Genomic DNA, 72,089 nt, shown 5'->3' with positions numbered 1-72,089 from the left:
CTCCCTGTTACAGGAAGGATATTACTAAGCTGAAGTAAGTTCAGAAGAGATTTACCAGGATGTTGCTGAGAATGGAGGGTTTGAGTTACAAGGAGAGGCTGGATAGGCTGAGTCTTTTTTCACTGGAGTGGAGGAGGTTGAAATGTTTATAGAGGTCTATAAAATCATGAGGAGTATAGATAAGGTGAATGGTGGGTGTCTTTTCCCTAGGCGGGTGGTGGGATTTCAAGATCGGAGGCATATTTTTAAGGTGAGAGAAAAAAGATTTTAAAAAGACATGGGACGACAAATTTTTTACACAGAAAGCGGTTCGTGCATGGAATGAACTTCCAGAGGAAGTGGCAGATGCGGGTACAGTTACAATGTTTTAAAGACATTTGGACAAGTACATGAATAAGAAATTTTGGAGGGATATGAGCCAAATGCAGACACTAGTTTGGTTTGGCATTTTGTTCAGCATGGACTGGTTGGGCCAAAGGGCCTGTTTCTGTGCCGTATGACTCTATATACTCTGTAATAGCTTCCTTTAACTAGCATGTAAGCACTTTAACTAGTCACGTGATTCATTCCTAGTTGTTAAACCTTCCTATGTGCAAACTTTATTTGCCTAGATAATAACGCTGATTAGAAACCATTGCAACTAATTAACTGATACACTTCAGAAAGTCCTGAGATGTATCTATAAAGATGTGGGAATTAATTTTATGTTGCTTTGGCTAAGTGCCAGTTGCATTGAGATTTCTGGACACTTTCCACTGCAAGGCCCAATAAGAGTTCTCGCTGTCTCAAAGCAAACATTCTCATTACCTACCTATACACCCCATGGCACTCTCTCGCACTCTCAACATTCAATGCCATTGCTGAATTCCCCAGTATCAACATTCTGTATTTATCATTGACTACAAACTGAGCTGAATCAGCCATATAAATACTGTGGCAACAAGAGCAAGTCAGAGACTGGGAATTCTATGTTGAATAACTTGAATAATATACAATGCACTGACTTGGAACTATATCATTGTTCCTTCATTATTGCTAGTCAAAATCCTCTCTAAAACTCCCTCCCTAAAACCACATGGACTTCAGAGGTTCGAGAAAGTGGCTCACCACTACTTTCTCAAAGAGGGTTAGGGATAGCTGATAAACACTGGATTTGTCAATGATGCCCATATCCCATGAATGGAAAGAAAATACTGACTGTAACCATGTAGCGGACCAGTTCAGAATATGACATGTTTTCTGTGCCTTCACCAGCCAGGATCAGCATGCCATTTCCCATCATTGATTTACAGGGCTGTATCTACCTGTTCAGGAAGAAATCTGCCACCTCTGACATGTTTATTTCAAAGGATTTTGATTAGTGAGTGAGACTGATTGGTAATTTAAGGGTTCCTCGGTATATTGTAGGGCTGGCAGCTCATGTATTATAATTGAAATTACTTCACAGAGGGTAGTATCACATCACCAAGTCACCTTTATGTACACATGAAAGAGTTTGAGTTTAGTACTGCCTCATACAGAGTCAGACACCAGACTGTCAGTATCTCTCACACTCAACATTTTCACTCAACAGCCCCAATCAGGGAACTCGTATTCTATGGGTCCCCCTGGCTAACGTCATTACAATCACTACAATAATGTCCACTTTGAGTTTGGGTTTATTCGTGTATTATAATGTTTACTATTGAGTTTTATGAGTTTGGATTAACACTAACCAAAAGGTGTGTTTGTGTAGGTAACCATCATGCTGTTAACCACGGACACACCATATCCTGTTGTACAGCGGTTCCTGCAATCAGAGGTCCAGAGATTCTGTCCCAAGCAGCTCTGTGATGCGGGACTCTGTGCTGTATGGTCTGTTCCCCGGGACACGCACTGAAACAAACATCAACTGCATCCAGAGGACCATCAACTTGGTGAGAAATGCTCTTTGGTTTTCCCCAAGTTTGTTGGTGTTCCAGAACAAGGAGTTGACCCCAACTGGGTGTTGCAGACTGGCACTTTCCAAGGTCCAGGACTACGTACTGAGGGACGCACTAAAGCTTGGGGCAGCTGTCGCCAAGGGGCAGTGGGGAAAGTTCACCGTCAGAAGTCCTTATGCTGAATTCAGTCGGGGGCCCATTCATTTTTCAGACCCTCCTAGTGCCTCAGTGCATGTAATTATAGTCTTGTACTTGTAAAAGGTGCCTTTGGTTTGTTGGATAGAGTCAAACTCCAATGTTTGTTTGTTTCTTTGATACGCTATTGTACAGAACTGAACTACGTTTGTGACTATGTATATATTCAAAGATTACTTTTATGAATAAAGCATATTTTTGAAATAAAAGAAATGGTTCAGAGATTCAGCAACAGCTGCTTGAGTCACTGCAAGCCAGTTAGGTCTTAGTACATGTGCTCATTTGTCGAGAGTAGGCACTGAGCCCTGGATATATGAGCCTGGATCCCCGCACCCAGCCTCTGCGCTACATCTCCCAGCAGCTGTCATTCCTCGTGTCAGATTTTCCTCGCTGCTGAATCAAGGACATCTAATCATTGCAATAATCCTTACCTGTTCATGCCTATTTCAGGTTAATAAAAATACAATGTATTTATAGAGTGTCTTTCTTAACATGAAGATGTCCCGATGTGTTGTGTGTTCAGTGAAGTACTTTTTGAAGTGAAATCACTGTTGTAATGTCGGAAACCTAGTGAGCAAAATATTGCACAGACAGTTCCCACAAATACCAGTATGAGAATGACCAGTTTGGTAATAGTGACTGAAGCATAATTATTGAATTATTCACACCAGGAAATTTCTGCTGTTGTTCTCTGACTAGTGCCATGAAATGTTTATGAACTGCTAATGGAGTTGATTGGGTGCAGTCTAATATCTCATCCAAAAAAAAAACAGCATCTTTGTGCAGCACTCCATCAGTGGAAGTGTCAACATAGATTTCATGCTCTGGGAACTTAAATATGAGACCTTCTGATTCAGAGGCCAGGGTGCTTCCACAGAGACAAGGCTGACCTAATTTTCAATGCCCACTTCAAAGAACATGACTGTAAGCATATAAACCAATTTTGGACAAGTTTTAAAAACTGTGTAAAACACTGAGACTAAATGTATGCCTAATATAAAATGTTTAATTGAATCTTTAGAGATACTGTCAGAACATCAATTGCAAAGAAGAAAATATTACTCAAATCTAACGAAGTTAGCAATTTTACTGCCTCAAATAGATTTAACGAATACTGTAAGATAGTCATTTAACTAGAATAAATCCTAAATCTTTCATTCTGCTCTTTGATGGGAGCCACTTGTGAGATGCTGTAAATCCCTTTCTCTATTCCATGTATTTGAACATATCAATAAGGAACAAGAGAAAGCCATTCAGCTCTTCGAGCCTGTACCACCATTCAATAAAATCATTGCTGATCTGATTTTAACCTCAACTCTATATTCCTCTATATCCCTGATAACCTTTCATCCCTTTGGGAATCACAAATCTATCTAACCTCTGTCTTAAAAATATTTAAAGATTCTGCATTCACTGCCTTTTAATGAAGGGTATTCCAAAGACTCACGACCCTCTGAGACAAAAAAAAATTCCTCATCTCTGTCTTAATTTGTTTCCAAATAAACTTTCTAAAGTCCACTGAGGAGTTGTACAGCTATTTCCACTTATACTGGCCCATAGTTTGCTGTCAAAATAACTGCAAGATTAAACATTGCTGATTGTTATTTACGTGCAAACTTCAGCTAAGGTCAGATGTAAGCTTAAATGCTGCTTGCTTTGCAAAACTGGCATCTCACTGTCAACATCACCAGTAAAATGCATCTAATAGCCTGAAGGTGCTGTTTTTACTGATTGATCAAATGAGACACATCATGGATAAAAAACACATCTATTTCAGTCCGAGCATCCTTCTAACAATGTGATAAATGTTCATTTCTATCAGTTAGCATCTGTCACTCTGAAAATTGACCATTATAGGTGTAGAGATTCATTCTTTCAAATGATGTATCAGAGGTTTTAAAAATGTAGAAGTTTAAATAAATTTCCTTTTTTTAATGTTCCTGTTTTACTCTTAATCCATTTTTTCTTTGTTTCTCTTTTTCTATCTGATTGACAAGGCGTTCACCCATTCCAGTTTAGATTTCTTTCTCAGTTCCTGTGTCATTAAATTCTTAATCCTTCAATCAGATTTATTAGAGAAGCCATGATTTTATTGAGTGGTGCAGCAGGCCTGAGGGGCCAAATGGCCTACATCTGCTCCTAATCCATATGTTTGTTTGTATTCAATTGTTTACCCCAGTCTCAGACACCCAGTTTTGCTTGCTGCAATACAATCAGTTTGTACTTTAAACAAGTTGCCCTGCAAGAAATTATATTAATCTAAATATGCAAGGTTAAGTCTAATTAATGGCAGACACTGTTAGATACCCTGCTACAGGAAATTATGGCCCATTATGCAGAGGCTACACTGCCTGTAGATAGAATTTCTTCATTCAGATGTTGTGAAAGCAAACACATTGAAAATGAATGCTGACAGACATTGCATTTAGTCCAATATTCACAGAAGTTGATTTTAATTATATATTTGAATTAATTCCAAAGACAGCTTATGAAAAACTGTACTTAAAACTTTGAAACTTTCACTTGTGCTGTGCACTACTATGCTATATATATGTTGTATAATGTCATATCCCCAGGAAATTCCAAAAGCTTGATAACCAATCGGTTAATTTGAAGTGTAGCCATTTGCGACACATTTGTAAACAACTTGATCATAGATTTTAGATAAGACCCAAATGCACTCCATATAAAATGAACAACTCTAAGGTAATGTGTGTGGGTGAGTGTGCAATCATTTGCGCACTGTAATAGTTACAACAGCACTAAGACAGCTGAGAACAATTTCAGATTTGGTGGCATTGTTTAAAGGAAGGATATTAGTCAGGGTAGCTGTCCTTCAATAATATCATGGAGCCTTGAGCATTCATATTAACCACTCAAAGAGGTAGATCAAGTCTCAGTCTTATACTTTGTCCAAAGAATGACATTAATTGCATCTTCTGTACTGTGCTGACATCTCAATGTAGATTACTCACACTCATATCTTGAAACGGGACTTAAATCTCAATGTTCTCATCAACAGCAAGAGGGCTATAAACAAAATGAGCTGACATGTTATCCTCAAAGTAGAAAATTGACCTGGGTGGTTAGGAATTGCACAAGCTTTCATTTATTAAAAAATATTAGAAATTAAACAGTGGCACTCAAATCTTCAGCATGTTCTAAATTGCTTTCCAGTAAATGAAATACTTTGAATTGTGGTCACTCTCATGATGTAGACGTTTAATCTCGTAAGCGCTGAGGATGGCAAGGGCACAAAAAGTATTCTGGCTGGGGGATTTCGATGTCCACCACCAAGAGTGGCTCAGCAGCAGTACTACTGATCAAGCTGGTCGGGTGTTAAAGGACATAGCTGCTAGACTGGGTCTGCGGCAGGTGGTGTGAGAACAAACAACAGGGAAAAACATACTTGACCTCATCCTTACCAATCTGCCAGCTGCAGGTGCATCTGTCCATGACAGTATCGGTAAGTGTGACCACTGCACAGGCCTTGTGGAGATAAAGTCCCACCTTCACATTGAGAATAACTTCCATCATGTTGTGTGGCACTATCACAGTGCTAAATGGGACAGACTTTGAACAGATCTAGCAACTCAATACTGGGCATCCATGAGGCTCTGTGGGCCATCAACAGCAGCAGGAGTGTACTCCAGCACAATCTGTAACCTCATGGCCCGGCATATCCCCCACTCAACCATTACCATCAAGCCAGGGGATCAACCCTGGTTCAATGGAGAGTGCAGGAGGGCATGCCAGGAGCAGCGCCAGGCATACATGAAAATGAGGTGTCAACCTGGTGAAGCTACCAAACAAGATGACTTGCACGCCAAACAGCACAAGCAGCACGTGATAAACTGAGCTAAGCGATCCCGCAAACAACAGATCAGATCTAAGTTCTGGAGTCTTGCCACATCCAGTCATGAATGGTGGTGGACATTTAAACAACTCACTGGAGGAGGAGGCTCCACAAATACCCCCATCCTCAATGATGGAAGAGCCCAGCACATCAGTGCAAAAGATAAGGCTGAAGCATTCGCACCAATCTCCAGCCAGAAGTGCCGAGTGAATGATCAATCTCGGCCTCCTACAGTGGTATTACAGATAACAGTCTTCAGCCAATTCGATTCACTGCATGTTATATCAAGGAATAGTTGGAGACACTGGATACTGCAAAGGCTACCAGCCCTGACAACATTCCAGCAATAATACTGAAGACTTGTGCTCCAGAACATGCTGCTCCCCTAGCCAAGCTGTTCCAGTACAGTTACAACACTGCCATCTACCCAACAATGTGGAAAATTGCCCAAGTATGTCCTGTACACAAAAAGTAGAACAAATCCAATCTGGCCAATTACCGCTCCATCAGTCTCCTCTCGATCATCAGTAAAGTGATGGAAGGTGTCATCAACAGTGCTATCAAGTAGCACCTGCTCAGAAATAACCTGCTCAGTGGCGCCCAGTTTGGGTTCCGCCAGGGCCACTCAGCTCCTGACCTCATTACAGCCTTGGTACAAATATGGACAAAAAAGCTGAATTCCAGAGGTGAGGTGAGAGTGACAGGCCTTGACATCAAAGCTGCATTTGCTGCATTAGACCAAGTGTGGCATCAAGGAGCCCTAGCAAAACTGGAATCGATGGGTATCGGGGGCAAACTGTCTGGTGGTTGGAGTCATACCTGGCACATAGGAAGATGGTCACCATTGGAGGTCAGTTATCTCAGCTCCAGGCATCTCTGCAGGAGTTCCTCAGGGTAGTGCCCTAGGTCCTACGATGTTCAGCTGCTTCATTTACGACTTTCCCTCCATCATAAGGTCAGAAATGGAAATATTCACCAATGACTGCATAACTTTTAGCACCATTCGCGACTCCTCAGATACTGAGGAGTCCATGTTCAAATGCAGCAAGATCTGGACAATATACAGGCTTGTTGAAAGTTGCAACTAACATTCGTGCTACACAAATGTCAGGCAATTACCATCACCAATAAGAGACAATCTAACCACTGCCCCTTGACATTAAATGGTGTTACCATCATTGAATTCCCCGCTATCAACATCCTGGGGGTTATCATTGACCAGAAACTCAAACAGACTCACCAAATAAACACAGTGGCTATAAGAACTGGTCAGAGGTTAGGAATACTGCAGTGAGTAACTCATCTCCTGATCCCCTCAAAGTCTGTCCACAATCTACAAGGCACAAGTCAGGAGTGTGATGGAATACTCCCCATTTGCCTGGAGGGGTACAGCTCCAACAACACTCAAGAACTTGACTCCATCCAGGACAAAGCAGCCCGCTTGATTGGCACTACATCCACAAGCATCCACTCCCTCCACCATTAACACTCAGTAGCAGCAGAATGTGCTATCTACAAGATGCACTGCAGGAATTCACCAAAGATCCTTAGGAGAGCATTTTCCAAACCCACAACCACTTCCATCTGAAAGGACAGGATCAGCAGGTACATGGGAACACCACCACTTTCAAGTTCCCCTCCAAGCCACTCCCCATTGTGACTTGGAAATATATCACCGTTCCTTTACTGTTGCTGGCTCAAAATCCTGGAATTCCCTCCCTAATAGCATTGTGGGTCAACCCACAGCAGGTGGCCTGCAGCGGTTCAAGAAGGCAGCTCACCACCACCTTCTCAAGGGCAACTAGGGATGGGCAAGAAATGCTGGCCAGCCAGCGATGCCCACATCCCAATAAAATGAATTTTAAAAACGTGACAGCAAAGTTTCAACAAATACTCAGTGTGATATTAAAGTATAATGAAGGGTTTGAGATGAAGGGTTCACTGATTTCATGCAAAGGCAGGAAGATGTTTTCACCATCTTTAAACTCTTTGCGAAGCAACTTTACATAATCAGAATGGATTTAACCTGAAAGGCATTGTCCAGCCATGTTACGCTTATTATAACTGACTGATGATAGCACTGGCTGAGACCATGGGATAACCTTGCAGTAATGTCATGAAGCTGGTTCTCACTGGGTGTGAGTGGGTATAAAAGTGTGGGCAGAGTTAAGAAATAAAGAGAGAAACACATGGAAAGCCAGGCAGCAGCCTGAAGCCTAACTATGTAAAGTTTAGAGCACATACAGAAAAGCATGTGGAATAGACTAACTTGCATTAGATGGCAGATATTATAAGACTTTCAATAATTTACCAGTAAGACTAGAGCCCAGTGTATCTTTGAATACTACATAGAGTAATAGAGTCATACAGCATGGAAACAGACCCTTCGGTCCAACCAGTCCATGCTGAACCTAATCCTAAACTAAGCTAGTCCCACCTGCCTGCTCCTGGCCCATATCCCTCCAAACCTTTCCTATTCATGTATTTATATAAGTGTCTTTTAAACATTGTAATTGTACCCACATCCACCACTTCCTCAGGAAGTTTATTCCATATGCGAACCACCCTCCGTGTAAAAAGTTTTGCCTTTCATGTCTTTTTTCAATCTCTCTCCTCTCACTTTGAAAATATGCCTCTTAGGCTTGAAATCCTCCATTCTAGGGAAAAGACACCTACCATTAACCCTATCTATACTCCTCATAATTTTATAAACCTCTGTAATGTCGCCTCTCAACCTCCTATGCTCCAGTGAAAGAAAGTGCCAGCTCATCCAGCTTTTCTTTATAACCAAATCCTTCCATACCCAGTGACATCGTGTTGAGTCTTAATATCTAATAAACAGTGATATGAAGAAACCCAAACATGAAGACAATTATTGACTTTTCCTTCTCCTCAACCAGTTTGTACTGAGCCCAAACTCATGGATGTGGCCAACAAAATACACAATAAAGTGAGGTCTGTTTGTGGAGGTAATGTCCTGCTGTGGTAGTCCCGGCTTATCGGTTTTCTCTGGGCATTGGAATGTAGATATAACACCCACCCCAGCTCCTGGGGATACTCACAGCCAGGTTTCAAAGCTGGTTTTGGCATCAGTTACCATGATAACCATCCTCAGTCACCATCCAAAAACAAAAAGACATTTGGACAAGTACATGAAGAGAGGAATATAGGCCAAAAGCAGGCAAGTGGGACTAGTTCAGTTTGGAAAACTTGGGTGGCAGGGACGAATTGGACTGAAGAGTCTGTTTCCGTGCTGTATGACTCTATGGTAATGACTCTTTAAAAGACTGACATGGCCAAAAAACACTCCTTTATGTTGCAAAGTTGGGTCAGTGGCAGCAGTACAATACTATCCCACTAACCGAGTTCTTTAATTAAATCAGTAAGCTCCAATCACCCAATTACATTATGACTCGAGGTACAGTCTACATTGGCTGCCAGTTACATTGGAACACAGAAACAGGACTGGGCCATTTTGCCCCTCAAGCCTATCCGTCATTCAATGATATCATGCTGATCTGTGACCTAACTACACATGCTAATTGTCATGCTCCAGCATATCCTGACCGTGCAGAGAAAATTGTAACATTTTGGATATGTACAAGCTATGAAAATTGAGTTACCTTTGGCACTCTAAGCCAGACAGTCCTGAGTCTCAAGCAAGTGCCTCATTAATGGTAGTCATGACCAAGTGAGGAAATTTTAAATGAACCAGTTAACTCCTCTAATTCTTTTACTCCTTGTTTGGATTTTGAATTTAGACAGGATGTGGTTTGCCAATTCTGTAAGTTTCCCACTATTTATCTGTTGAGCATATGGAGAATTTCCACAGACTGGTTCCCTTGGGGTAAACAAAGAATAAGGTAAGATTATTGAAACTTCTTTTTCTGAGTTAAGAAACACTGGGTAACATGACAAAATTCATACGTTCACATAAATTTGTTTGGCCCTATGTACACATACACACACACATGCGTGCACACACACACACACACACACACACAGCACTCTCCCTCCTCTCTCTTCCTGTTGGCAGAGTTAGAGGGTAGGTTTACAAGGAGTTTACAGTTCATGGAGATTAAAACAAAGGAGGATGTGGTTCACATTCCTTTGACTGGTCTCAATGTGGTGAACTCAGTGTTGTGGCCTTTGTGTTTGGCTGTTCTCCTGGATGTATTTGCAGGGAGTAGATTCCTACATTTTAAAATATATTGGCTCACAATTAGTTATCTGTTAGACTGAAGACCAGTTTTAATATGATAAGACAGGACCTGGCCAAAGAGACTATTGCTTGCAGCTACATTAGAGCAGTGGAGGCCCTTCAAAGAGGGAGCAGTGAGTGTATAGTGCCAATATGTTCCCATAAAAGTAAAGGCTGGGACCAACAAGTCCAATGTATCCCAGCTGTCATGGAATGTACAGGATTTGATCAGGAGAACAAGGGAAGCTTTTGGTAAAAAGGGAAGATTTAAAGCACAAGAAACCTTCGAGGAGAATAGAAAGAGCAGAGGGTCAGTTAAAAAAAATAAATTAGGAAAGCATGAACTGTCATGAAAAAAAAAATGCTAGCAGGTAAATAAAGGAACTTTCAAAGGCATTTTATCAATATATTAGCAGCAAGTGGATAACTCAGGCAAGAATGGGGCCCATTAGGTACCAAAGTGGCAAACAGTGTGTGCAGCCAGAAGACAAAGGTAGACTTACAAATGAGTATGCGTTTGGGAGGACTAACACGGTGCAGAGGTACACGATGAATGGTAGAACAGCATGAAATATAAGGGATCAGAGGGACCTTAGTGTGCATATCTATAGATCCTTGAAATCAACAAGACAGTTATATAATGTAGTTAAGAAGACATATAGGATATTGAAAGCATATAGGACACTCTGATCTTTTGTATACTCTAGACCATTAGTTCTAGACTATTAGTTCATGTCCATGGCAGTTATTACTTCAACAGAGGAAAGAGGGGATCTTCCACTCTCACCAGGTGTTCGATTGTCTCTTTGCACTTGTGAAAGTGAAATTATGTACTTTACAGCAAGCCAGTCTATCTGGTAGTTTTGTTTTAAAAAACACAACTGTCTATAGAGGGTTTCAACTTTTCACTAAATCTAGCCAGGAGAAACAAAGTTAGAAATGGTATCTTTCAAGAAAAGCTATATCATCCACAACTCAACATTTACAACCATCTAAGGAATTCACACATTCTTTTGTTTAAGAACAAAGTATGAAGAGAATAATGAAAGCACTCCAACAGAGGCATTATTTTATTTCGCCATGGACAATAGAAATATTGAAACTCAATGTCTGTTAGACCAACGTGTAGTGTAACCCATTGACCTTCTATTGTATTATGCGGGTCCCTGATCAAAACTGGACAGGGTAAGCTTCAAAAGTGTTATATGATGGTATGGGAAATGTAATCAACACATCTCCTTTCTTTGACAAAGACAAAGTCTTTTTATGAGCACAGCCATGTTTTCTGTCTGCTTCCAAAATAACAGAAACTGCTGACAGAGACAGAATTTCATCAGAAAAGCTATTGTAAACGATCTAAACAGCCAAGGTAATAACAAAAATATCTTGAAAGTGGGAGAAGGACACTTCCCAAACTGTTTCAACTTCAAAATTACCTGAAAATTGACCGTCTGGAAATTAATCTTCAAGAATCTTCATGGCTGTTGTGAATCCTCTGCTTTTCAGGATCTTCATTCCAGTCAAAACATGAATTCAGCTAAGTAACTACAGACCTGCCAGAGTGACACTAAGATAATGAAACACCGTAAACATACATTTTTCTTCAACTGTATTTAATCTTTACATGAGGGATAAATGTATATGAATCAAATGAGAGCGATTTTACATTTTAAACTCGAGGGCAACTGTGGGATAGTAAATAACATCAGGTATTTTAAAACTTACAAATAAAAATGTTGTTGTTGCCACTATTTAAATTGGAACAACTACCAGAAGAGTAGGAAAACACACAAACCTCACATACAAAATATATTTCCTGGAGTCTTCCCAGCTATTGGGTATTGACAAGGATGTGGGAAAATCATGCAATATATGCAGTAAGGAAATTCCTGACTTTGAGAGCAAAATATCCCATTGTCCAACCAAGTACTGAATGGTGAGATGAGATTCTTGCCCATGAATGGTAAAGAGGCTTAACTTGAACATTCTCATTCTTAGGTCATTTTGCCTCATTGATATGCTGTTTCTCATTCTCCCACCACAGGATAGAAACTAGACAGGGGCAAATCCTGACATGAAAGTCTGAGCTGGCTACCTGATGTCTCCGGCTTACAGCATGTTCCTCCAGGCCTCCACCCCAGACACCAACATCTGAGGGGCAGCAACCACACACCCACCATTCCTCAAGACTTCCAGGTTCCTACCAGCAACAAGCGAAGTCTCTCTCTGTCCGAAACGTCTGGAGCCATTAACAGGAAACATGCAAGGCAGCTGCAGACTGCTAACGCTTGACCAAATGCATGATTGGTCTTTAAAGATGGCACCAAGGCCAGAAATGCTGAGAGGTCCCAGCAGTGGCCAGTCCTTCTACTTTAGGTGAATGGAAGAATGTGATGAGTGGGGTGCCATAGGAATGCTGTTTATTGGTAATCAGGTGAGTTTGGGAAAATAGCATGAGAAAACCTGCTGTGGCTTTGGGAGAGAAACCAACCTCCATGAAAGTCAACTTGTCACTTTGCTGATTTTTGGAAACACTTTGCTTATTGATCATGAGCAGTAAAAAAATACATCAATGTTTTCCGTGACACTGCCTGTTCCACTTCTTCTTTATACCTCAGATGAATTCAATCTCAGATACACAATTAACCATCAATTTCCAAGGGGGAAGAGAATTCCAAACTGTTTTTGTGAGGAGATGTTTCCTAACTTTACTCTGGAAAAGTCTACCTTTACACTTAACTTTCAGACATTGCCCCTGACTCACCAATTGGTGAAATTAGTTTCTCTCAACTTATCTCATCTGTTCCACGTAATATCTTGCAAATTTCAAACAAACATCCTTATCCTTCAAAGTTCTTGGTAATATAACCCTGGTTTATGTGATCTCTCCTTGGAAATAAACTCTTGGATTCCTGATATCATTCTGGTATATCCACACTACATTCGCTCCAAGGTCAATACAGCACAATTTCATACAATTAAGGTGACGTGGTCAGAACTGATCATAGGTTAGGGGTTTTAAACATGACTTCTACTCTCGAATCCGTTTTCCATTTCCATAAGATTTATCAACTAGGAAAGGGAGGTTGATTTTACAGCTGGATTTTACCAAACCTTAGGAGACAGGCTGAGGCAGGGTGGTCCATATGGAATGACAGCCAGAGGCAATGGGAGGGGAGCCCAAAGTCTTGCCATGGTAACAAAATATACTCAGGGTGTGGTTGCCCCACTAACTGGAAGCCAATCACCTCTAACAGTACCGACCACTTGCAGATTATTGCTCACCATATATATATTTGCAGACCTCCCACTTTATATTTAGGAAGCATTTGTATTGTTGAATTTTTATTTGAATGTATGCAAATTCTTGGAAGGACAGCACCAAGATTTGTTTTTAAAAGACATACAAATTAATCTTGCGCTGTGGCACAGATCATTTCAGCAAATTCCTTCACAGTGTATCCCTGCAACCACTCTTTACTGACATTATACAGGACCTGAAACATGATCTCACTTCACATGGCCTCTCACTACATAATCCTAACACTGACATGTGAAAACAGCAAGCGCACTGGCCTGACAGACCACTTCATTTTCGATTTAAGATTGAAATGCAGCTAATACATTCCCTTTGCTATCGATGAGTGCTCAGAGCAGGCGGATCACACCGAGGGTAGTTAACAAATGTGTTTCCCATCAGCCAGATTTAGGCAGTGACTTCAGTCGTCTTCGCATGACCAGCTAACAGCTGCCCATAATTAGAAGTTTGAAGCTGACACTGTTTGTCACTCACAGCTCTGTCTGTGGCTGTTCATTACAGACAAATACTTCCCTAGATTACTTCTAGGTATCAGTGTGATCCATGTTTTATTGTTTTAAGGGTGCAACAGGACAGAGTCACTTCTCTGTCTCAGTTTTGCTTGTAAGGCTTCCAGATAATTCTGAAATTGTCTACAAATGCTGTGATTTTGCATCTGGTCAAAACTGCCTTTTACTAATCTCCAGATCTTAACTGAGTTCAGTTCTTTGACTGACAGTTTACAATGAGACTTCAGAAATGGGATGACCACTTATCTAGTTCCAGAATGGATAATCTGGTTTGTAAATGGGCCCTTTAGATATTTGTAAATTGTAAAGCAGGTCGCTCCATTTTTAAAACTTCAAGATGAGTGACCAGTTCTTCTATTTGTCTGACTTTAAGTACCAGCTTGGGTCACTGAGACAGAAAGATCCTGGTTGGAAATACCTGAGAATATCATAAAACAAAGAACTGTGGATGCTGGAAATCTGAAATAAAAACAGAAATTTCTGTAGAAACTCAGCAGGTCTGGCAGCATCTGTGAAGAGAGAAAGCAGAGGGTTAATTGTTTGGGTCCTGTGACCCGTTTTCAGAACTATCAGCTGATATTTGTGTATTGCTGAAGGAGTGCAGCATTGTCAGAGGTGACATTTCTTTGGATAAAATTTTTACATTGAAGCATTATCTGCCTGATTAGCTGGGTGTACAGATTGCGTGTCACTTCCAAAGTAGAACAGAACAATTGCTGATCAAGATTTACCCTCGAAAAACACACAAGAACTGATTAACTGATCGTTTGTCTCACTGCTGTTTACATGACCTTGCAATGTGTTAAAAGGGCTGCGTAACAACTTTTGAAATGTATTGATTACGAAATGCTTTGGAACATACAGAGAATGTGAAAGGTGATCCTTCTGGGCTTTCTTTCTGTCAGCTGTGGCTCTGTTTGTCAGTAACTCGTCTCTGAATTTTTGAGTTCGGATCCCATTCCAGGTCTTTGAGCTTAAAGACTGAGGATGGCTCTTGAGAGTAGGGAGCACTGTTGGAGACAACACTTTCTGAGTGAGACATTAAACTCAGGCCCCATCTGTCTATCAGGTTGGAAGCAAAATGGAAACTATTTCTGTAGAAAGCAGGGAAGTTAGGCCAAGTGTCCTGGCCAGTATCTATCCTTCAATCAACAAACAGATTATCTAGTCACTATCACATCGCTGTTTATAGGAGTTTAATGTGTGCACTTTGGCTGTTGCACACTCCTACACAATATCGGTGATTACATTTCCCAAGCATGCTTCCTGGGCTGCAAAGCATTTTGAGCTGCCTTGTGGTCATGGAAATAGTTGTACCGGTGCCAATTATTAATTTCCATGCTGCCATTAAGGTTAATAAAGTTTTCAAAACTTCCTCTTAGTGAAATGAACCATAGCACCTTAACCTACGACATTGCCCTCAGGTCTACCCATCCCCTCACCTTCCCCATCCCCGCCAAGCCTTGGATTGGGTAGAAGGTCATCATTGGATTCCTCAGATTGCTTGCTTAGAAACCTGTGTCTGCTCTTTCCTGGAGCAGCTAAAACACAGCAGTCAATTGCCCTGATCAGGAAACTCCTGTACAAATCCAAATCGAATCAAGTTACACCAAATGCAATTCGTCCAACTTTTATATAGGTTTCACAGGGATTTTCTGTCAGAAGGATTATTGGGTCAGAATTCCCCCTTTCACACCTCTCCAAGAATCAAAAGGATATTAAAATGAACTACAATTAAGAGTTAAACAAATACAAGGTCTATGACGATCGGAAATGTTCCCACATCATGGGTGGAATACTCCTCTCCCTGTTGTAGGGAAAGAAATGGTGATAAAAAAGGACAAGAGTGAAGAGAATCAGATTCTCAATTTTATGTTATGTCTCACAGCTAGTATGCAGTGTACCTTTAACAGACGTACTCATGGCATCAACACTGTTTCATAGCATGTGACTCAATGGTATAAAGGTCGCGATCATTTCAGAGAGCAACTGGGAACTGGAGTGGACTCTTTGACCTATAAATGGTATGCTGGAGATGCCATTTTCTGCAGAGCACAGCAAAAAATGCTGCCCCTTTTGATCCTGAGGGTAAAGGACCCTGGGCAGTTGGATTGCCCGCCATGGCTGACCTCTCCCTGGCACAGGTGTTATTGAATGCACCTGCATTGCTTTGAGGGCATCCTATCACTAACCTGCAGAGTTTAGGAACAGAATAAGATTCCAGTCCATGAGTATTCAAATTATATGTGACCCTCCACACCAAGTTCTGGCGGTCTGTGCCAATATCATGTGAGCTGCCATTAATCTTACGTACCAGAAAACTCACAGGTTCCTGCCTCATTCCGAGGTCCATGGCACAAAAATGGATAAATGCTGGAAGGCAAGGGCAATGCTCTTCAAACGTCTATAAGAAAACCTTAGACTGACATGGAAAATGATACGAATCTGCTCATGCTTTAACCAGGACCATAGTGGAATAGTCTCTCGGTCTCCAGAGAAGGTTTCAATGGCTGGATTGCTTTGTTGAGGCCTAGCAGTATAGCTCAGAAAGGCTACCTGCATCATTGTGACCTTTGCAGAGTGTAGCAGATAGCTGGACTTCTTTCTGCACAGCAGGGTGTCTGATTTGAGAAACTACACAGACACATGCAGTGGTTTTTCCCCGGGCTGGCTGAGTCTGTTGACGTTGTTCTGTTTGACAGTCAGTAGGGAAAAGGATAGCCGTTCTCTCCACAATGCTGCACTCCAGAACTCTCTGATCCCAGCAGAAGCAACGAGATTACTTGTCTTCCCTCTACAATACCTCAGGGTCGTAAATCGCAATTTGAAAGGTAGTTCCTGGGTTGCAGGAACTGAAAGCTTAAAATGATTGTTCAAAAGCTTTGTCCAAATCCATCTACCACAAGTACGGAAGCTTAACATCCCTTAGTCATTCCACACTTGTGGAAAGATCAGGCCGTGGCGATTTTGGATGCAACCATTGTATAGAACTAAAAAATAAGACAATTAAGCATATAAATAGAATCAAAAAGAATGAGAGGGTTAGAGAGGTAATATAGATATAAAAAATGAGCAGTGAGAGGCCTGAGGGAAAGGTGAGACTATGAAGGGGTGGAAAGCCAAGGCATCGGATTCATAATCAAAACCGTCAGAACTGAGCTCCCAAACATGCTGACTATATTACTGTGCACAAATTAACAGTGACTGGAATAACGCTGATAAAACAAATTCTGCTTCTTGGCTCTGCAAAGCTTTCAGTTTATAGCGTTCATTCTTAGCCAACCCTGTGTTTCTCGAATTCCTGGAATAATAAATATTTCAGAAGGGTCTATGAATCAAAGAAGTAACAGATGGTGTGGTGTTGAAATGTACAATGGAGGCTGTTAATGCAGCTCCTTTTGTCTGTATTCTACCATACCACCCTGACAGCCTGCAAATCCATAACAATGTCAATTCATATATCCGTTTACACTTCCTTTTCAATGTTGCCATTAGGGTATGTACAATACACTAAGTGCAACTTATTATAAGGTTGACATTCCTTTAAAGTTGGAAGATCCTTCACTGGTTGCTGCCTAATTTGGAGAATAGGGCTTGGTGTTCTATGAGCAGTTCAAAAGGACACTAACAAACACAAACAGTGTCCCTGGTGGCTATACCTGTGAGAAGTGCACTGGGCTGCATGTCCTGACAGACCATGTTAGGGAACTGGAGCAGGAGCTGGATACACTCAGGATCATGTAGGGTGCTGAGAACATCATTGATAAGAGCGATAGTGAAGTGGTCACTCCTAAGGTGCAGGCTACAGGTAACTGGGTGACCACCAGAGGAGGTAAGGGGGCAAGGCAGATAATACAGAGTTTCTCTGTGGCCATTCCCCTCAATAACAGGTACACCACTTTGGATACTATTTTTGGGGGGTGGGGTATGACCTTTCAGGGGCTAGCAGCAGCAGTCAGGTCAGTGGCACTGTGACCACCTCTGAGGCTCAGAGGAAGAGGGTACAGTCAGACAGAGCGATACCGACAGGAGACTCAATTGTGTGAGGGGGACAGACAGGAAATTTTGCAGCCACAGAAGAGACATCAGGATGGGTGCCAGGGTCAAGGATGTCTCTGAGTGGTTGCAGAACGTTGTGAAAGGGGGAGGGTGATCAGACAGGGGTCATTGTTCACATTGGTACATATGTTATAGGTAGACAAAGAGATGGAGTCCTGTGAAATGAGGAGTTAGGTAAGAAGTTATAAAGCAGGACCTCAAGGGTAGTGATCTCTGGATTACTCCCAGCGCCACGCACCAGTGAGGAAAGAAATTGAAAGACAAGCCAGGTGAATGCATGGCTGAGGAGCTGGTGAAGGGGGCAAGGTTTTCAGTTCTTGGATCTGGGGTAGAGGTGACCTGTACAAGAGGGATGGGTTGCATTTGAACCAGAGGGGGTCCAATATCCTTGCGGGGAGATTTGCTAGTGTTACCCGGGGGGTTTAAACTAGTTTGGCAGGGGAGGTGGGACTCTGAATAAGATAGGGACCATCGAGAAGTTGGGGGAAAACACATTAGCCATCGAGAACAAGTTTATTAATCAGGATAGCCAGACGCACAGTAAAGGGAGGAAAAAAGCTTCTGGTTTAAAGTGCACTTATTTCAATGCATGAGGCCTGACTGGTAAGGAAGATGAGCTCAGAGCATGGATTGGCTCTGGGGACTGGGATATTAAAGCAATAACAGAAACATGGCTGAGAGAAGGGCAGGACTGGCAGCTCAGTGTTTCTGGATACAGAAGCTATAGGTGTGACAGAAGTACAAGTAAGTGAGGAGGGGGAGTTGCCCTTTTGATAGGGGAGAACATAACAACAGTGCTCAGAGAGGATATTCTTAAGAGGTTATCAAATGAGGCCATTTAGTTAAAACTTAGAAACAAGAAGGGGGTGGTCACAGTGTGGGGACTGTATTATAGACCCCCAAATAGCCAACGGGTATGAGAGGAGCAGATGTGTAGAGAGATTGCAGAATCCTATGGGAATAACAGAGTAGTATTGGTTGGAGATTTTAATTTCCCCTGTATTGACTGGGCTACCCAGAGTGTAAAAGGCCTAGACAGGGTGGAATTAGTCTAATGTGTCCAAGAAAGTTTCCTAAATCATAATGTAGAGGGCCCTACTCCAGAGGGTGCAACACTGGACCTCCTCTTAGGCAACAAGGCCAAGCAAGTTACTGAAGTGTCAGTTGGAGAGCACTTTGGGTCCAGTGACCGTAACTCTCTTAGTTTTAACATAGTTATGGAAAAAGATAGAACAGGTGCACAGGTTAAGGTGCTAAACTGGAGCAGGGCCAATTTTGGGGCCATTAGGCAGGATCTTGCAGCGGTGGATTGTGTGAGTCTGTTTGAAGGAAAAGGAACAAATGGCAAATGGGAGGCTTTTAAAAGTGTAATATCAAGAGTCCAGGGACAGTATGTCCCTGTTAGGGTGAAGGGAAAAGCTGGCAGGTTTAGGGATCCCTGGCTGACAAGAGATATTGAGGCTCTCATCAGGAAAAAGAAGAAGGCACACATTAGGATTAAGCTATCGGGCTCAAGTGAATCCCTAGATGACTATAAAAAGAGGGAAATCAGAGGAGCAAAAAGAGGCTATGAGATGGATCTGATAGATAAGGTTAAAGATAATCAAAAGAGGTTCTGTAGTTATATTAAGAGTAAAAGGTTGGCTAGGGAGAAAATAGGTCCCTTTAAAGATTAACATGGCTGTCTATCTGTGGAGCCACAGGAGATGGGGGAGATTTTTACTGAATATTTCTCCCCAGTGTTTACTGAGGAGAGAATCATGGATGCTAAGGAAATAAGGGAAATAAATGGGGATGTTTGGACTGCATACATATTACCAGAGAGGAGGTGTTTGCAGCCTTAAAGCGCATTAAGGTGGATAAATCCCCTGGGCGTGATCAAGTCTGTTCTCAGATGTTGTGGGAGGATAGGGCAGAAATTGCAGAGGCCCTTGCAGAGATTTTTGCTTCATATTTAGCCGCTGGTGAAGTTCCGGAAGATGGAGGGTGGCTAATGTTGTTCCATTGTTTAAGAAAAGTGGCAAAGACAAGCCAGGGAACTACAGGCGAGTGAGCCTGACATGAGTGGTAGGCAAGTTATTGGAGAGGATGCTGAGGGACAGGATCAAGCAACATTTGGATAGTCAAGGTCTGATTAGGGATAATCAGCATGGATTTGTGTACGGGGAGTCATATCTGACAAATCTTTTAGAGGTTTTCGAAAAGGTATCCAAGAAGATAGATGAGGGTAGGGCAGTGGATGTTGTCTACATGGACTTTAGTAAGGCCTTCGACAATGTCCCACGCAGCAGGCTAGTCATGAAAGTTAGGTCACATGGGATCCAGGGCGAGCTAGTTAATTGAGTTCAAAATTGGCTGGATGGTAAGAAGCAGAGGGTGATGGTTGAAGATTGTTTCTCGAACTGGAGGTCTGTAACTATTGGTGTGCCAATGAGGTCGGTGTTGGGACCTTTGTTATTTGTTATTTACATAAACGATCTGGTTGTGAATGTACAAGGCATGATTGGTAAGTTTGCAGACGATACAAAATGAGGAGGTAGTGTTGATAGCGAGGAAGATTAGCAAAAATTATAGAGGGATCTTGATCAGATGGGGAAGTGGGCTGAGGATTGGCAAATGCAATTCAATACAGATAAGTGTGAGGTGTTGCACTTTGGAAAGTCAAACCAAGGTAGGACTTATACAGTAAGTCGTAAGGTCCTGGGGAGCGTTATGGAACAGAGGGATCTAGGAGTACAAGTACATAGTTTGTTGAAAGTGGCATCACAGATAGACAGGGTGGTGAAGAAGGCATTTAGCATGCAGTCCTTCATCGGACGAGGCATTGAGTATAGGAGTTGCAACATTATGTTACAGTTGTATAAGTCGTTGGTGAGGCTGTACTTGGAGTATTGTGTACAGTTTTGGTCACCCTGTTATAGGAAAGACAATTAAACTGGAAAGTGTGCAAAGAACACTTATGACAATGTTGCCAGGTCTAGTAGACCTGACTTAAAGGGAGATGTCGGTCAGGATAGGACTTTGCTCCTTGGAATGTAGGAGAATGAGGGGTGACCTTATTGAGGTGTATAAAATCATGAAGGGCATAGATAGCATGAATGCATATAGTCTCTTTCCCAGGGCTGGGGAATTGAAAACTAGAGGGCATAGGTTTAAGGTGAGAGAGGAAAAATTTAAGAAGGACCTGAGGAGCAACTTCTTCATGCAGAGAGTGGTGTGTATATGGAATGGGCTGCCAGAGATAGTGGTTGAGGCAGGTACAATAGCAACATTTTAAAAACCATTTGGATAGGTACCTGGATGGAAAAAGTTTAGAAGGATATGGACCAAATGCAGGCAATTGGAATTAGCTGAGTGGGCACCATAGTCAGCGTGGACCAGTTTAGGTTGAAAGGTCTGTTTCCATGCTGTATTACTCTGTGACTCTGTAAACAGCAACCGCTGCAGGGGGACCATTAGCTCAGTGAAAGATGTTCTTTGGTCTGACTGAAACTTTATGGCCCTCAAATTCAAAGGGCCATTAATGACCAAGCGTCACCAACTGGCACTTTCCAAGGTCTAGGACTGTGTGCCGAGGGACATAATAAAGCTTGAGGCAGCTGCCTCCAAAGCTCAATAGGGATAGACCACTCTCTGAGAGCCATCTACCAAAGGATTGAAATCTGGGAGAAACCTCTCAGGTTTACTGGCTGTTTGACATGAAATGTAAATGTGCATTGTAAATATAACCTGTAGGCAGTAAATGTATTGCTGGGCTTCCTGTATTGTTTTGAAAGAAACTGGTCTACATTGCACTTTAAGCAATGTTAAGTTGGAAATGTTCTGTGATGTAAGTCTGTTATTTACAAGTTTTAGGAATAACGTATTTTTTTCAAAAGAATGGAGATGAACCTTACCTTCCCTTCTATCCTATTTTCTGTGCCTTTTTTTCCTTAAATGATTGATTACTTGTTGCACTTTTTTAATTCATTTGTGGATTGTGGCCATTGCTGCCGGACCAGCATTTATTGCTCGTCCCTAGTTGCCCTTGAGATTTTTATAGTTATGATTGCATTATCGTTCCAAGGTCATCATTTGACCTCTGGTTAATTTTAACACTCTCAGGGAAACAGTTACTTGTGACAAAATGTTTATTTTGAGTATTCATCAATAAGTCCGTGAATAGGACAAATTGGCTGGATTTGAAGAGGCCAGCTTTTATCCTTAGACTTCCACTATGGATTCCCTGAAAACTTCCTTCAAAAAAGAACTCGACCTAGACTTTTTTTCATTCATTCATGGGATATGGGCGTCACTGGCCAGGCCAATATTTATTGACCATCCTGAATTGCTGTCGAGAAGGTGGCGGAGATCATTTGCATAATGTTGGCATCCAAGGTGTAATACAGAGCAAATGTGAGCTCCTAAAAGGGTCAGGGGAAATTACAAAGTTTCATTCCTAGTCGACCTGTTTCTGCTGCCATTCCCAAGCAATTGTATGACTCTTGGTGAGTAGAAAGTGGAGTCACATAGGGCATTCCAACAAATGCAAATAAATGGGAGCCTGGATCTTTTTTCTGATTGCCATGTATTTTTTTTTATTCATATGCGGGATGAGGGCATGACTGGCCAGGCAGCATTTATTGCCCATCCCTAAGAGTTAAGAGTCAACCACAATGCTGTGGCTTTGGAATCATACATAGGCCAGACCAGGTAAGGATGGTCGTTTCCTTCCCTAAAGGACATTAATGAACCAGATGTTTTTTTTTTCCTGACAATGGATTCACAGTCATCACTGGATTCCTAATTCCAGATCTTTAAAAAAAAAATTGAATTCCAATACACCATCTACTAGGGTGGGGCTTGAAGCAGGTTCCTAGAACATTATCTGGGTCTCAGGATTAACAAACCAGCATTGATACCACTAGGCCATCACCTCCCTGATGGACTTGGTTGCATGTTTGTAAAGTCTGAAAGGATCAGCCACTAATTAGATAAACAGATGAACCGTGCCCTACATTTTAATTCAGACAATGTCAAAATGTACTTACAGGTCTATTAAAATGACTGTATGATCAGTATAAACATCCCATTCTGAGAAGGGAATTTTTCAATGTATTAAATGAGGCTGTGATTGCAATAGGAGACATTGACTGTAGAAGTACAGAATGCTAGATTTATCTTACTGAAGGGCAGCAATTGTCATCTGTTCTATGTGGATTAACCATGAACTAGCCCTTACAATAGGAATTGGAAGCATTGCAGACTGTGAGTGTAGAATTCCAAAAGGATGTGGACAAGTGGTGTGGGCGGGTAGGTGGCAGATAAAGTTCAGTACAGAGAAGTTCAAGGCGATTGCATTTCAATCGGAAGAGCAGCGACAGACATCATAAAATATGGGGCACGGTACAGGAATAGGGGGCCCTGTGTGTACATGTGCATAGATCACTGAAGTTGGCAGGACAGGTGCAGAGAAAATTTAATAAGTCTTATAGGATTCTGAGTTTTATCAACAAGGGGCATAGAGTCCAAGAGCAAGGAGGTATGTTGAATTTGTATAAACACCTTTTAGACCTCAGCTGGAGTATTGTGTACAGTTCTGGCTGCCACATTGTAGGAAGATGTGAACACATTGGAGAGAGTGCAGAAGAGATTTACAAACATGTTTCCAGAGAACTATTCTCCTTGGACAGAAGAAGGCTGAGAGGAGATCTGATAGAAGTTTTCAAAATCATAAGGGGTTGAGATGGACATATAGATAGATAGGTAGATAAAGAGAGAGAGAGTGAGAGATAGAGGTAGAGAGAAATAGTTCCCATTGGTAAAAGGATCGAGATTTGAAAGGGCACATGCAGCAAATGTGATGGCAAAATACTTTTCCACACAACCAATGGTTCAGACCTGGAATGCACTGCCTGGAAATATGGTGGAGGTAGAGTCAATTGAGGCTTCAAGAGGGCATTATATGATTGATTGAATAGAAGCAATATGCAATGGTTTACGGAAAAGGCAGAAAGTCAAAATGGTCACTTGGAGACCTGGTACAGACATTATGGACTGAATGGCCTCTTTCTCACTGTAACAGTTCTGTGATTCTGTGGATGGTTTAAGCCAAAGTTCTGTATCCCAAGGTTTTGAAGGGAATGAACTTGGATCAACTTTTAAAGATTATCACTCTTTCTGTTAGTCGGAAAAACAAGTTTTACTAATCTTTTAACTGATCTCAACATAGAAGATAGAAGACCTGCTGAGAAACAGGGAGAAAGATGCAGTCAATTGAGCGGCATTGGAATCATTCTCATCAAAGGCATTTTCTCATCATACAAGCAGCAAGAAGGAGAGGCTGCTGCATAGCAAATGCATTTGTTGATAAATGATTTTATTCCTTAGGATGAGGAATAATGTTGAAATGTTTGGAGGACAATATTGATAACATATGAAATCTTCATAAGCCATTTTGCTTATTAACTAAGCCGCCTTCCTTGGTATTGCTGTCTTAAATTACTGAGAACTAAAATCACATAGTGATTTTTTAAAAACTCTATCTTGTAAACTTCCACGACAGTTTCTACTGCTGCTGCAGTTAAGATCCCAGGAGAGTCTCTGAGCCCAGTGGTAGTTTCCACAATGACTGAATACAGTTTTAATATAAACATAGCAAGTAGAAACTAGAGGTGGAAATACTGAAAGTGCATGGTGCCACCTTCTGGACATGATTAGTAATTATTCAATTATTTGATTAAATAATTCAGATGCTGTGCATACATCGGCATACTTAATATATCCAAATGGAAGCAATATAGTGCTTCTAAATCAGTACTCGTGCATATTCTTATGTGAAGACAGTTGTATTTATGTGGTTGTGTTATGTGTCACATTCTAAGCATTACAGAGTGCAGTTGTTTTTATTCAGTTGATTTATCCCATGTGTTACAACAGATGTCGCTGCATGACAGAGTGGAGAAAGATGAATGAACTTTACCCAGCATGAGGTCTACCAGCCTCAGGCATCTACCAGTATTGTTGCAACTGCAATAAGAAGTGTTTCATATTTCTTTCACAGTTACATCCACCGTATGGTCTAAATCTATCACACCAAGCAACGCAATGCTAGGAATATGTTTAACATGAATGCACAGAGACAGTAATGACTTTAATTTGCATTTAAATGGGAAATGGGAAAGTAATATCAAATCACTTCTGAAAAAGGGTCTAGGCCCGAAACGTCAGCCTTCCTGCTCCTCTGATGCTGCTTGGCCTGCTGTGTTCATCCAGCTCTACACCTTGTTATCTCAGATTCTCCAGCATCTACTATCTCAAAATCTTGTGTACTGTGCAAACATTTCTCACTGCCACATCTGCTGAGCTTATTAGGGATAATTGCTGGGTCTTTAAACCCACAGAACCCTTTCCTGGCTCCAGCACTGCTGCTACCTTTCACTCAGGCCTGCTTTTCCAAAACTGAGGTAATTTACAGCGTATTCAGTGTTCGCTCCTAAATTCCTTGTTATTTCCTTATGCAGGTTCTCTTGTGACTGATGTAGCCTTCCTTGAAATTGTAAGACAGCAGAGTAACACATCATTTGGGCAATGTGGAATACTGCCCCATGGAAGGGGCTGTTTTCCTCCTGGAATGAGAGTGAGGCAGTCATTGCGGGAGATGAGAGTGGGTGGCACAAGTTATTTTTGGCAGGGATAGTAGGAACTGCAGATGCTGGAAAATCCGAGCCAAGATGCTGCTTGGCCTATTTTTGGCAGGCGCTAGGTATCCTGGGTGAGTGAGTAGGCAGTGCAGAGGGCATGCAGGAGAGAAGATGTTGCAGCCAATATTGAGAGTGGTAGAGCATGAGCTTCAGTGGGAGGTGTACATTTCCTTTAATCATTCACAGGATAAGGGCATCACTGGCTAGGCAGCATTTATTGCCCATCCCTAATTGCCCAGAGGCTAGTTAAGAGTCAAGAACGTTGCTGTCAGTCTGGGGTCACATGTAGGCCAGACCAAGTAAGGATGGCAGTTTTCTTCCCTAAAGGACGTTAGAGAACCAGATAATCAACCACAGATTCATGGTCATCATTAGACTCTTAATTCCAGATTTTTAAAAAATTGAATTCAAATTCCACCATCTGCTATGGCGGGATTCGAACCCAGGTCACCAGAACGTTATTTGGGTCTCTATTAGCACAGATAATGTAAGTGTGAGGGATCAGAGAGAACATAGGTACAGGAGAAGGCCATTCAGCCCCTTGAGCCTGTAGCACCATTTAATGGATCGTGGCTGATCTGTGGTGTAACTCCATATACCCACCTTTGGCCCATATCCCTTAACACCTTTGCTTAACAAACATTTAGCTACCACAGATTTAAAATTAACAACTGATCCAGCATCCCCGTCATTTGTGGAAGAGAGTTCCAAACCTTTACCAGCCTTTGTGTGTAGAAGTGCTTCCTAACATCTCTCCTAAATGGTCTGGCCCTAATTCTCAGACAATGCCCCCTAGTTCTAGAATCCCCAACCAGTGGAAACAGTTTATCTTTATCCACCCCGTCTTTTACTACAAATCTCTTGAAGACTTTGATCAGGTCACCCCTTAACCTTCTAAATTCTAGAGAAAACAGGGCCTGATGTATATAATCACTCCTCATAACAAACCTTGAAGTCCAGAAATCATTCAGATGGTGGCACTTAAGCTGGCAGAATGGAGAATGTCAATGACCTTCTTCCTAGATGAGAGTTGTCCCGTTTAGCAACTTCGGACCAGGCTGGCTTCCTCTGCTGCTCCTGTGGAAAGAGGACATCTCTCTTTAGTACCACCCCATCCAGCTCCAGGACATTGTCCACAAAACAGGGCATTCACTTTCCCCCATCTGCCTTGTCAGTGCAATTTTTTTTCTCTCTCTCTTCATTCATGGGATTTGAGCACTGCTGGCTAGATCAGCATTTATTGCCCATCCCTAACTTAAGAGTCAACCACATTCCTGTGGGTTTGGAGTCACATGTAGGTCAGACCAGGTAAGGATGGCAGATTCCTTCACCAAAGGAAGGACGTTAGTGAACCAATGAGTTTTTCCCCGACAATGGATTCATGGTCATCATAAGACTCTTAATGTTTTATCGAATTCAAATTCCACCATCTGCTGTGGCAAAATTTGAACCCAGGTCCCCAGAACATTACCTGGGTCTCTGGATTAACAATCCAGTGACAATACCACTAGGCAATTGTCTTCCCTCACTGACAAGTACATGTCTGGGTGCACAATGACCTTTTAAAGATGATGCCGACACCAGGAATGTCCTGGAAATGAAGAGTTAATGAGGGTGGTAGAATGAGGCTAGAATCAGACAAGAGGAACGCTGTAGGGGTGAGGTAGGTAATTAATGAGGCAAGTATGATTACATGAAACAAAAACTTGCTAGGCCTTGAAGAGAGAAAACTTCCCTGAACCTCAACAAAACTGATAATTCGAGTAAAAAAGTACAATTCCTCCCATTCTTTTAGTAGATAGGTTTACAGTAGAAATGACACGTTGTAGTTAGTTACCATTCCTTGAGTTTACAGATAATTAGTCAGCTGTTTTATTCCAAATTAATGTATCAGAATTAGCAATAATAACTGTAATGGAGTAAAATCATCCCAATTTAGCAGACCAAAGTCTGATAAGTAGCCACAATAAAAAAACTAAGACAGGTGACCAAAACATTGGTCGAAGAGATAGAATTTAAGAAGAGATTGAAATGGGTAGTGAGAGGCAGAGAGATAATGAGGTTTAGGTCACAAATTCCAAGACTTAGGGCCTGGGCAGCTGAAATCATGGCTGTTAATCATTGAATGACAAAAATCAAGAATATAAAGAGATGAGAAGTGGAGGAATTTTGAGAAAACTTGGAAAGTTAGGAATGTCATGAAAGGTGTACTGTATGGAAATATAATCATTATTTTTGGAAACTGGATTATAAAATAGAGACAGAGGGAATTTGGTCAGTTAGCTGATTTTTTTGTTTAAGTGTCAGAAAGTTATGAGGAACAAGTGATCTACATACATCATCGACAAGAAAACATGTGACTGCAGTTAAATGTCTGAGAGAATCCTTGTAGTTTTAATAGATAAGATGCTTACATTGTTGGGTTGATGACAAGCAGAGTTTTGTTTTGATTTCATAGTAGAAGAATCATGTTTTTAAGTTCAGTTCAGGAGAAACAAGAGTAGAATTCAGTTCAGGGGAACCAGTCACCTTAGTGAAAATACTTTCTAGTCTGTAGAGCTCCCAAGCTAGGAGAAATTGTAAAGAACTCTCCAAGTTCTTGGAACTGAGAAAGTTTAGAACTATAGAATGTGAAAGGCTCGTGCCCGCGGACTCGGAGAGAAATTGTAGAATTGTTTCCAAAGTCCTTGGAAAAGGAGTCATTTCAATAGAAAATTGGGGGTGGGAATGTAATTTCTATGGACTTGAGTCTCTGTAATGGATTGCATTGGGAAGCAGGTTGAAAATGTATTTCACTGTTTGTGTCAAGATCTTTCTTGTATATTGTTTGTGGGGTTTTTTTCATTTTTTTGTATAATAAGCTCATGTTTTGATGTTAAAACAGATCTGCAGCCTCATGTGAATATGTTTCAGTGACTAACGACCACTTAACCAACTGCACAAATTATAGACATCTATCAGTTAGGTTCCATTCAGGGATGTGACTTATTGAGTAGCACCATCAACCAGAATCATAACAGGAACAAAGGAGGAGGTCATTCAACCTGTCTGCTCTCCCATTCTAGATCATGGATGATTGTCTGCCTCACTGCCTGTTTCTCATAGTATCCCTATATCCCTTGATGTTATTAATATTTAAAAATGTGAATAAAATGTCTAACCTAAACATACTTAAAGACTGAGCTTACACAGAGAATCCCAAAGACTCACTACATTGTGAGTGAAGAAATTCATCCTCATCCCAGTCTTAAATGCTTGTCCCTTAAACTGTGTGCACTGGTGCTAGACCCCTAGCCAAGGAAATTATCCTTTTGGCATCTACCCTGTCTGACCCTTTAAGAATTTTATGAGTTTCAATGAGGTCACTTCTCATTCTTCCAATCTCCAAGTATCCTCAATTTCTCCTCATGGGATTGCCCCACCATCCTAGGATGGAAAACCTAGTGAACATCCACTGCAGTCTACAGTGGAAAGTATATCCCTCATAGGATCACTACAGGGGAGAGACCATCAAGTCTGCACCAATCCACCAACAAAGATCCCACCAAGACCAAGCCCCCTACCCCTTCGCTGCATTTACCATGACTAATCCATCTAGTTTACACATCCCAGGACACTGCAAACTATTTATCATTGAGTCTGCAGCAACCCTCTGATGAGTATCCTCCCCAGGTCCACCCCATCCTCATAACCCATCATTTTCAGTTGTTAATCCAGCTAGCCTACGCAGCAAATTAGCATGGCCAATCTACCTAACCTGCACATTTTTGAACTGTGGGAAGAAACCAGAGCACCTACAGGAAACCCACATCAACATGGGGACAATTTGCAAACTCCACACAGACAGTTGCCTGAGGGTGATATTGAACCGAGGTCCCTGCTGCTGCGAGGTAGCAATGCTAACCACTGAGCCACTATGCCACCTACCAAGTCTGGGGACCAGACTGCACACAATATTCCAGATATACTCATCCAAGGTTCTATATAATTGAAGCAAAACATTGTTGCTCCTGTACTCAAATAATTTTTACGATAAAGGCTAACAGACCATTTACCTTCCTAATTGCTTGCTGTACCTGTGTAACCTCTGAACTAGGACCTGCCGGTCCTTTTGGGGATCAACGACTTGGAGCCAGTAGAGGTTACAGAGATAGTGAATTGTGAGGCCCTGGAAGGAATTGAACATTTAGACAAAGTACTTACATGGACATTCTTTCATTACCAAATTCGAAGTCTCTAAGCTATCGATGATGATTTCAGCTGGCACTGAATCTTATACAATAGGCAGAAAAATAGTTTTATCAAAGTGTGACTCGGACACAACATATTTAAATATATATCTGCCAAAATTAAAATTGGGCTAACGGTTAAATATATGGAAGCCCCCAAGATGTCTGTATTGAAACTGAATGCCTCTGTTTCCCTCCCTTGAGTACCTGATCCAGGAGCGATGTCTGGTTATCTTCCAAGAAGTTGGTATAATTCCAGAACCAGGCTGCAGAAACAAGCCAATGCCATGGAATATATAGGAGAAAAATCCTTCAAATTGTCATACAACAGGACATCTGTGGTTTTTAAAACTTAAAAAAGACTTCAAATGGCAGCTAAACCATTTGCGGTTAATCTGCAGCCAGTGCATTCATTAAACACATTGGATAATTTCAACCATATGGCAGTTACTGAGTAGCTAATTACATCATGAAGCAAAACTACAGAAAACTTTGCAGCACTTGAACAGAAGTCCTCTAATGTAACAGGGAAGGGGTGCTTGTCAGCCAGTAATATGCTCCATATATCAACAGGATCCTTTGCCATCATCACCTCCACCGTTACTTGCTGGAGATGACAATCTTCAGGTGATTAATGATATTCTGTGAATTAACTGGAATTTGTTCTTTGGGACACCTCCTACAAAGGAACATAAGGTCAGTGTTGAACAGGGCCTTACAGACAGATTGTACTGCATGGAGCACACTGGGAAGAAAGGGAAAACATAGAAACATACAAAAAAAACAGTGGCAGGAGTAGGCCATTGGCCCTTTGAGCCTGCTCCACCATTCAATATCATCATGTCTAATTATCCAATTCAATACCCTGTTCCCACTTTCTCCCTTTGATCCCTTTAGCCCTAAGAACTATATCTAACTCCTTCTTGAAAATATCCAAAGTTTTGGTTTCCAGCCACTTTCAGTGGCAGAGAATTACACACTCCCACCACTCTCTTGGTGAGGAAATATCTCTTCATCTCAGTCCTAAATGGCCTAGATCATTTTCTTTTACTGTGACCCCTGGTTCTGGATTTTCCAGTCATCAGGAACATCCTTCTTGTGTTTACCCTGTCCAATCCTGCTAAAGTTTTATAGGTTTCTATGAGATCCCCCATCATTCTTCTGAACGCCCATGAACATAATCCTTTTGGGTCCAGTTTCTCTCCATACGTCAGTCCTGCCATTTCAGGAATCAGTCTAGTTAACCTTCATTGCACTCCCTCATAGCCAGAGTATCGTTCCTATAAGATGAAAAAAGACCAAACTGGTGCACAATACTCCAGGTGTGGTCCCACCGAGGTCCTGTAACAATTGCAGCAAAACATTCCTGCTCTGAGTTGGTTAGAGGTGTGCAGAGGGAGAGGGAGAGGGAGGTTCAGCTCATGTTTCAATGCTTAACACAACAATGAGGGATTTGAACACATTGGGGGCCAATGATCATAAATCAGGGATTCTTTATTCCACTGCTATCAGGTAATTGCATCAGGAAGGGAAATTAAGAATAAACAAGGAACTATTTACATTGTGTATCTGGGCTGACTGAGTGGATTACATTGGGCTGAGAAATTCCTTTGACAGTCTGCATTCCTTTCCCATCAAACTTCTGTCCAAGGACAATTTCTTTTTCAGCCTGGGCACCTTACCAGTGCAAACTACACCAACCATTACACTACGTAGAAATGTAGTAGGACAGAGTATTGTCAGAATCTTCTTGCAGCAAGCCTCAGTCTCATTTTGTGTACCAAGGTAGCATCTTCATAACTCTGAGTGTGTACCATTTGTAACACTGCAGTAACTCACTGAAGCTGCTTCAATAGCACCTTCCAATGCCTTGCACTGCAAGTAGGGACAGAGCCAAGGTTTGAGCCACCGGTGATGAAAGAGTGGTAAAATTTGCATCACATGTAGTCAGGATGGTTAAGAAGGCATTTAGCATGTTTGCCTACATTACTCAGACCTTTGAGTATAGGATTTGGAACATCATGTTGAGGTTGTACAGGATGCTGGTGAAGCCTTGTCTGGAATACTGTGTCCAGTTCTAGTCGCCCTGTTACAGGAAAGATATTATTAAACTGGAGAGGGTTCAGAAAAGAATGTTGCCAGGAATGGAGGGCTTGAGACATAAAAATAGACTGGAACCTTTTTCACTGGAGCATAGGAGGTTGAGGGGTAACCTTATCAGTTTATAAAATCATGTAGGACATAGATAAGGTGAATGACAGGGGTTTTTTCCCTCGAGTGGTGGAGTTCAAAAGTAGGGGGCATATTTTTAAGGTCAAAGGTGAAAGATTTAAAAAGGACATGAGGAGCAACCCTTTTACACAGAAAGTGGTTCGTGTATGGAATGAGCTGCCAGGGAAAGTGGTGGATCCAGGTACAGTTATAACACTTAAAAGACATTTGGATCAGTTCATGAATAGGAAAGTTTTGGTGGGATATGGGCCAAGTGCAGGCAGTTGGGACTGGTTAGTTTGGGAACATGGTCAGCGTAGACTGGTTAGACCAAAGGGTCTGTTTCCATGCTGTGTGACCCTATGACTCCATGGCATCACTGATAATGCACTCTAACTCCTTGGGCTAGAGTTCTCATGGTGGAGCTGGAAGGCTGCTGGCTTCCTGGTCTTTACAACTATCCAGTGAACCCTGGATGCCTGGGGAAGCTGCCCAGAAAAGGACTGGGGTGAACTGTGCTGCTGGCACCCATTGTCTTGAGCCCATGCAAGACTGGGCACTGTGGAGAGGTAACCAAATGCCCAAGGAAATATCGCCCGATTCTAAGGCACCAGCTTCAGGATAAGAAGGGAGAAAACTCTTCATGAAAATCATAATTTTTAAAAATCCAGCTAATTGAGGCAGTCAGATTTGGCCTACTCAATGGAGTACTTAGTCAAGCTGATCCTTGTGGCTTCATTGGAATTGAGTTAATGGATTCAATACGCTGAAATACATGGTACAAGGTTTTTGGCTTTTCCAGCTAAAAATAAATGCAGTACTAAAATGATCAAATGAAATGACCTTGCTGAGCAGGGCTTTATCATTAGCATCAGATCATTGATACATATACACTTACACAGCCAGCTCTGTATGGTCATTATTTTTCTGTGGTTTGCTTTGGGATGTTACATAGTTATTGAACATTCCTTTCTGTGACACATTGTAATTATGCTTTGCATTTATTTAAACCATAGCATTAGAGCAGTGGGGTCAGATTTCTGGTGGTCGTCTGAGAGTAGAAGGAGCAACTCGTTCAAATGATTGGATTTTCTTTCCAGCGTGCAGATAACCATGAGTACTGTATTGTTCATCAGGCATAGTTACAGTGCTGAAATGCCTGTTTTTATAAAGTTCTCTGCTTTGTTCGAACTGAGAAGTTTGGAGGGTATAAAATCATTTTGTAATACAGAACTGGAGCATTTGCCAAGAAAAGACACATTTTGTCAAAAGCTTTTGTCTTGCACTCATCAGGAAAATTTGCAAGAATTCCCCTTGAATTAGTATTCATGCAAATCTTCCTGATGAACTTCTTTAAAAACTCCAATTGAGGTCAAAGCAGTGTTTTATCATAACTTTGCTGCTTTTGTACTCTACGTACCTTTTTAAACATTCATTCATGGGATCTGGGGTATCACTGGCCTCACCAGCAGTTACATTCATCCCTACTACCCCCATTATAATTGCCCTTGATAAGGTGGTGGTGAACTGCCTTTTTGAACTGCTGCAGTCCATTTGGTCTAATACTCCACAATGCTGTTAGGGAGGGAGTTCCAGGATTTTTATCTAGTGACACTGAGGGAACGGTGATATATTTCGATGTCAGAATGTGGAGTAGCTTGGAGAGGAACTTTCAGGTGGTGGTGTTCCCATGTACCTATTGCCCTTGTCCTTCAGGATGGATGTGGTTGTGGTTCTGGGGAAGGAGCTGTTTAAGAAACCCATGTGAATTTCTGCAGTGCATCTTACCGATGTTCCTGAGTATCGGTGGTGGAGGGAGTGAATATTTGTGGATGTTGTGCCAATCAAGCAGGCTGCTTTGTCAAGATGGAGATGGTAACAGAGAAGTGATGGCAAGGCAGATATGGGCAGCATCAGTGTCCATGCCATGTGAAAGACGTCACTCGGAGGCCTCAGAACAAAGAGTGACCAAGGATGGATCTTTGGGGAAATCGAAGAAGTGGAGAAAGAAGGGAAGCCATTGCAGAAGATATCTAGGCGTGCAACCATCAAAGAGAAATCTTATGGAGGTAGACAATAGAGGAAAGGCATTGGAGGAGGATGACTAGAGTAAAGGCTCAGCCACTCCTCTAGCATTCATCTTAATGTGTTTTCTTGGAGTGTACCAATATCCAAGAGGGTCAATTCATTAAATGAACACTGATGTTTTACAATTAATTAGGAGATCCCCTTCTCTCAATGTACAATGCTTCCTACATACTAGAAAATTCACAGTGATTGATAGTAATGCAAAGCAGTCAACTTGTGCTATGTCAGGCTCTCAGTGAAAAATGAATATCCACAAGAGCCTGTATCCATCCACCATCTACAAGGCACAAGTCAGGAGTGTGATGGAATACTTCTCTGGATGTGTAAAGCCTTGTCTGGATGTGTAAAGCTGCAACAACACTCAAGAATCTTGACACCATCCAAGATAAAGCAGCACACAGAAGTGGCACCCCATCCACCAGTTTCAACATTGATGCACAGTAGCAGCAGTGTGTAGCATTTACAAGATACACTTTAGTAATTCATGAAGGTCCCACCAACAGCACCTTCCAAACCCACAACCTCTACCACCTAAATAGGCAAGAGTAGCAGATTCCTAGGAACACTACCATTTGCAAGCTCCCCTCTATGCCACACACCATCCTGGAATCACGTTGCTGTTCCTTCACTGTGATTGAGTCAAAATCCTTGAACGCCATTCCTAATAGCAGCGTGGCACCCAATGCTACCATCTGCAGGGCAGGTAAGGCTGGTATAGCTAGCAACACCCATAGCACATAAATACATTACAAAGCAGCATCGTTTTTAAAAGTTTAAGGGAAGATGGCAGTTTACCAGTAATATCCAGCATAACAGTTGGTGGAATTCAATTTCGATTATAAATCTGGAATTGAAAGATTGTCCCTGTAATGGTGACCATGACAACTATTGTCAATTGTTGCAAAAGCCCATATGATTCATTAATGCTTTGAAGGAAATCTGCCGTCCTTACCTGGTTTGGCTTATACCACTCAGCTCAATGGAAATTAGGGATGGGCAATAAATGTTGAACTTGTGAGCAACAGCCATAACCTGTGAAAGAATTTTTCAAAAGCAATTTCTCAGATGGTTAATATTCTTGTTTTTCCATTTTGTTAACACTAACGTCCTTCTAATTGAAATTCCATGTGCTATATTGAGAACTGTCTTTCACCACTTTAGCATTAAGACTAATACACAAAGGCGGCTAATCCTGACTTCTGTCCTTAAAATGTTGATTTCATACTTCAGGAGTGGATTAACAACCACTTTTCTGCACTTACATGATCTACTGTGTCTCAACAACAGGCCTGTTTGACAGATAGATATCTGTCCAAACTTGTAAATGGCATTTTGCCTAGCAGACATTGTTGCCACTGGTGTCAATGTGTCTGTCAAAGATTGCTGACAGGATGAAAGTTAGGGCAATATTTCCATAATCGTAACTGTAAAACCTCGTGAGATGCCTGAAGGCCTTCTGTTTTTAGGATTGCAGGTGTTGCTCCATGCCACATGGGGATGTATGGCAGGCAGGGTCAAAGGTGAATCAATCATTGGCTTAGTAGCTCTGAGGACCAAAGAGTAGCTCAAGATACCAGCAGATTCGAAACTGAGAGCTGTTTCTACCCTCATTCCCACATGAAGAGCAGTTCTATTTGAAGAATGTCCTTGCAGGGACTGACGTAGTTATCAATCGCTGTAATAACTTTGGGTTTAGCTTGCAGTTCTGTTTGTTTTAAGACAGGGAGGGTACCATATCATCACTGATGGTGAATGCACTTTGAATCTATTACTTCAGTTCTTTCCTTTGCAGAGGAGATACCCTGTAAGTATTATAAAAATAGGGATATATGATTAGGAAAGAACCATTTGCGCCTGCTCTACTTTTCAAATAGATCTTGGCTGATTTGTATCTTAACTCCATCTATCCATCTTAGTTCTGCAACCCTTATTCCCTTGTCTAAGACTAATCTAACAATCTTAATTTTAAACTTTTCAAATGACAGCATCACCTTGTCTTTTGGGAGATTTTCCATGACATTTAGATATATGAATGGTATTCTTATGTTCCTATATGTAAAATAATAAATAAATTCTAGCAGGCGATTAATCTATTAAATTATACATTAGGTTATCATTTGCGTTTTCCTGTATATGTGTAATATAATGCATAGATGTGGTCACTGTGTGCCCTCTTAGCCTCAGTTAATATAAACAGAGGATTCATTTAGCTGAGTTAAACATAGGCTGGCCCCAGACATTATCTCACTTGCAGATAATGAATTTCTTATTACAGACATGCTGACTGATTGCTTTCCTGGTGCCTGAGTCTTACTGATGTGTTACATGTGTTTTTCCTATTACTGAACGTTAGGATGAAATAATTCTGCTGCAAAAGCTACATTGGTGTGTGAAACTGAGATGGAAGGTCTATGAGAGGTTAGTTCCCTCTTGACCTGAATTGACCTTTGCCCCTTACTATTGACCACGAGACTAACGAAATGAAGCATCCTTGCTGGAGAACTAGACAGTTTACCAGCAACGAGGAGGCTAGATCAGACAGAAAATGCGAGTCATGGCAATGACAAACTTAGGGGGAGTAATTAGCGATTTGAGACTGGGAAGGTGGGAGATAAGTCTTCATAGCAGAATAACCAATAAGTGGCGGTTGTCAATAGAGACAAATAAATATTTCAGAGCAGAGGCTATAGCTATCCCTCATGGATGATAAAATGTTCTCAGCCCTTGGAATTTCTGGCTGAAATGAGAAGCTGAAGACCTGTTGATAGGCCTGCATATTATAGCACGGTTTGACCACTCCTCCAGTATCTGGTATCCGCTTAGCACCTTACCACAGTGACGTGTAGGAAACTCAGCGTGTAGAAATGTGGAAGCCATCTTAACCACCATGACACATCACTTTGGGATTTAAATTCATTGCATAATCACTATTAGCTTCCTTGTCTCTTTAAATGAACTAATTACTTGTGAGTCTTGATAAATACCAATGACAGTTCAAAAATAAAAACCAGCTGATCATTGTAACTCATGCCAGTAGAATTTTCAGACCATTAGAACAACAACAAAGCTGGTCAGGGTAATTGAGAAGGAAGCAAAGTGGCAAACCAACAAAAGGAACGTATTCCCTTAAGGCAAGATTAACATTTGAATATTTCTTGGTAGGGAAATGGAGTCTGTAATTACCCTGTAATTATTGAGGAAACAGCTGGATGACATGATAGGAGGGCAATAGTTTCTGTCTAAGTTACTAGGGAGGGGCTGAATGGCCTCTTTTATTCATATCCACCCGTAATTTTATGATTGCAACTTTACAGAGTGAGTCAAAGATTCCAGTGGGACAGAATGGGGTCCAAACACTTCTTCCTTCTACTTGTGAGCACAAACTTCTGTTAAATCCTTCAGATAGCCCATTGCTTTGGGTACAACATTTCATTACCCTAAATAAAGCGATCTTTCCCAAAGTGTAGCTTGGCATTATAGCCTCCCATGGTCCTAACTTTAACAGAGGGATGGCAGGAAAGCAGCACATGAGCAGCAATCAGATTCCATCCCTGGGAGATAAAGGAAGCCAGGGACAAGAGAAGCAAACATTATCTTGTAGGAAAAAAAAACCAAAAGAACAGTTCTGAGGAAGGGTCACCGGACCCAAAACGTTAACTCTGTTTTCTCCTCCACAGATGCTGCCAGAACTGCTGAGCTTTTCCAGCAACTTTGTTTTTGTTCATTATCTTGTAGGACCTGCAAAACCTAAAATCAAGGTCAAACCCGGATCTCTCTGTACCACTAAGTTCCAAATCTCTATCCATTTAAAAGCTATTAGGCAGCATGGCAGCACAATGGTTAGCACTCCTGCCTCTCAGCACCAGGGACCCCAGTTTGATTCCAGCCTTGGTGACTGTCTGTGAGGAGATTGAATGTTCTTCCATGTTTGCATGGGTTTCTGCTGGGTGCTCTGATTAGGTGGATTAGCCATGCTAAAAGTTGTCCCGTAGTGTGCGGGTTAGGTGGGTTAGTCATGGTAAAAACTCTATGTGGGGTTGGTGTCTTCGATCACAGCGTGTATCCAAGTGGTTCTTTTCAGATTCAGGTAAATATTATTAAGAGAAAGGCTCGACAACTGCAATTTGCTTGAATATCTTGGATCAGAGAGTGTATTCAAACAGTTCTTTTTGAATTTGGTTAAATGTATTTAAGAGAAGGCTCAACAACAGCAATTTGCTTAAATATGAATATTTATTGGACATTATTATTATAACAATGAACATTATAATGAACATTATAACAACATAATGTGAACATTATTATAGAAAGAATGAAAAAGAGAGGTAAAAAACAATAAGCTGCATGCCCTTCTGTCCATCGGGGACCCCTCAATTGACAGCTGGTCTGGAGGCTGAGGTTGTTCCTGGCACCAATCACGATCCCTGTCCAAGGTGAAGTCCAGTGACTTGGACCAAAATTCTCTCTCTCTCATACGGTGTAACAAACCACCAGGCACAGAAAAAAATACTACAGAAAATCTTGTTGATTGTGCCAGCTTCAGCACATACAGAAATGTCCACATGACTCAATCAAGGGCAAGCAGCTGTTGAATGTCATCAACAAGTTTAACCCTTCAGCCCATCCCATACTATCCACCCCGATGATATTTGACAGCGCATGTTGCAATTGCAGATGCAGATATAACCAATGACAGCCGCTCAAGAATGTATAAATAGAGTATGTAACCTACATTGGATGGGTAAAACTACAATGAAAATAACTTCCTTTAATACAAATAAAATAGCAATAGGGTGTATCATCAAATTAATGATCGCAGTGGCCTTTCTGGACCGGCCCTTAAATATATATATCCCACCCCTGATGTACAGTCAAGGCCATGATGGAACTAGCAAGTCGAGCTACATGACTGAAGCAACCAGAATATCGTCAACATTTTTCCAGTTAATCTATTTGCATAATTTGTTCTAAAATTCAGTATATTCCAGAATCAGGTCCTTAATTTGTGTTTTTTTTATCATCCAGTTCCCTATCCACAGTTCGCCTCAACCAATAACAGTAAAATAACATCATACATGGACTCAAAATTTCTCCATCTCTCTTCTGTATCTGTCTTGAGGATACTTCTCCAATGTTTCTTCCTTTGCCAATTTTATGAATGATTGTATCATTGAGTGGTAATTTCCTCCACATGCAAGTACTCCCTTTGAGCTACAATATACGTGGTATCAAACAACACAGCTTTCATGTTCATCAGGCTTTACCTTCAACCGGCACAATCAACATGTTTTTCTGTCGTATTTTTTCTGTGCCTGGTGGTGTGTTACACCGTGTAAGAGAGAAAGTTTCGGTCCAAGTCACTGGACTTCACCTCAGACAGGGGATCGAGATCAGTGCAAGGAATAACCTCAGCCTCCAAACCAGCCATCGATCGAGGGGTCCCTGACGGGCAGAAGGGCGTGAGGCTTATTGTCTTCTTCCTCTCTTTATCATTCTTTTTATTTACTCAATAAATGTTCATATTTAAGCAAATTGCTGTTGTTGAGCCTTCTCTTAATTACATTTAATTGAATCTGAAAAGAACTGTTTGAATACACTCTGTGATCCAAGACATTTAAACAAATTGCTGTTGTCGAGCCTTCTCTTAATAATATTTACCTGAATCTGAAAAGAACCACTTGGATACACGCTGTGATCGAAGGCACCAACCCCACATAGAGCTTTTACCATGATTAACCCACATAACCTGCACACTATGGGGCAATTTTTAGCATGGCTAATCCACCTAATCTTTAGATCTTTGAACTTCCTGCCTTTTATTTTTCCCCAATTAAGTTTAATCACCTATGGCCAATTTCAAGAAATTAATTTTTACCATGCTTTGAGATACAAATTCTAGATCAATATTTCAGTGCAGATTTTTGCTTTACACAAGCACTGATGATTTCTTAAAAGGACATCACATTAACCATGCATGCTCCACACAGATACAGGAACACAACGCACTTTCAAATCACCAGACATTCCCAAGATGCAAACTAAAACTTCAAATTATCCCCAGATCTCGAACTCCAAGGAACCAAAAGACACAAATTGTACAAGACAACATTTAGCAACCAACAAACAAAGGTGCATTCAAACTGGACCACAAAACGTTAACACTTCTACAAGGTTCAATGCACTTGCACTGCACAGAAACGCGGCCTCCAGTCCTCTTTTTCCAGTTATAACTGACCTCCATCCTTTCAGTGGTCCTAATTGTGCTAACATATTAGCTACAGACCCGACTCCAGACTCTGCTGCATTCCACCCTGGAATATGGAGCATCAGGTTGCTTTTCCCTTCTTTTACATATTATCCCATCCTCATCGCCAAAAATGTCTTGGATCACAGAATGTATCCAAGTGGTTCTTTTCAGATTCGGGTAAATATAATTAAGAGAAGGCTCAATAACAGCAGTTTGCTTAAATATGGACATTTATTGAGTAAGTAAAAAGAATGAAAAAGAGAGGAAAAAAACAATAAGCCTCACGCCCTTCTGCCCATCGTGGATCCCTAGATCAACAGCTGATCTGGAGGCTGAGGTTGTTCCTGGCACCAATCACGATCCCGGTCCGAGGTGAAGTCCAATGACTTCGACCGAATCTCTCTCTCTTGTACGGTGTAACAAAGAGCAAGGCACATAACAAAACAACTACAGAAAAATGTGTTGATTGTGCCAGCTTCAGCACACGCAGGAATGTTCACAGGACTCATTCAAAGTCATGTAGCTTGTCGAGTATCATCAACAAGTTTAGTTCTTCAGCCCATCCTATACAGTTGGATCAGGGTGGGATGCTTTTTGAAGGGTTGGTGCAAACTCATTGAGCTGAATGGCTGCTTATTGCGCTGTAGAAATTCGATTTGAATGGAGAGGGGCCGCAGAACTCAGTGGTACTCAAGGATCTGAGTGCCCTGTACATGAATCACACAATGTTAGTACAACTAGTGGTTAGAAAGGTAAATGGAATGTTGTTAATTGCAAAGGGAATGCAATATACAAGTTTGGAAGTTTTACTGCAACTGTACAGGGCCTTTGTGACTCCATATCTGGAATACAATGTGCAATTTTGGTCTCCATATTTGAAAAAAATTATATAATTGCATCAGAAGCAGTTCAGAGAAGGGTCACTCAGCTTGGTCCTGGGATGAGGGCTTATCTTAAAAAGAAATGTTGAACTGATTGGCCCTATACACATTGGAGTTTAGAAGAAAAGAAAGTGATGTTACTGAAATGTAGAAATCCTGAGAGGACTTGATAGAGTGGGACATTTGGAGGATGTTTCCTCTTGCGAGGGTGGTTAGAACTGGGGAATTTAGTTCCTGAATAAGAGGTCTCCCTTCTAAGATGGAGATGAAGAGAATTTTTTTTCTCACAGAGGTTGTTAATATCTTCGATGGACAAGGGCGTTCAAAAGTTGTAGGGGACAGAACAATAGTGGAGTGGTACCACAACCAGATCAACCATGATCTTATTGATAGTTGGAGTAGGCTTGAAGGGCCAATTAGCCTACTCCTGTACCTAAGTCTTATGTTCTTTTGCCAGTCTGGGCCTCTTACAGTTCACTGCCCACCTCCTGGCAGACTTATCTGGATGAGGATCACTGCTTAGGCCTCAGAATAAAATTTTAGTTGAAACCCACAGGGCCTACTTTTCAGGGGAGGTGACAGACTAGTGGTTAATCCACAGACCCAGGTAATGTTCTGGGGACCCAGGTTCAAATCCCAAGGTGGAATTTGAATTCAATAAAAGAAATCTGGAATTGAAGGTCTAATGATGGCCATGAATGCATTAATGGTTGTTGGAAAAACCCATCATCTGATTCGCTAATGTCGTATAGGGAAGGAGTCTGCCATCCTTACTTGGTCTGGCCTAGATGTGACTCCAAATCCATAGCAATATGATGACTCTTAATGGCCTTCTGGGTGACTAGGAATGGACTCAATCAAGTTAGTGAGACATGACTTTCCACACACAAAGTCATGTTGACTATCCCTAATTAGTCCTTGCCTTTCCAAATCCTGTCCCTCAGAATCCCTCCCAGTAACTTACCCACCACTGACATCCAGTTCACTGGTCTACAGCCTACCTTTTTATTCCAGATTTATATTCGATTCAAATGTCACCGTCTGCCACGGTGAGATCTGAACTCATGTCCCGGAATTAGCCTCAGTTTTCCCGGGTTACTAGTCCAGTGATGTTACCACTACACCAGTGGGCTCCTTTACAAAACTCTGGTTTCTGTATGCTTTATGCCAGTACTCCTGACTTTTCTTGCCAGCTTTAATAACCAAATGTTTAATGATGCAATGTGTCATTGGATCGACAAAAGGTTATTAGTGAAAATAATTTATTGGAAAATTACCTCCAGCAATTTAGCCACAGGCAACTAAATAGTACAGGACAGGCAGGAAGCTGTTCAGCCTACACTTCCTCCAATCCAAAATCAAAACCACTCCAACCTCAGTCATGGCGTTTCAGTTTGTAGGCGGAGCCTATGTGTGTACTCACACAGAAACTGAGCTTCAGGTCATTGTCGACTCCTTCTCTAAGGCATGTGAGGAAATGAGCCTTTCACAAAGCTTTATGGTCCTCCTCCAACCAACTCCTACAGCAAAACACTGTCCACCATTGAGTAAGATCGTTGGCGAAAGTCCGGAAGATGAGGACCATTTTTCATAACTTGGGAGCCTTTTCTCAATTATGTAGATGTAGATGGCAAAAATCATCATCACTTCTGATGTGCCAGATCAGCCTATGTTCAATTGAGTTTTTGGGGGCTAATGTCTCGAATCCAAGGCCCAATTTATCAGTAGCAATGATTCCTGTGCTCATTTCTACTTCAGAGATTTCAATAACTTGCAGCAGGAATCTCAAAGCACTGGAGAAATACCATTGGTGGATTTGCATCTTCCATATCCAGTGGCAATTGATCCAAAAGCATTTCCCTCTCCCAGGTCAAATCACCCAGCGCTGAGGTACTTATCACATTGAAACCAGCCCCACTGGGCCTGACTTGTTGTTCAAGTCTCTGACACCCGACTCCCAAGCAATTGTTCAACTGGGAACTTGATTGTGGTAAGAGGCTCTTAGGAGGGTGGCGGAAACACTTAGGGATATTTTCAAAGCCTCCTGCAGGGATCAAACATAACCACTGACTCATTGGAGAGCCCAGCCTGTGGTCAACCAAAATGGAGAAGATGTCAAACAGACCAGGAGATTTTGCTGGGAGAGGGAGGGCTTGCACCTGAGGAAGTGCACAGATCTCTGACCCATCTCTCAAGTATCACTCGCTTTACATCTGACTAAGTCTGCAAATCACATTTGGACAGCATCCATTTCTGAACCCACAAAACCAGGGTGGAAACAAGTTTACTTCTTCTGTTTGATGGAATATGCATCGCAGGAAAGGCTAACATTTGTTGCCCATCTCTTATTGCCCTTGAACTGAGTGACTTGCTTGGCAGAGGCCAGTGAGCAGTCAGCCACTTCATTGTGAAAATGGAGTCACATGTAAGCCACGCTGGGTAAAGATGGTACATTTTTGTGCCTTAAAGGGCATTAGTGAACCAGGTGGATTTGTGCAACAATTGATGGTATTTTCAAGAACCCCGAGATTAGCTCTCATTTCCGGATTTTATATTTCCTAATCAACCTGTTCAGAGATGATGTTACATACCTCTGGAGCTAGTGGCATCAGAACTCAGGCCCCCTGGCTCAGAGATGGAGACAATTCTACTGCACCACAGGAACCCAATTCCAGATTGAAATAACTGAATGTAAATTTCATCTAGCTACCATTGCAGGACTTGAACCCATGTCCCCAGAGCATTAATTTAGACTTCTGGATTACTAGACCCCCGTGAGATTATCATCACACTCAATTCTGAGATCATCCTCAATTCTGGCCCTCAATTAGGAAGAATACCTAAGAAGAATAGAGTGATACCAATAGTCTTTGGATAATATTTATGTGATTATCAATTTAAAGAGATTAGGTTAAAACAGGGCTTGCTCATTTTAAATCCTTTTTGAAAGAAAAAGAACAGGTATCAGTAAATACTTTCCTGCCTGATGTTTCCATGTTTCCATAATAACAGACTGACGAACACAAAGATTTTCAAGAGCATAGAAACATTTTCCAAGAAACTGAAAGAAAACTGTCATTCTGAAAGAAAGAAAGGTTTAGAGAGTCATTTATTCCACTGTAAAGTGAGGAAATTCAAAAGAGGAAGAAAAGACAAACTGAGGATTCCGTAAAGCCATTTTCAACCAATTAAGTTCTTTTGATTTATAGGACCTCATAATCCCAGTTGGATAATGATCCCGACATCAGCCTCAAATCCGGCTTGGGAATCTGGGCATTATTGTGGGCAGACCATCATGGGCAATCTTCCTGGAGGCAAGAAATTAAAAAAAATCACCTTTGGCCTCTCAATCTAACAGAAGATATCATGTGAAACAGTGATGTGGGATACTAGGGTCCATCAGAGGGAAAGATCAATAAAACCAGTAAACAAGATATACTGGTCCCATTGACTTGTACACTTCACAATGGTGGCCCAGTATGACCGGTGTATTCACTTCCAATTATTACTGAGTTTTTAACTGGTTCCTCCCTTCTGGGCAATCAGACGGCCTGCTGCCTTGTTTGGCTGGCAGCTGTGCCAGGAGAAGTGGGTACTATTGAGACAGGCAGGAGGCCCCTGAGGGTGAGGAACATGCTCTCAGGCCATCAGCGCCCACTCTACAGGATGACCACAGGTCGAGGTGGAGGCCCAGTCACTTTGTGAAGATCTCAGCAGCGACCTCTCTTCTGAAATGGACCTGAGACTGGTTTTAGCTGGGACAGGGTGGGAAACCACCACCTCCTGGCAAGATTGCCCAGAGGTGGGTGTGCGTCTGTAGTAGATCTGATGCATTCATCGCTGGTTTTGCTCCCGAACACATCCCTGACCTGGAAACATTCAACCCACACAGACTGTTGTAATGTGGGATTCACTGGCATCCCATGCACAGCAAGCTCCCACACTGCGATATTAATCAGATCATCCCATTTTTAGGAACGTTGATTGAGGAATAACTGTTGTCCAGGGCAGCATGGGTAACTCTCTAATCACCTTTGAAAGAGTTTGCCGTGGGATCTCATAGACATTTAGCTGAGAAAGAACACAGAGCTTTTTCAGTTTGATTGCTCATTTGTGAGTTTGCACCTGCAACAGTGCAGCACTCCATCCATACCTCATTGGAATAGCAGCTGAGATTTGGATACTCCAGCCTCTTGAATGGGATTGGCATCCACTGCCTCAGCAGGGATTGTGCTTCCAGCTGTGCCGTGGCTAACATGAGAATGGAAAGTTTAGGACCAGAAACATAACCTCAGAATAAGGGATTTAAGACAGAGATGAGGAGGTATTTCTTCTCTCAGAGCTTAGTGAATCTACTTCCCACAGAGGGCTGTTGAGGTTGGGTCATTAAGTATTTTCAAGGCAGGGACAGATAGATTTTAAATCAACGAGGGAATCAACCGTTATGGAGAAACGGCCAAAAAGTGAAGTGGAGGATAATAAGATCAGCCATGATCTCATTGAATGGTGAAGAAGATTTGATGGGTTGAATGGCCTGCTTCTGTTCCTACATCTCATGGTCTTCTAGAAAGAGGAATATGGTGGGAGTGCTACCTGGGATAGGGGTCAGGTTTTAACTCTTGATATAACTCTTAGGATAACAGCCTAACATCTCAGAGGGAAAAAAAAAGCAATAATTTAATACAAACATGCGGCTCACCATTTTGCGATATATAAGAAGAGTCAGACCGGTTTTTCTCAGTCACTATTTGAGTGTTTTATTTTTAATTTCTTCATGGGACATAGGTGTCTTTGGTTAGGCCAGCATTTATTGCCCGTCCCTAATTGCCCAGAGGACAGTTGAGAGTCAGCCACATTGCTGTGGGTCTGGAGTCACATGTAGACCAGGCCTTGTAAGGATAGCAAATTTCCTTCCCTAAGGTCTTTTCCTCTGCCTGGTCCACTGGGAAGCAGCAGTGGGATTATTAATCGATTTTAACATCCAGCTTCATTTTAACTCGTGACTGGCTAATCCTGGCCAGAATCTCCAGAACTTTTTCGGGAAAGAGCCATCCCAGTTGTTGGGACCATTGGGCCAGACCCAGGCCAATCCTGGGATGGGAGAGGGGGAATCAGGTTCAGGAGGAGGGAAAGGAGAGTGGACGCAGGGCGAATACATTTCCCCTTGATACCTGTAGGGGAGCACTCCTACTGCCCAACGGCCAGACAAAGAAAAGAAATGGACTTAACTTCAGAGCCCCTTCTCCTGGTTTGATCTGTCCTTACCAATCTGTATATTTGAAGAAAGATCTCATTGACTTAATTGGGACTCATAGCCTGAGAAGTTTACAATTGACAGGTTCGGTGTAGGGTGAGGTTGGTCTGGAGGTGGAAAGACTTAAAATTAGCACCTCAGTTATCATGAATGCGGACATGATTTCACCCAGCTGCTGATACCACAGAGGGGGAAACAGCCAAGTCAGCAGTTCAGAAGAGGAAGCGAAAGGTGCTGGAAATAGAAAGAGTAATGACACAAGAAATTGATGCATTTTCTTTCTTAGACTTGAGTATTTTAATTAAAAGCGATGATGGGAAGAAGTCAATGGACCTCAAACTTCGGGGACACGGTGGTGGATCTGTACCTGCATCTGTCACCACTCGATTCACTAGATTCCCTGGGTTGGCAGTAATCAGAAAATCAGGCAGGGTTGGAGTGCACATCTGTAAAGGATCTGCTCTGATCTTCTGATCATTGTCACGCAACAAGTAAATCAGTGAAGTCTGAGTGCAGGGCAGGGAATATTCCACCTCCTCATACACTTTGTCACCCTTCACCATATCTGGGTTGACCACCTCCAGCCCCGACTTGCTTCCATCTCCCCTGCCAAAACTATCTACCACTGCAGGAATCTCCTGATAATCATCTTTATCCTGATTCTTAAACCGTTCTTCCATATCCTCTTCGCACTAACTCATAAATCTGATGAGGGTCTGGAATTTCTGTATAGATCTGTTCAATTCCTTTGCTATCTTTTCCTTTACCTATCATCTACATCTCCACCCTAGACCTGAAATCCCATCTCTGTCTGTTTCCCTCACTTTCTCCCTCTCTAGCTCTCTCTAGTTTCTCTCCTATCTGAACCCTCCTTTTTAAACCACAGCTCATTTGTGAGACTTATCTCTTTCTCTCTTAATTCCAAATCCATGAAAATCCTGATAATCCCACAGCCCAGGACCCAGTTCTAGCTGATAACGTAAATCTTTGCCTCTCTTTAGGCATCACTTTTTGACACTGCCACCATTAACCCCACCTGAACTAAAACACCTCGATCTCTCTATCATTGTTGTTGACTACTCTATCTCCAACCTCTCCCCTTTCTTGTTCAATATCCTTGAACACGTTGTTATCTTTCAGATCAATTTCCACCTCTCCTGCTGCTGCCTATTTGAATCCTTCCAGTGAGAATTATATTTCCCCTGATGGCACAAAAACGGGACTGACCAAAATCACAGATAATTGCATTTCCAATTTTCTCCAAGGTGCTTTATTCTGCCCAGTTTTAAACCTAACTTTGAATGTATCTGACAATGGAGCAAATGCAACCCTCTAGGATTGAAAATTCCATAGATTCACAACTCTTTGAGTGAAGTAATTTCTCCTCACCCCAGTCCTAAATGGTCCTAAAACTGTGCTCCTGTGTTTTAGATTCTCTGACCAGTGGACACCTTACCAAATACCTTCAGGGTTAACTTTCCTGCTCCCTTTTCTCCTGTAGGCTAAATTATTGTGACCATTTGAAATTTGGCATTCACCCTGATGGGTGCAAGATGGCTTTAGCGACATCACTTTTCAGCAAAATTCATGACCTATCCTAATTATCTTACAAGTTGCTAAATCTTAAACATAAAGTATTATTGCAGCGCATAGATTCCAAGAGAGTTCCAATGCCAAATGAAAGGTTTTGTCACACACTTTTTTCTGACAGTGTTCCTTTAAACTATGCAGGCTTGAATTTGATATAGCTACTTGGCACATAGGACACAGAATCCATTTTCTGTGTCTCTGTAAATGGATAAGGCTTCTGCACTTACTAAAATTGTCCTGGAGTTCAGGGACCTGGCTTGAATTCCCATGTGCATGCTAGATACAGACAATTATTTTTGGCCTCCACTAAATGTCCATACAAGGCATCCTTGGGAACTTACATAAGAAAGTGTGTGTTATCCTCCAGTGTGTTTGTCAATGGTGATCTCTTTTCCTGTGAAACTCATTTCTTTAATTCTTTGCCTCTTGTGTATTCTTCATGTACCCACAAGATTTATAGAGAACAGATAAATAAAAGATAGTTATCCATTGAATATATAGATGGTAGATTTAGATGAGAAAAGATATGAGGAGGCTTAAATGGAGCTTAAACACCAGCATGTGCTTTTGGGGCCAAATGGCCTGTTTCAGTGCTGTATATTGTATGTAGTCCGACATGCAAAAAAGTGGAAGTGCCATAATATATTAGAAGAAAAATGAGCACTTACATAGCATCTTTCCTAACCTGAGGATGTCCCAAAGTGCTTCACATATAATGAAATACCTTTGAAATGTAGCCGTTTTGTGTGAGAAACAGCAGCTAATTTGAGCGCGGCAGGATCCCACAAACAGCAATACAACGATGACCTAGATCAACTGTTTTAATCATGTTGGTGGAGGCAGGGCACCAGAGTGAACTCTACTGATTTTCTTTGATTGGTGTCAGGAGATTGTTTCCTCACACCTTCAAAGTCAGATGGGACCTGGTATGATGCCTCAGCAAAAGGCAGTGCAGCATTCTGTTAGTACAAGCTAATGAGAGCTTTAATTTTGCTCATGGTCCTGGAGTTGGACTTGAATCCATAACCTTCAGACTTACCAGTAAGCATACTACCAGCTCAGCTATGCTGACACTGTAAATGCAACGTAAGTACAATCAACACTCTGCATTATATTTCTCCTTGTGCAATGTTTAATCCATGTTTTTGTTGAAGTAATGCTATTAGCAAATATCTTTGATAACTGTATCTTCTCAATGCTTTCTCACTGATCAATAAAATCTATTTACCAGTACTCACTCCATCATAACCCTCAATCATCTTGAAGACCTCTACAATAGCCTTACTAGAAAAGCACTGCTTTCTTCTTTCAGCTTGGGAGCAGGAATGTATTAAAGACCTCCTCTGCCACATTGCAGAGGACATTGGACAACGCCTGTAGAGCTGCAACAAGGAAGCTGTACCTTTACATATGCTGGTGCTGCTGCTTTATATAACGTTTGCCAGCTGTGTTCCTGGAACAGTCAGGAATAGACAGCTCTGAAAATATTTGAATTGATGTCATGTTGGGCTGTTGAGGTAACAGGATATGTACCATCTGATTAAAAGTGTTTGAGCACACCATGTCCTGCAAACACAATCTTCCAGGAGGTGAATGGACAACAACAGGCCTCAGCTTAAATGGTCAATAATTCTGGGACTTTTACAGGCTCTGACCCAGCTCTCCAGCAATTGCACTAACTTCATTGCTTCATGTAACAGACTTTGGGGAAATTATTTTTTGTTATTTTTGTTTTGATAACTTGGTTATTTTGAATTGCTATTTTTATTTGTGGCCGTTTGTCACCAGATTTTCAGGCATAACTTAACCAGAACTGTTCCAAGCAGCACTTTTGAAATATATTGCAATTGGAAATCCTGTTATCTTAACAATATTAATCCTCTCTATTGCATTGTGTCCACACGGGCCTCAGTTTTAGTTTTGCACTCAGAATAATGCTGAATGTTAATGGTGATACTTGTGACAAATGAATTACCTTGTATTTCCTGTAACACAATTAATTTCATTCTTTTAATATAGGTAGAAGAGTCAGAAGGATACGGTTTCAAATCCCAGCCTTGGATTTCAGCCCATGGTCTGGACTGAGATTCCAGTGCAAAAATGTCAGAATTGAACAGAAATTTATAGTCACGTGTACTTTTACAGTGAAACGTTTTATAAGTCGCCCCACCACGTCTCCTACATCAATGGACCAGACCACTGGAATACCTGGACGTCAAAGATGAAGACCTCCACACGGGGACAAAGCTGCCACACAGGGACACCGCCCCACCAGGAGACCTCCACACCAGGAGACCGCCATGCCAGGCTGAGACCACCTTTCTCTTCCTTCAGGTGCCTGGGCCTAGCTGCTGTCATGGAGCCTTGATCTAGCCTGAGAGTCCTGGCGGGCGACTCAGCCTGGGACCCGTTTCCTCACTTGCCGGGGTTAGAGCTGTGTTTGATTTATCCTGGCATTGCCGTTGCTGTTGCTGCCAGCAGCCTCCTCCTTCACCAGCCATGTTCCATGCTTAAAAGAAAACAAAGAAAGAAAGAAAGAAAAAGAGCGAAAGTAAAAAGAATAAGGAAAGAAAGAAAGCCGACGGGAGTGGACGAGCCCCTGGCTCATCCCCCTCCTTCTCGCTGCCATCTTGAAAAGAAAGTTACATTGTTTTGCATGGGACGTGAACATTTGCAGAAGGATATAGATAGTTTAAGTGAGTAGGCGAAGGTCTGACAGATGGAATTCAAAGTTGATAAATGTGAAGTCTGAATAACAGTAAACGGGACAATTACTTGAACAGTTAAAATTTGCAGCGTGCTGCTGTGCAAAGGGACCTGGGTGTCCTTGTGCATGAATCACAGAAGATTGGTTTGCAGGTACAACAGGTAATTAAAAAGGCAAATGGAATTTTGTCCTTCATTGCTAGAGGAATTGAGTTTAAAAGCAGGGAGGTTAAGTTGCAGCTGTATAGGGTGATGGTGAGGCCACACCTGGAGTACTGTGTGCAGTTTTGGGCTCATTACTTGAGAAACAATGTGCTGGCACTGGAGGGGGTGCAGAGGAGATTCGCTAGATTGATTCCAGAGTTAAGAGGGTTGGCTTATGCGGAGAGGCTGAATAGATTGGGATTATATTCACTGGAATTTAGAAGAATGAAGAGGGGATCTTATAGAAACATATAAAATTATGAAGGGAATAGATAAGATAGAAGCAGGGAGGTTGTTTCCACTGGTGGGTGAAACTAGAACAAGAGGGCATAGTCTCAAAATTAGAGGGAGCTGATTTAGGACTGAACTGAGGAGGAACTTCTTCATCTAAAGGGTTGTGAATCTGTGGAATTTCCTGCCCAGTGATGTAGTTGAGGCTTCCTCATTGAATGTTTTTAAACCTAAGATAATTTTTTCAATAGTAAAGGAATTAAGGCTTATGTGAGAGGGTGGGTAGGTGGAGCTGAATCCATGAAAAGATCAGCCATGATCATATTGAATGGCAGAGCAGGCTCGAAGGGCCAGATGGCCTACTCCTGCTCCTGGTTCTTATGTTCTTATGTAAATTGCTTTCAAGCTTCTCAAATGAATGTTAAAGTCTCATGGTCAAAGGTAAACAGGTCATTCTCACCAATGTACTGGCTACTGTTTAACCTACAACCAAAACAGGTGAGGTCAGATTTATCTCACTGTTGTTTGTGCGGCTTTGTTATGCAGAAATTAGCTATTGTACTTGCCAAGAAAAATAACATTGCCTACACATTGAAAATGATTTACTGCTTGTCATGGACTGTGGGATATCATGGGGTCAGGAAAGATGCAGTTTAAAAGTTGTTTCTTTCTCTGTTCTCGCCTTGCGGCACAGCGGCTCAGTAGTTAGCACTGCTGCCTCACGGTACTAGGGACTCAGGTTCAATTCTATCCTCAGGTGACTCTGTAGAAATTGTATGTTCTGCCTGTGTCTGTGTGGGTTTCTTCTGGATGCCTTGGTTTCCACCCATAGTCCAAAGAAGTGTAGCTTAGATGGATTGGCCATGGTAAATGCAGAGTTACAGGGTGGGCTGCCCTTCAGAGGGTTTGTGTGGACTTGATGGGTCATATGGCCTGCTTCCACATTGTAGGGATTCTATTCAGGCATAGAGGTGACTGAGCGCCATGTGCACTATGACAACAGTGATCAGGGCTGTTAAAATCATCAATATTTAACCAAATACTTCACATCAATAAAGACAACGTTGTGCAGCAATCACGTTACAGTCAATTCAAATATTTCTGCTTAACCACAGGCCTGAGGCAAATCAATATGAGTGGATTAACCCTTTGTATCCTGTATACTGTTTATCATTTTCTAACAATCACAGGATTTCTGGCACTTAACATTATCAACATGATGTTCTGTGTTCTTGTTTCAAAGTAGAATTTGGGAATAAAACCACAGAAAGGTTATGGCACAGAAAGAGACCATTCTGTCCCTCTGTCTGCATCGAATGAAAATTATAGCAGCCCATTCTAATGCTTCCAGCACCTGGTCTGTTACCCTGCAGATTACAGCAGTTCAGGTAAAGATCCCTGCAGATTATAGCACTCCAGGTACAGATTACTGCAGATTACAATGTTTCAGGTAAAGATCCCGGCAGATTACAGTGTTTCAATTAAAGATCACTGCAGATTACAGCACTCCAGGTACAGATCACTGCAGATTACAGCGCTTCAGGTACAGATCACTGCAGATTACAGTATTTCAAGTACAGATCCCTGCAGATTACAGTGTTTCAGGTACAGAACCCTGCAGATTACAGTGTTTCAGGTACAGAACCCTGCAGATTACGGTGTTTCAGGTGCAGTTCGCTGGGTGTGACACTGTTTCAGATCCCTGGAGATTATAGTGCTTCACATACATTGTCCTCCAGATTACTGTCCTTCAGGTACAGATCCAGGCTTCCTTTAAATGAATTGAATGGTTCTGCCTCAACCACCAAACCAGGCAACGAATACCAGACATCCGCCTCCTCTGGGTGAGAATGTTTTTCCTCATGTCCCCTCTAATCCTTCCACCAATCACCTTAAATCCACGTCCTCTTTGTAACTGACCTCCTCGCAAAGGGAAACACATCTTCCCTGACCACTCTATTCAAGCCCTTCAGTATTTTCAATCAAGTCACCCCTCAGACTCTTCTATTTTCAAGTTGGGACAGCATCCTTGTTGTTCACCTCTGTACTCTCACTGGATCAAGTATATCTTTCCTGTAATGTGGTAACTAGAACCGTACACAGAACCCCAGCTATGGCCTCACCAGTGTCTTATATAGTTGCAGCATTACATCCCTGCATTTGTATTTGATCAATGATGGAAAGCACCCTTCTTTATCGCTGTATCCTCTGTCCTGTTACCTTCAGGGACCTGTGGACATGCACTCCGAGATGTTTCACTTCCTCTGCACCTCTCAGTATCCTCCTGTTTATTGTGTATTCTTTTATATTGTTTCCTCTTCCCAAATGCAGAACCTCATACCTCTGTTGGTTGGATTCCATTTGTCATTTTTGGGTCCACTTAGTCAAACCTCTGACATCACTGTGCAGTTGATGGTCATCCTCTTCGCCATCAACCACCTTGTTAATTTTTCATGTTATCTGCAAATGTGCCAATCATGCCTCTCACAATTAGGCTTATGTGATTAATATTTACAGGCAGTACCCAGTTTACGAATGGGTTCCATTCTCAAGTCCGTTTATAAGACGATTCATGTACAGCACAGGAACATATAAAATGGTTGCTTGTAAGTATCAGCAAACGTTTGCACATCGGATCTTTAAAATTAATATTATTGCCCCCCACCCCCGAATGGGCTCACGTTCGTAAGTACGAGCATTCCTAAATCGGGCATTCATAAATCAGGGAGTGCTAGCACCACAAACGGCATGGGATCCAACCCATGTTCCCTCTGAGCTGCCTGGCTGTTCTGAGATTCCTTCGAGACTCCATGCATCGTATTGGCATGATTGGTGTGCTGCCACATTGATGTCAGGCTGTAGGAACTGCTGCCACACGCGGATCTTGAAGGTCCAAAAAAAAAACTTGGAGGGTCCATTGGACCCATTCCCCGAGCCCTGTGGAACCCCACTAGAAACTGCTTTCCCTTCACAAAAACAAATGTTAGCCATTACCCTGTGTTCTGGATCCAACTCCCCACATTCTCCTGTATTCTGTGGGCTTTCATTTTTCTGACTAATCTTCCATGTGGGACCATGTCAAGTGCCGCACTACAATCCATGCAGACAATATTCACCACAGTATACTCATTAATCCTCCTTGTTACTTCTTCAAAAAATTCAATTAAGTTAGTAAGACATGAGGTTCCCTTAACAAAACCATGCTGACTATCCTTGATTAATCCATGCCTTTTGAAGAAACAGTTAAGGCCCTATCTCTTGGTATTGATAAGAAAGTGAAGAACCTGAGGAAACATTTGGAGCACAATTATTCCAGCCTATGTTGATGACTTCAGTTAAACTCATGCCATAGAGGTTCGTATAATCACAAAACAATACAGCACCTACTGCTTTGAAGAGCAATCTAATTAGACCCAGGCTCCCAATCTCAGCCCAATTTTCTGCAATTGTTCCCCTTCAAATCTCTTTTGAAGACTGCTAGTAAAACCATATCCACCACCCTATCAGGCAAAGCATTCCAAATCCTAATCACCTTGTCTGGAAAGAAACCTTCCTCTTGTCAATTTTGTCTCTTTTGCCGATCACCTTAAATCTGTAGCCTTTCATTATCGACTCTTCAGCTATTGGCAATAGTTTCCCTTCATATGCTTGATCCAAATCCTTCATGGTTTTAAATACGTTCATGTAAATATTCCCTCTGCTCAAAGGAGATTCACCCCAGCTTCTCCTGTCCATCCTTTGCACCTAGTTCTGACTGCACCCTCTCCAAACCCTTCCCATTCTTCTTAAGTGTGATGCCCAAATTTAAATGTAATTCACCTGTTAGGCTTAGTGTCACACATTAAGGCCCTCTGGCCCACCATGTTTGTGTGGACCATGATGTTCTGTACAGGTTTAGTATAACTTCCTGGCTTTTGTACTCCATGCCTTTGTTTATAAAGTCCTGCATCCCCTTCCTATGCTTCATTAACCTCTTTGTTAACCTGTTAAGATCTGCGCAATAACACTCAGCACTCAATTAACAAGACTACAGAAGTCTTATGGTGCAGAATGAGGTCATTCAGCCCATTGTACCTACATTGGTTCTTCAAATGAGCATTTTTACCCACTTTGACCTTTACTGAATGTTATTGGATTAAGAGAAAACATTGCATTTTATTTTGTCTCGTCTGTGGTTAAAAAGGTTATACCCGCCAAGACAGCTTGCGACAAGCAGATTAGCATGAGGCACTGTGACAAAAAACCTCAGGCACATTGCAGGTGAAATTAGTTCCCCGGCTCCTGGGAAATATGAAATCAAACACCTACATGTTCTAAAATGTCAGTCAGTATTATCTTCCTCGCTGATTTGCTTCGAACAGCCCTGAGTTATTCGAGATCAGTTACATTGTGATACAACTGGCCTCAGGATCTGTGTGATGTGTGGACCGGCCCAGGCTCATCTTCAGTCACTGAAACTGAGGTTTGCGCTTATATGACACCTTTCACAATGCCAGCATGTCCTTTCCAGCCATGACAGGGAAAGTGTTAAGTGTTTTTGATCAACCTAGTTCAGAGATGTTATTACACACCTTTGGAGCAGGTGGGAACTTGAACTCAGGTTTCCTGGCCCAGAGGTAGGGACCTTACTACAGCACCCAAAAGCCTTAAGCAAATGCTAGTCTTTGCTGTAAAGTAGGAAACACACAGCAGGATCACACTAACAGCAAAAAGCATGATAGATACATATTTTTAATTCATTCATGGGATAAGGGTGTCGCTGGCTAGGACAGCATTTATTGCCCATCCCTAATTACTCAGACGGCAGTTAAGAGTCAACAACATTGCTGTGGGTCTGGAGCTACATGTAGGCCAAACCAGGTAAGGATGGCAGTTTCCTACCCTAAAGGACATTAGTCACCATTCAAGATCTTTATTGGATTCAAATTCCGCCATCTGACGTGACAGGATTCAAACCCAAGTCCCCAGAACATTCCCTGGGTCTCTGGATTGATAATGGCGCAATAATAACAGTAGGCCATCAACTCCAATATTTATTAGTTAATCCATTTGGGTGATGTTGATGGTGGGATAAATATTGGCCAGGACATCAGAGAGAATACCATCACTCTTCCAGAAAAAAAGAAACATTATCAGTCAGGGCATTAATTGAATATCAGTGAGTCTAACTGTGCTGCAGGGTAATGACAGTCTCAGATTTGTGGTAACATGCCAGGAAGCAGTGTGACTTTCAGATCCTGCTTCCCACTGAGCCAGAACTGACACTAAAACAGCACCAATTGCAAAAGCTTAATGACCACTTGAAGCGCAGTATTTAAGAATGGAGTTGGACCACAATGAGTCAGTCTGTACAGAACAGGAGAAAACTGGAAGGAGAAAACATGGATAAGAGTCAACAAGCTGCAAATTTTCAAAGGAGCCTTTCCACTACCAAAGGGGGCAAAATGCAGCTCAGGATGACACATACCCGTGAAGGGGAAAGCTCGGTCCTGAGGAGTAAGATCAAAACCACAACACTAATTCTGCATCCAAGTGCAGTACAGATATCAAGAGCAGTGTGGGCAGCAAGGATTTGTTGAAAAGCAAGTAGTGTCGGCATTTTCCTTTAATCTAGACATATGACTCAAACCCGAGGCGAGACCATGAGATTGATGACTAATTGGAACAACATGAAAATTTAAATAGAGAAGTTCACGCTAGTCCCTGACAAATTCTGAATCATGCGAAAGAGAGAGTGAAAAAGAAGCGAGCACATAAAACTTAGCTGCAATGTAACAGGATGTAATGGATGTTACGGACATTTGTCGATGGTGATTCCTGTTATAGATCACATGCACTAAAAACAAAACTTACTTATACTTACTGATCACATGCATATGTCCCCAGGCATTTTGAGTCTGGTGATTTTGGTGCAAAACCAACCACAAACTTGCATCCAAGTACAAAACAAACTGTTTGCCTCTCCATCACTCGCAGTGTGGGAAAAATACATATCAAGCAGGTTAATGAAATCAGGACATAAGGGCACTTGCAAACTGCAGTTATTTTCTGAACTGTACAGAATAGAGGCAGAGGCAGTGGAAATCGGTCTCACCTTGTTGAGAAGCTTTATATCTGGGCATCAATGGTCATTGTGACTTATTGGTTCCTGTTGCTTTAAGAATGAGAAATAAACAAGCATGGGCATAGACGGGATATGGTGGAAACCAGAAAGTTATTGTGTCTAATCACACACATTTTGACCACAAAATTGAGCCACCATCTATTTCAGCAGAACTGTTTCTCATAAGAAGCCAGACATAGAAACATGGACAATAGCAGCAAGAGTAGGCCATTCAGTCCTTCAAGCATTGTCTGCCATTATTGTTCATGGCTGATCCTTTAACTCAACACCATGCTCCCATTTTCATTCTATCCCCCTTGATGCCTTTGACATCTAAAAAAGTGATCACCCTCCTTCTTGGATACACTCAGTGACCTAGCCTCCACTACCTTCTGTGCTAGCGAGTTCCATACATTGACCACCTAATGAGTGAAAAATGTTTCCTTATCTCAGTCCTGAATGCTCTACCTTGTGACTGTGACCCAGGTTCTAGACTTCCCTAACCAGGGGAAACATCCAACCTGCATCTAATCTGTCAGCCCTGTTTGAATTTTGTACACTTTGATCAGGTCCTCTCTCATCCTTCTAACCACTGGCCTAAATCCAGGCCTAGTCAAACCAATCTGCTGCACTCCCATGGCAGATGCAGTATAATGTGGATAAATGTGAGGTTATCCACTTTGATAGCAAAAACAGGAAGGGCGATTATGATCTGAATGGCTATAAATTGAGAGAGGGGAAAGTGCAGTGAGACCTGGGTATCCTTGCACAACAGTCACTGAAAGGTGCAGCATGCAGTGAAGAAGTCAAATGGTATATTGGCCGTCATAGTGAGAGGAGTCAAGTACAGCAGCAGAGATGTCTTGTAGTTATACAGCACATTGGTGAGATTTCACCTGGAACATTGTATGCAGCACTGGTCTCCTTATCTGAGGAAAGATGTTTTTGCTATAGACGGAGTGCAACAATGATTGACCAGACTGATTGCTGGGATCGTGGGACTGATGTGTGACAAAAGGTTGAATCAGTTAGACTATATTCGTTGGCATTCAAAAGGTTAGGGAGTGGAGTGTGGGGAGGGTTCTTACAGAAACTTCTAAAATTCTAACAGCACTGGGCAGGATTGATGCAGGAAGGATGTTCCCAGGGGTGAGGGAGTGCAGACCGGGAGTGTCGGTTTAAAGATACAGTGTAAACTATTTAGGACTGAGATGAAGAGAAATTTTTTTCACCCAGAGAGTAGTGGTCCTGTGGAATCCACTACCACTGAAAGCAATCGTGGTCAAAACATTGTATGATTTCAAGAAGGAGTTGGATAAAGCTCTTGGGACTAAAGGATCAGAGGACATGGGGTAAAAGTGGCAACAGGCTGCAATGGGTGATCAGCCATAATCATAATAAATAGTGGAGCAGGCTCAAAGGGCTGAATGACCTATTCCTGCTCCCAATTCCGATGTTTCTATGTTTCTCTCCATGGGAAATATATCCTCACGTAGATAGCGAGACCAAAACTACACACAATACCAAGGTCCTGTATAACTGCATTAAGACATCTCTAATTCTGAACTCAAATCCTCTTGCAATGAAGGCCAATATATCATTACCATCCTAACTGCTTGCTACACCTGCTTGTTACTTTCACTTACTGGTGTACAAAGACATCTACATCGTTTTGTACACTCCCATTTTGCAATGTATCACCATTTAAATAATACTCTCCCTTTCTGGTTTCACACCAAAGGTATGTATATTGCATTTGGCTCCCTGATCCATGTCATTTAGACATTCTGTGAATATCTGGGGCCCTTGTGGTACACAACCAGTCACTGCCTGTCATCGGAAACAGACCTATATATTTCCCCTCACTGGTAAACCAATTCTCAATCCATGCCAATATAGTATTCTCAATCCCATGTGGCTTAATTTTGCTCACCAGCTTCTTATGTGAGATCTTAACACAAACTTCTTGAAATCCGAATACACCACATCCATTGGTTCTCCCTTATCCATTCTAATAGTTATATCCTCCAAAGACTCCATTAGATTCATTAAGCATGATTCCCCTTTCATTATCCCATGCTAATATTGCCTAATCCCATTAATGCTTTCCAAGCATTTTGCTATCATGTCTTTTATATTGGACTCTAGCATTTTCCTTACTGCTGATACTGAATCTGCTCAAGATTGAGTTAGACAGACCTTTGATTGACATAGGAGTCAAGGATTATGGGATCAGTCTGGAAGTGGTCTTAAGGCTACATCAGATCAGCCACGATCATATTGACTGGCAGAACACACTAGAGGGGCTGAACAGAGTCATAGAATCATGGAAACAGACCTTTCAGCCCAACTCATCCATGCAGACCAGGTTTCCTAAACTGAACTAGTCCCATTTGCCTGCATTAGACCCATATCCTTCTAAATCTTTCCTATCCATGCACCTTTCCAAACGTCTTTTAAATGTTGTAACTGTACTGGCATCTACCACTTCCTCTGGCAGGTCATTCCATTTACAAACCACCCTCTGTGTGAAAACGTTGCCCTTTTAAATCAGTCCCCTCTCACCATAAACCTACACCATCTAGTTTTGGACTCCCCTAACCCAGGGAAAAGACCTTGGCTATTCATCTTATCTATGCCCCTCATGGTGTTATAAACCTCTATAAGGTCACTCCTCAACTTCCTACGCTCCAGCCAAACCAGCCTCTCCTTATAACTCAAACTGCCCAGCCTCAATAATCTTCTTTGCACCCTTTCCAGTTTGGTAACTTCCTTCCTCTAGTAGGGTGACCAGAATTGTACACAGTACTCCAAATGTGGCCTTACCAATGTCTTGTACAGCCATTCTATGATGTTCCAACTGCTGTACTCAGTGCTCTGACCAATGAAATGGCCTAATCCTTCTCCCATATCTTTTGCTCTCAGCTATGCTGTGTTGACCACGTTGGACAAGAAGTATGGCTAGCAGGTAGGTTACATACATACCTCAGCAAGTTGAATATATTTGGATGTTGCCTTCATGGTGACTTTGACTCTGTCAGACAGTAAGGAAGAAGACTTGCATTTATGTAGTACTTTACAAGTCCCCTAAGAGATATCCTCAAGGAGTTCAAGTTAGTTCTTAGGGCTAAAGGATCAAAGGGCATGGGGAGAAAGTGAGCACAGGGGATTGAGTTGAATGATCAGCCACGATCATATTGAATGGTGGAGCAGGCTTAAAGGGCCAAATGACCGAATCCTGTTCTTATATTTCTATGTTTCTAAGTACTTTGCCAACAACTTGAATTATTTGGAAACGGGATGAATCATGGCAGCCTTTATACAAATTACAAGTTACCACAGGCAAAAACTAAGATCAGGAAGATCCAAATTTTCCCCCAGTGGCAGGGGACAAACATTATCAATGCAGTGTAAAAGCAAAACTGAGCTTATTCTAGACCAGGATTTCATTTCTTTCCCAGTAAGTAGCATTGTACTTGCAAGCAGTGGTGGTAGTCATATGTCTTGGAGGACCAATAGCTCACCACCATCTTCTCAAGGGGCATCTAGGGATGGGCAATACACGCTGGCCAGCCAGCCATGCACACGTCCCTAGTGTGAATAAAAAAAACATAAAATATGATTTGATGCATTTAGGTTAAAATGGCTACCAGGTATTTTTAGATTTGTCATAACACAAGACAGCTCTGAGAGTTAAGGCGACCTGAGTTCTTATACGATTTCCTCATCGATATAAATGATTTTACATCTTTCTTAATTACAGAGATCAGGAATTACGTTTCACATAATCTTCCACTAAATCCAAAATCTTTCTGAGAATTTTAAACAGGACAGATTCAATCAAATTCTTGGAGTTGCTTTCATCCAGGCAGTTGGAGAACTTTCTACCACACTCACAACTTGTACCTTTTAGAGAATCTGAGAGCCAAATGCTTTATTATCTGAACAGGGATAACACCCTCAGATTCATATCAGTGCTCAGTGATTCATAGATGGCGTGTGGCATGGATCATGTTCAAAGTTGATCAGCACGGTCTGGAACAGAACCAATTATGCAGCACCAGAACTTGATGACTGCATTATAGAAGAATACAGAAAGATTAAGGAGAAAAATACCGACCCGATTCTTCTTTCAAGCACTTTGATCCTGTTGCATGAAAACAACTTGAAAGCTTTTGGTCACCAGCAGTTGGGACTATTGACAAGAAGTGTAGTACACAGCAACTTGTCAAACATCAAACTATTGTCAAATGCATAATGTTACAGAGCAGCTGTGACTCAACAAAGACAATAAAGCATATGGTGTGTAGCATTGTTAGGTACTTGATTTGTTTATTTCACAGAAAATGAAATAACTTGAAAGGGGAAGTATAAAGCCTGCACTAATCTGTTCACGAGCTTTTATCTCCATGAAGATAATTTTGAAAATTGAGATGATTTTCTGGATCTACCTAGCCTGAACTGCTGTCATGATTTAGAGTTATAGAGTCATAGAGTTGCACAGCCTAGAAACAGACCCTTCAGTCCAACTCCCTTACAGACCAGATATCCTAAATTAATTCTAGTCCCACTTGCCAGCATTTGGCCCATATCCCTCTAGGCCCTTCCTGTTCATATACCCATCCAGATGCCTTTTAAATGTTGTAATTGTACCAACCACCATCACTTCTTGCAGCAGCTCATTCCATACACGCACCACCCGCTACATGAAAAAGTTGCCCCTTAGATCCCTCTTATATCTTTCCCTCTCACCTTATACCTATGCCCTCTAGTTTTGGACTCTCCTACCCTGAGAAAAAGGCCTTGGCTCTTCACCCTATCCAGGCCCCTCATGATTTTGTAAACTTCTATAAGGTCACCCCTCAGCCTCTAACGCTCCAGGGAAAATAGCCCCAACCTATTCATCCTCTCCCTATAGCTCAAACCGTCCAACCCTGGCAACATCTCATAAATCTTTTCTCAACCCTTTCAAGTTTAGCAATACCAATCCTACGGCAGAGAGACCAGAATTGAATGCAGTATCCCATAAGTGGCCTCACCAATGTCCTATTTGATCTGCTCCTCTCTTGTTAAGAACTCGTTGTTTTGCGGTGACTGGGGGTGCTGCAAGATTATTTTTCCATTTGCAGTCTATAGCGTATTTTAGTGACAGCGATGCAGCTGTGATCATACCTACTTGCACATTCTGAGATGAATAGTCCAGAGAAGGTCCCCTCATGGTCATCTGAAAACTTGAATTCAATTATTTAAAAAATATCTGTAAATAAAAAGCTGCTGGGAGTAAAAGGGCGATCAGGATGCTGACAGATTGTCGTAAACTCCAAACTGGTTCATTAATGTCCTTTACAAAAGAACAACTCATCTACTCTCTATAAGACTCCAATTCCCTACTTGTCTGTCTTCAGATGTCCCTTTGATGCAGGCAATAGCAAGACACTCAGATGTATCAAAGTGCTTTCTATAAGGCGTTCCACCAACAGCCTCTCAGGACAGATAGAGCTGAACAATAAATGCCAGACGTGGCAGTGACACCTACATTCTCAGCATATGTTTATACAGAAGGGTGCAGGCGTGTGAAAGGGTGGATCTATTAATGATTCACACTGAGTCTGCATGAACGGTGCATTAGTTACATTGTGAACTAGTGTCACGTCAACTCTTGGTCCCATTGCACTATGTGTACAATATTGTTGGATTGACATGTTGCAAGCTAGAACGGATCCACGATTTGGTAACAGCATCCTATGCAAAAATACATCAGGATCTATCAAATGTATAGCTTTCTGGAAAAAAACATTGTGACAGAGTTTCATTCTACATTGAAGCTAAGTAAAGGCTTTGTAAGGAAATTTACATGTTGAATGAGTCGAGACAATCTTGTACTCAACAATTTTCTCCTAAACAAGCCCTCTATTATCACAGCTCTTGCAATGTGATTCAACCTACCTTCATAAAACTAATTATATCTTAGTCGTACATCAAACAACAAATCTTTGAACAATGTGATAAAGTTACCCAATGATTGAAGTCCTTTGAAAATATCATAAAATTAGGAGGGAAAAGGTACCATTTTGATATTCCCTATGGCCTTTTTTCTTATACACAGTCAAAATAATAACAGGCACTGATGTTGCCTAGATGTAAACAAGATTTAATGCTTGAGAGCTGTGCTTCACATTAATGGATTTAAATGTACGCATGAAAACGAGAATTTGCCACCATCTCTAATCTAAGATCCTTAATATCTGCCAAATCCCCAACAGATGGTAACAGGAAAATCCAGGGACAAGGGATGGGATCACAGCCCAATCTCTGAACCTTACTTTACCAATTTCAGCAATGCAATTACAATTATGCACAATTGGCAAGGTTGTTTGCTAATGGCATACACTGGAAAATCCTGGCCCCTGATGAATTCGTCATCGATGTAAACCTTAATACTCTAACATCTGTGCATCATAACTAACAGAATTGGAAAGAAATTCAATTTATATACTTAAGAAGAAAGACTTTCATGGGGTGCTTTCTAAACAATCTGCTTGTGGCTGTGAGAAATGGTAGGCTTTAAGACTCTTATGGAATCAACGGACACAGAATTGTGAGCACCCAATAGGAATTTGATTCTCTTTCTCTTCTGATCAAAAAAAAACAGCGGCAGCCAGGGATACAGGTAACAGTGAAGAGAAGATGCTATTGGGGAAGGGGTTCCACATCAAGATGACTGGTTCAGGTGTCTTTATGGACATTTCTAAATTGATAGAACAGAGTCTCAGGGCTAAATCTTACATATTTTTGACTAAGCGTGAGTTGCCATGAGTTTTTTGGGGGGAGGAGGGGAACAGGCCCAGCTTTTGTCAGACAGAATAAGAGCAAAGGCAAGCAGCCTAACATCTTAATAAAAAAAACAAAATGTGCTGCCCCCGCCAGACTGATACCCGGACTACACCCCCTCTGTCCGGTAAATCTATCTTACCTAAAACGACTCAAATATTTTTGTCTGTCTATTTATGCACTGTGTTTAACCTATTGCTTTTTATTAATTTTAAAATTACCTCACCCCACGATTTTGGGTAATCTGTGACTCCTGAACTTGCACCTTACATGGGCCACCCACATCCAGGTGGCACTGGGCAGTGCGGCTGGAGCATTTCCCAGCAACCAGCATGTTTGTGAGACTGAGCTCCTTTGTTTCCATCCTTGGGCTTTGGGAATCGTGTTGATTCATTCATAGACGACTGCTCAGTTCAGCATTGGGAAAGTGACAACCACACCTAGAACTGAAGTCACCGCGATTATTCTGGGTGAGCTCGTACGAAAGGTGAGTCAACAGGAAGGAGTCTCGTTTCCATGCGACAGTGACAAAAATGGCAGCTGTACAGGCTTGTCCTTCCAAATCTCCAAAGTGAGAAAAGCATAGGCAAGGGAACAGAAAGGTGGAAAGCAAACTAGTTGTGCAAACTAGATGGCAAGATCTTGAAGTTGAGGCTACTTGGTCCTTCTATCACTAATTAGTAATCCAGAGCCCCTAATGTTCTGGAAATGCAGGTTTAAATTCCACCAAGGCCCATGGTGAAATTTGAATTCTGTAAAACATCTGCAATCAAAAGCTAGCTAAATGACAAACATACTATTGTTGTCAATTGTCATAACAACCCATCAGATTCTTTACCGTCCTTCATGGAAGGAAATCTACCATCCTTACCCAGTCTGGCCTACAAGTGACTCCAAACCCAAGGCAATATGGTTGACTGCCTTCAGAAATGGGCTAGCAATCCGCGCAATTCCAGGGCAATTAGGGATGGGAAATAAATGCTGGCCCTGCCAGTGACCCTCAAATACCACAGATGAATAAATAAAAATTGTGTAAAATAATAGATCCAATGGCCCTCTTTGCCACACAATGCTCGTAATCCCAATGCTCTTTTCCCCAGGATTGTAAAACAATGGGAACTCTTCCCACAATTTTAAGCTCTTGAAAGCAATTGCTTTATCAAGGAAGGTAGGACAACTAGAGGGCAGAATAATCATTGCTCCAAGATTTCCTTGCCAAGTTTTACAGTGTGGAAAATACAGCATAGGAAGACTTGAAAGCATGACAAGTCTATACATATCATTGCACAGGGTGGGAGAAACTTTACAAAGGCTACAATGTAGCAGAACAACTGCCCAATGTACCCAATTCCAACATGACAAAAGAAGAATAACATCATCCAACAAACTCTTAATTAATAGAATTTTTTTCACTTCAACCACCCTGCCTGGCAGGTCAATCCGATGGGATCAGTCAATGGAGGAAAAGGCTCTTCATTACATGTGTCTGAACTGTTTACTTTTTCTCATCATTTCCCTTGTTGTCATATCTTGGCACATCTTAAAATAGGCTCGTGGATTAATCTTATCTGTGCCTCTTAATATTGTACACACCTCAATTAGATCTTCTCTCTGTCATTTTATCTCAAAGCCAAAGCACTGCGCCTTCTTTCTTGCAACGCAATCCCTTTAATCTTGGGATAAAGTTCATGGTTCACTTCTTTGTGGTAGCTCCATAGCTTGAGTTTGTTTTGTCAAAACTGAACACAGCACTGAAGGTACTAGCCAAGGCACCATCCCATTTTAGCAATCGCACCATCCTGATTTAGTAGTACACTTAGTTATTGTGTACTGTTTATTGCTGTCCCTCTCGACTTTGACAGGCTTCTCATGTTAATCTGTCCTCACATCCTGAGTTCAGACATTAGGTATACCCATCACACCAGGTTGTTTATATGCTCACTGCCAACTTGACCACTGATCAGGGCCTTGTGCCCAGTAACTGGTTTGGGACTATTAGTTGCTGGCCTCAAGCCTTCTGTCTGTCTGCTGTCGAACAGTAGCAGCCAACCACAAACTTCCATAGGAGACTGCAAATGAGATGATTGTATTTCCCTGTCTTTCCTTGCATTGCTGTCCTATACCCTCCGATCCAAACCAAATTAACAAAACATAAGAAATAGGAACATGTGTGGTTTATTCATTCCTCTTGAGCCTGCTCTGTCATCTACAAAGGTCATGGCTAATCTGATTGTGGTCTCAATGTTACTTTCCTGCCTGCCATTCCCCAACCCCGACCCATAACCCATGACTCCCTTGTAGATTAAAAATCTGTCCTTGGATATGTTCAAGGACCCAGCCTCCAGTGCTCTCAATGACAGAGAATTCCAAAGATTAACAACCCTCTGAAAGAGAAAAAAAATCCCCCCTTTCAATTTTAAAGGGGAAACCTCTTATTTTTAAGAAGAGTGCCCTGGTTTATAACTCCTTTACAAGGGGAAAACCCCTGTCAGCATCTACCCTGTCAAGTTGACAAATGAGTTGCTGAAATGTGACATTGACGGTAAAATTTATGACATTTATCCAGAGTCTAAGTTGGGCTAAAGGAGGGATAATTCCATATGCTTTAAGTGAAGAGAGGAGTTCGACCAGGTTGTGTGCTTGTGTACTTTTAAATACTCCAGAAATAAAAGTATATTTTGCTATGGGTGATCTAATTCCTCAGAAGAATAAATTCTACTCATCTCTCAGATTTGGTATTATTCAACCTGTACACAAAAAAAATTCATCCATATAGATTTTAAGCTTCAAAGCCAATAAAAAAAATCCTACAAATATTTCTCAAATAAAGCCTTCAGGACAGCAATTGCTGCGATGCTGATAATCACTTCGTTACACGTCATCCTCTTGCTCCCACGAGGAGCTCGAACAGTTCATCCACTTCAGTAACACCTTCCATCCCAACCTTAAGTTCACCTGGACCATCTCCAATGCCTCTCTCTCCTTCCTGGACCTCTCTGTTTCCATCTCTGGCAACCACCTAGAAACCGATATCCATTTCAAGCCTACCGATTCCCACAGCTACGTAGACTACACCTCCTCTCACCTACCTTCCTGCAAAAATGCCATCCCCTTCGCCTCTGCTGCGTCTGCTCCCGAGATGAGGCATTCCACTCCCGGACATCCCAGATGTCCTCGCCTTTCAAGGACCGCAACTTCCCCTCCACAGTAGTTGAAAACGCCCTTGACCGTGTCTCTCGCATTTCCCACAACTCATCCCTCACACCCCCTCCCCACAACAACAACCAAAACAGAACCCCTCTCATCCTCACATACCCCCCACCAACCTCTGGATTCAATGCATCATCCTCTGGCACTTGCGCCATCTACAATCTGACCCCACTACCAAAGACATTTTTCCCTCCCCACCCTTATCTGCCTTCCAGAGGGACCACTTTCTCCGTGACTCCCTTGTCCGTTCCATACTCCCCACCAGCCCCACCACCCCCGGCACTTTTCCCTGCAACCGCAGGAAGTGCTACACCTGCCCCTACACCTCCCCCCTCACCCCCATCCCAGGCCCCAAGAAGACCTTCCACATCAAACAGATGTTCACCTGCACATCTGCTAATGTGGTATACTGTATCCGCTGTTCCCGATATGGCCTCCTTTACATCGGGGAAACCAAGCGGAGGCTTGGAGACCACTTTGTGGAACACCTACGCTCAGTTCGCGACAAACGAACCTCCCAGTCGAAACCATTTCAACTCCCCCTCCCACTCCTTGGATGACATGTCCATCCTGGGCCTACTCCAGTGCCACAACGATGCCACCCGAAGGTTGCAAGAACAGCACCTTATATTTCGCTTGGGAACCCTGCAGCCCAATGGTGTCAATGTGGACTTCACAAGCTTCAAAATCTCCCCTCCCCTGACCGCATCCCAAAACCAGCCCAGCTCGTCCCTGCCCCCCTAACCTGTCCTTCCTCCCACCAATCCCCTCCTCCCACCTCAAGGCCCACGCCCACCTCCTACCTACTAGCCTCATCCCGCCTCCTTGACCTGTCCGTCCTCCCTGGACTGACCTATCCCCTCCCTAACTCCCCACCTACACTCACCTTTACTGGCTCCATACCCGCCTCTTTGACCTGTCTGTCTCCTCTCCACCTATCTGCTCCTTTATCGATCTTCCATCCGCCTCCCCCTCTCTCTCTATTTATTTCAGAATCCCCTTCCCCTCCGCCATTTCTGACGAAGGGTCCAGACCCGAAACGTCAGCTTTCCTGCTCCTCTGATGCTGCTTGGCCTTCTGTGTTCATCCAGCTCTCCACCTTGTTATCATTGATATGGCAATGTATTCCATTGGGAGGTGAATATTTTTCTACACAGTACCAATAAACTAAGGAGCCTCAAAGTCTGTCTGTTTCCTCACTGGCTCAGAAGTTATGAACCCAAGCTGAGATTCTGATCACTTACATCAGCAGGAAGACTCAAACCTTGATCAATACTTGCATTGGTTGATCTTAATCAGAAGAGTGTGAGGGATAATTTGAACAGCCTAAACATTCACAGCTTAGAGGAAAGTGAAAAATAATCAGCCAGCCACCTTTGCCTGGGTGCTATCTCATGTTTTCCTCTTGCAGACTGCAGGGTTTTCATTTAATTCATTCATGGGATATTGTGGCTATCAATGGTTAAATCAGCTTTTATAGCCCAACCTTAATTGCCCTAAATCATAATGGTGAGCTGTGTTCTTAAACCTTGGGGTGCTGTTAGATAGAAAGCAAGGAGGGTGAGGCTGTACAGTTCTTGGCCACCCACCTTGGTTGAACAGAAAGCTGATGATCCCTGTCTGCATTGATACATTACAGGTGGAATTAACAATCCTCCATTCTGCAGAGTTTGGCACTGAGGGCAGGGGTGTTTATCAGACAGGAGAATAGCAACAGGGAACTGCTTCCCTGCCTATGCTCCCGTGAAGTTGGGAGTGGGAAACTTGTGATCAGCCTTCTTGCCTCACTGCCAATCTATGCCCTTAAGTAGCCCACTTCTCAGGACCTTACCCTCCATCATTGGCATTCCACCAACCGCAGGCAGGGGCTGTCCCTATGCAGGGAGAATGGAAACTAACCCAGTCAGGGATGCTGATGAGCTTGTGGGGGCTTGTGGTCCCTTGTTCAAAGTGCCTGAATGAGGGATTTGGCATCAGGAAGAGGGTGGGCCTCCTGAACCCTGTTTACCCTGTGCCCCACCTTCACTCAGGAGTGGCTTGGATCTCTCACTGATCCTGGGCTTCAATTTCCCCCAACGTAATAGCCACTGCTTCCCTTAGAACTGAAGGCAATGTGCATTTGTTGGCCTCTCACTGGGAGGAGTGGGATTCCTGTCCCGCTATTTCTGATCATTTTGTTAGGTCCACCACTGCCCACCTCCAGCCAGCTTTCTCCAGAGGAGGTGACAAGGAGTTTCCCATCAAGTACCTAGCCGCATACAAGACCCTCTCACTTGAGTCCAACTTCAAGAGGGGCCTTATGGTTGAAGGTGACCAGTACCTATGGAACTGAAATGACAGGAACATCCTGAAGAAGGGATCCAGAAGGTTAGAGATAAAGCACAGTCTCCAATTGCAACTTTCTCTCACACTTCTGTGAATAACTTCAATCACTCTTTGTCGTTTCGCTAACAGCCACCTTCATTTGACATTCCATCTTAAAACAATTCAAGCTTCAAGAGAACTGGTTGCAGCAATGGAAGTAAGAATAGAAAATGCTGGGAATATTCAGCAGCTTTGGCATTGTCTGTGAAAAGACAAGTCTTTGTGTCCCACCTCCACTATGTGCGTTTACGGTGAGTTGGAAGTAGGTGAGGGGGGCATACAAGATCTGTTGTGTGGCTGGCCCACCCTGTTTTTGTACTCAGCATGTTGTGATATATGGAGAAAAGGGTTCACCAAACCATTACTCGAAGAACAGTTACTGAGTGTGTGCATAAAGAGCTACTGTGCTACAGATCATATGGAACTGGAAGCTGAGTCTATAGTTTACAAGAGATACTCACTATACATCCTGTGTCTATAGTTATGTTCAATACAGCCTCTTAATGCTCACTTATCTGAGAACAGACATGATCTTATTGCGGAGTGTTGGTAAGGCACCCAGCCTACAGAGACACTGAAGTGGTCAATTATTGGCAGAGGAGAACCTCAGTTTACCTCCATACTACAAAAGTGAGAAGGCCTATCTTGGAACTGGTTAGAAGGTGGGAAGAGTGGGTGTTCATCCTGTATGAATTGAACCATCCTTCCCCACTCCTGTCTGGCCTTAGAAACCCACCTGCAGCTTCCTTAATCATCCCCCAAGGGCCCAGATACCTCCCAGCCCAAAAGGCCTGGGACGTAGTTGAACCTGGACATCATTGAGGTTCCTCATGTGCTTCCTTGCAGCCCCAGCAGAGCCCTTTACTGAGTTCTGACTCTGCTGGTACTGGTCCAGACCAGTAAAGAGCCAAATTATTTGGGACTTTCTCCCACTGAGTGATGGAAACCTGACCTGCACCTCTTTAATTTCATTCACAGTGTGCCAGGACTGCGTTAGGTAAAGTCAGTTGGTTTGGGACGGATTTTCCTTCTGGGTGTTGGTGAGGTAGCTAACAGCAAATCTGCCTCATAAAAATACAGCCCTGTTTTAATGTTACATGTCAGACTCAATGACCTTTCAGCAAAACTGGGAAATGTTAGAAATGCGATAGGTTTTCCATAAGGGAGTGGGGGGATGATGGCAAAAAGAACAAAAAGGGAAAGACTTTGATAGGTAGAACAGAGGAGAGATTCAGTGACAAAAGGAATCATGGTGCAAGGTAAAAGTGAGTGGTAATGCAACAAATAATGAGAGGAAAAGGTGCTGGAAATCTGAGATAAAAACAGAAAATGCTGCAGAAACTCAAGAGGTCTGGCAATACCTGTGGAGAGACAATCAGAGTTAATGTTTCAAGAAGGGTCTGGAGGAAGTCACATTGCACTCTCCACTGATGCTGCCAGATCCACTGAGTTTCTGTTTGTGCAAGGGACAAAAAGAGGTGGCTAGAGGAGATATGAATGGTAGAATGATGTATGCAAAAAATGGCAGCAATTAAAAACAAATCTTAGAAGGAAAAAGGTATCAATATAGAGACAGATTATGGTCCGAAATTATGGAATTCAGTGTTGAGCCAGAAGCTGTAAAGTGCAAGTTGTCAGGCATATTAAGGACATTATTTACATTTTCTTTGCTGGATGTGGGGGCCTATTGAGATGAGTTAATTTAGGAGACAGGTTTCTTTATCAAGTTGCCTACACTCAATTGAGATTGTTAATTTTATGGGAACTTCATTTTGCATCACTGGAGAGATTCAATGGAGCCTCACAGAATTCTTCATTCACCATCTCTGCAACTAAAGCTTAATCAGGGCAGAGAATGTAACAAACGAGGTTAACAAAAATCCTGCTTCTCCAATTTAGATCCCAACAACATTTAGATAAATTGGGTTGTTTGTAGATACTGTGGAGAAATTGTTTATTTGCATGATTTATTTGTGCATTTGTATATCATCTGATTTCTACATTTGTATTTTGTGTTTATTCATGTGTTTATTTTGCTTATATGCCTCAATAAAATGCAACTTAGATTAGTGTCTTTTCAGTTCCTTCAAGTTTTTTTTTCATGTAATTCTATTCAACTCAAGCCCTTGTACAGGCATGATCCATTCTGGGTCCACTCCATAGATTTGCAGCATGGTGGCTCAGTGTTCAGCACTAC

Source organism: Rhincodon typus, chromosome 33 (assembly GCF_021869965.1).
Source record: "Rhincodon typus isolate 14 chromosome 33, sRhiTyp1.1, whole genome shotgun sequence".
Lineage (NCBI taxonomy): Eukaryota > Metazoa > Chordata > Chondrichthyes > Orectolobiformes > Rhincodontidae > Rhincodon > Rhincodon typus.
This window is presented reverse-complemented; position numbering follows the sequence as displayed.